Source organism: Heterodontus francisci, unplaced genomic scaffold (genome assembly GCF_036365525.1).
Source record: "Heterodontus francisci isolate sHetFra1 unplaced genomic scaffold, sHetFra1.hap1 HAP1_SCAFFOLD_561, whole genome shotgun sequence".
Classification (NCBI taxonomy): Eukaryota; Metazoa; Chordata; class Chondrichthyes; order Heterodontiformes; family Heterodontidae; genus Heterodontus; species Heterodontus francisci.
This window is the reverse complement of record NW_027140389.1, coordinates 762,371-831,473: the sequence shown is the minus strand read 5'-3', so window position 1 is coordinate 831,473 and position 69,103 is coordinate 762,371.

Below are 69,103 nucleotides of genomic sequence, written 5' to 3'. Positions count from 1 at the left end.
ATGTCTTAGTTAATTGGTGTCAGTGTGTGTCTGTGTTACTTGGTGTCAGTGAGTGTCTGTGTTACCTGGTGTCAGTGTATGTCTTTGTTACTCGGTGTCAGTGCGTGTCTGTGTTCCTGGGTGTCAGTGTTTGTCTTTGTTACTTGGGGTCAGTGTGTGTCTGTGTTACTTGGTGTCAGTTTCTGACTTTGTTACTTGGTGTCAGTGTATGTCTTTGTTACTTGGTGTCAGTGTGTCTCTTTGTTACTGGGTTTCAGTGTATGTCTGTTATACTTGGTGTCAGTGTATGTCTTTGTTACTTAGTGTCAGTGTGTGTCTTTGTTACTGGGTGTCAGTGTATGTCTGTGTTACTTGGTGTCAGTGTATGTCTTTGTTACTGGGTGTCATTGTGTGTCTTTGTTACTTGGTGTCAGCGTTTGTCTTTGTTACTTGGTATCAGTGAATGTCTTAGTTAATTGGTGTCAGTGTGTGTCTGTGTTACTTGGTGTCAGTGAGTGTCTGTGTTACTGGGTGTCAGTGTATGTCTTTGTTACTTGGTGTCAGTGCGCGTCAATGTTACTGGGTGTCAGTGTTTGTCTTTGTTACTTGGTGGCAGTGCATGTCTTTGTTATTTGGTGTAGGTGTATGTCTTTGTGACTTGGTGTCAGTGTATGTCTTTGTTAACTGTTGTCAGAGCATGTCTTTGTTACTTGGTGTCAGTGTATGTCTTTGTTACTGGGTGTCAGTGTATGTCTTTGTTACTTCGTGTCAGTGTATGTCTGTGATACTGGGTGTCAGTGTATGTTTTTGTTACTTGGTGTCAGTGTTTGTCTTTATTACTTCGCGTCAGTGCATGTCTGTGATACTGGGTGACAGTTTATGTCTTTTTACTTGGTGTCAGTGTTTGTCTTTGTTACTTGGTGTCAGTGTTTTTCTTTGTTACCTCGTGTCAGTGTATGGCTGCGATACTGGGTGTCAGTGTATGTATTTGTTACTTGGTGTCAGTGTTTGGCTTTGCAACTTGATGTCAGTGTTTGTCTTTGTTACTTCGTGTCAGTGTATGTCTGTGTTACTGGGTGTCAGTGTATGTCTTTGTTACTTGGTGTCAGTGTTTGTCTTTGTTACTTGGTGTCAGTGTTTGTCTTTGTTAATTGGTGTCAGTGTATGTCTTTGTTACTTGGTGTCAGTGTGTGTCTGTGTTACCTGGTGTCAGTGTATGTCTTTGTTAGTCGGTGTCAGTGCGTGTCTGTGTTCCTGGGTGTCAGTGTTTGTCTTTGTTACTTGGGGTCAGTGTGTGTCTGTGTTACTTGGTGTCAGTTTATGACTTTGTTACTTGGTGTCAGTGTATGTCTTTGTTACTTGGTGTCTGTGTGTGTCTTTGTTACTGGGTTTCAGTGTATGTCTGTTATACTTGGTGTCAGTGTATGTCTTTGTTACTTAGTGTCAGTGTGTGTCTTTGTTACTGGGTGTCAGTCCATGTCTGTGTTACTTGGTGTCAGTGTATGTCCTTGTTACTGGGTGTCATTGTGTGTCTTTGTTACTTGGTGTCAGTGTATGTCTTTGTTACTTGGTATCAGTGTGTGTCTTTGTCACTGGGCGTCAGTGTATGTCTGTGTTACTTGGTGTCATTGTGTGTCTGTGATACCGAGTGTCAGTGTATGTCTTTGTTACTTGGTGTCAGTGTTTGTCCTTGTTACTTGGTTTCAGTGTATGTCTTTGTTACTTGGTGTCAGTGAGTGTCTGTGTTACTGGGTGTCAGTGTATGTCTTTGTTACTTGGTGTCAGTGTGTGTCTGTGTTGCTTGGTGTCAGTGTATGTCTTTGTTACTTGGTGTCAGTGTTTGTCTTTGTTACTTGGTGTCAGTGTTTGTCTTTGTTACTTCGTGTCTGTGTATGTCTGTGTTCCTGGGTGTCAGTGTATGTCTTTGTTACTGGGTGTCAGTGTTTGTCTTTGTTACTGGGTATCAGTGCATGTCTTTGTTAATTGGTGTCAGTGTATGTCTTTGTTAATTGGTGTCAGCGTATATCTGTGTTACTTGGTGTCAGTGCGGGTCTGTGTTCCTGGGTGTCAGTGCGGGTCTGTGTTCCTGGGTGTCAGTGTTTGTCTTTGTTACTGGGTGTCAGTGTTTGTCTTTGTTACTGGGTATCAGTGCATGTCTTTGTTAATTGGTGTCAGTGTATGTCTTTGTTAATTGGTGTCAGCGTATATCTGTGTTACTTGGTGTCAGTGCGGGTCTGTGTTCCTGGGTGTCAGTGTTTGTCTTTGTTACTTGGTGTCAGTGCGTGTCTGTGTTACTTGGTGTCAGTGTATGTCTTTGTTACTGGGTGTCAGTGTATGCCTTTGTTCCTTGGTGTCAGTGTGTGTCTTTGTTACTGGGTGCCAGTGTATGTCTGTTTTACTTGCTGTCAGTGTATGTCTTTGTTACTTGGTGTCAGTGTGTGTCTTTGTTGCTGGGTGTCAGTGTATGTCTGTGTTACTTGGTGTCTGTGTATGTCTTTGTTACTGGGTGTCAGTGTATGTCTTTGTTACTTCGTGTCAGTGTATGTCTTTGTTACTTGGTGCAAGTGTATGTCTTTGTTACTTGGTGCCAGTGTCTGTCTGTGTTACTGGGTGGCAGTGCATGTCTTTGTTATTTGGTGTAGGTGTATGTCTTTGTGACTTGGTTTCAGTGTATGTCTGTGTTACTTGGTGTCAGTGTATGTCTTTGTAACTTGGTGTCAGTGTATGTCTTTGTTAACTGGTGTCAGTGTATGTCTTTGTTCCTTGGTGTCAGTGAGTGTCTGTGTTACTGGGTGTCAGTGTATGTCTTTGTTACTTGGTGTCAGTGCGTGTCTATGTTACTTGGTGTCAGTGTTTGTCTTTGTTACTTGGTTTCAGTGTATGTCTGTGTTACTTGGTGTCAGTGTATGTCTTTGTAACTTGGTGTCAATGTATGTCTTTGTTAACTGGTGTCAGTGTATGTCTTTGTTCCTTGGTGTCAGTGAGTGTCTGTGTTACTGGGTGTCAGTGTATGTCTTTGTTACTTGGTGTCAGTGCGTGTCTATGTTACTGGGTGTCAGTGTTTGTCTTTGTTACTTGGTGTCAGTGTTTGTCTTTGTTACTGGGTGTCAGTGCATGTCTGTGTTACTGGGTGTCAGCGTTTGTCTTTGTTACTTGGTATCAGTGAATGTCTTTGTTAATTGGTGTCAGTGTGTGTCTGTGTTACTTGGTGTCAGTATTTGTCTTTGTTACTTGGTGTCAGTGTGTGTCTGTGTTACTTGGTGTTAGTGTATGTCTTTGTTACTTGGTGTAAGTATATGTCTTTGTTACTTGGTGTCAGTGCGTGTCTGTGTTACTGTGTGTCAGTGTTTGTCTTTGTTACTTGGTGTCAGCGTTTGTCTTTGTTACTTCATGTCAGTGTATGTCTGTGATACTGGGTGTCAGTGTATGTTTTTGTTACTTGGTGTCAGTGTTTGTCTTTATTACTTCGTGTCAGTGCATGTCTGTGATACTGAGTGTCAGTGTATGTCTTTTTACTTGGTGTCAGTGTTTGTCTTTGTTACTTGGTGTCAGTGTTTTTCTTTGTTACCTCGTGTCAGTGTATGTCTGTGATACTGGGTGTCAGTGTATGTCTTTGTTACTTGGTGCCAGTGTTTGTCTTTGTAACTTGGTGTCAGTGTTTGTCTTTGTTACTTCGTGTCAGTGTATGTCTGTGTTACTGGGTGTCAGTGTATGTCTTTGTTACTTGGTGTCAGTGTTTGTCTTTGTTACTGGGTGTCAGTGTATGTCTTTGTTACTTGGTGTCAGTGTTTGTCTTTGTTACTTCGTGTCAGTGTATGTCTGTGTTACTGGGTGTCAGTGTATGTCTTTGTTACTTGGTGTCAGTGTTTGTCTTTGTTAATTGGTGTCAGTGTTTGTCTTTGTTACTGGGTGTCAGTGCATGTCTTTGTTACTTGGTGTCAGTGTTTGTCTTTGTTACTTGGTGTCAGTGCATGTCTTTGTTAATTGGTGTCAGTGTATGTCTTTGTTAATTGGTGTCAGTTTATGTCTTTGTTACTTGGTGTCAGTGTGTGTCTGTGTTACCTGGTGTCAGTGTATGTCTTTGTTACTCGGTGTCAGTGCGTGTCTGTGTTCCTGGGTGTCAGTGTTTGTCTTTGTTACTTGGGGTCAGTGTGTGTCTGTGTTACTTGGTGTCAGTTTATGACTTTGTTACTTGGTGTCAGTGTATGTCTTTGTTACTTGGTGTCAGTGTGTGTCTTTGTTACTGGGTTTCAGTGTATGTCTGTTATATTTGGTGTCAGTGTATGTCTTTGTTACTCAGTGTCAGTGTGAGTCTTTGTTACTGGGTGTCAGTGTATGTCTGTGTTACTTGGTGTCAGTGTATGTCTTTGTTACTGGGTGTCATTGTGTGTCTTTGTTACTTGGTGTCAGCGTTTGTCTTTGTTACTTGGTATCAGTGAATGTCTTTGTTAATTGGTGTCAGTGTGTGTCTGTGTTACTTGGTGTCAGTGAGTGTCTGTGTTACTGGGTGTCAGTGTATGTCTTTGTTACTTGGTGTCAGTGCGCGTCTTTGTTACTGGGTGTCAGTGTTTGTCTTTGTTACTTGGTGTCAGTGTTTGTCTTTGTTACTGGGTGTCAGTGTATGTCTTTGTTACTTGGTGTCAGTGTATGTCTTTGTTAACTGGTGTCAGAGCATGTCTTTGTTACTTGGTGTCAGTGAGTGTCTGTGTTACTGGGTGTCAGTGTATGTCTTTGTTACTTGGTGTCAGTGTTTGTCTTTATTACTTCGTGTCAGTGCATGTCTGTGATACTGGGTGTCAGTGTATGTTTTTGTTACTTGGTGTCAGTGTTTGTCTTTATTACTTCGTGTCAGTGCATGTCTGTGATACTGGGTGTCAGTGTATGTCTTTTTACTTGGTGTCAGTGTTTGTCTTTGTTACTTGGTGTCAGTGTTTTTCTTTGTTACCTCGTGTCAGTGTATGGCTGCGATACTGGGTGTCAGTGTATGTATTTGTTACTTGGTGTCATTGTTTGTCTTTGCAACTTGATGTCAGTGTTTGTCTTTGTTACTTCGTGTCAGTGTATGTCTGTGTTACTGGGAGTCAGTGTATGTCTTTGTTACGTGGTGTCTGTGTTTGTCTTTGTTACTTGGTGTCAGTGTTTGTCTTTGTTACTGGGTGTCAGTGTATGTCTTTGTTACTTGGTGTCAGTGTTTGTCTTTGTTACTTGGTGTCAGTGAATGTCTTTGTTAATTGGTGTCAGTGTATGTCTTTGTTACTTGGTGTCAGTATGTGTCTGTGTTACCTGGTTTCAGTGTATGTCTTTGTTACTCGGTGTCAGTGCGTGTCTGTGTTCCTGGGTGTCAGTGTTTGTCTTTGTTACTTGGGGTCAGTGTGTGTCTGTGTTACTTGGTGTCAGTTTATGACTTTGTTACTTGGTGTCAGTGTATGTCTTTGTTAATTGGTGTCAGTGTGTGTCTTTGTTACTGGGTTTCAGTGTATGTCTGTTATACTTGGTGTCAGTGTATGTCTTTGTTACTTAGTGTCAGTGTGTGTCTTTGTTACTGGGTGTCAGTGTATGTCTGTGTTACTTGGTGTCAGTGTATGTCTTTGTTACTGGGTGTCATTGTGTGTCTTTGTTACTTGGTGTCAGTGTATGTCTTTGTTACTTGGTATCAGTGTGTGTCTTTGTCACTGGGCGTCAGTGTATGTCTGTGTTACTTGGTGTCATTGTGTGTCTGTGATACCGGGTGTCAGTGTATGTCTTTGTTACTTGGTGTCAGTGTTTGTCCTTGTTACTTGGTTTCAGTGTATGTCTTTGTTACTTGGTGTCAGTGAGTGTCTGTGTTACTGGGTGTCAGTGTATGTCTTTGTTACTTGGTGTCAGTGTGTGTCTGTGTTGCTTGGTGTCAGTGTATGTCTTTGTTACTTGGTGTCAGTGTTTGTCTTTGTTACTTGGTGTCAGTGTTTGTCTTTGTTACTTCGTGTCTGTGTATGTCTGTGCTCCTGGGTGTCAGTGTATGTCTTTGTTACTGGGTGTCAGTGTTTGTACTTTGTCACTTGGTGTCATTGTTTGTCTTTGTTACTGGGTGTCAGTGGATGTCTTTGTTACTTGGTGTCATTGTTTGTCTTTGTTACTGGGTATCAGTGCATGTCTTTGTTAATTGGTGTCAGTGTATGTCTTTGTTAATTAGTGTCAGCGTATATCTGTGTTACTTGGTGTCAGTGTGTGTCTGTGTTACTTGGTGTCAGTGTATGCCTTTGTTACTCGGTATCAGTGCGGGTCTGTGTTCCTGGGTGTCAGTGTTTGTCTTTGTTACTTGGTGTCAGTGCGTGTCTGTGTTACTTGGTGTCAGTGTATGTCTTTGTTACTGGGTGTCAGTGTATGCCTTTGTTACTTGGTGTCAGTGTGTGTCTTTGTTACTGGGTGTCAGTGTATGTCTGTTTTACTTGCTGTCAGTGTATGTCTTTGTTACTTGGTGTCAGTGATTCTCTTTGTTGCTGGGTGTCAGTGTATGTCTGTGTTACTTGGTGTCTGTGTATGTCTTTGTTACTGGGTGTCAGTGTATGTCTTAGTTACTTCGTGTCAATGTATGTCTTTGTTACTTGGTGTCAGTGTGTGACTTTGTCACTGGGTGTCAGTGTATGTCTGTGTTACTTGGTGTCAGTGTGTGTCTGTGTTACTTGGTGTCAGTGTGTGTCTGTGTTACTTGGTTTCAGTGTATGTCTTTGTTACTTCGTGTCAGTGTATGTCTTTGTTACTTGGTGCAAGTGTATGTCTTTGTTACTTGGTGCCAGTGTCTGTCTGTGTTACTGGGTGGCAGTGCATGTCTTTGTTATTTGGTGTAGGTGTATGTCTTTGTGACTTGGTTTCAGTGTATGTCTGTGTTACTTGGTGTCAGTGTATGTCTTTGTAACTTGGTGTCAGTGTATGTCTTTGTTAACTGGTGTCAGTGTATGTCTTTGTTCCTTGGTGTCAGTGAGTGTCTGTGTTACTGGGTGTCAGTGTATGTCTATGTTACTGGGTGTCAGTGTTTGTCTTTGTTATTGGTGTCAGTGTTTGTCTTTGTTACTGGGTGTCAGTGCATGTCTGTGTTACTGGGTGTCAGCGTTTGTCTTTGTTACTTGGTATCAGTGAATGTCTTTGTTAATTGGTGTCAGTGTGTGTCTGTGTTACTTGGTGTCAGTGTTTGTCTTTGTTACTTGGTATCAGTGTGTGTCTTTGTTACTTGGTGTAATTATATGTCTTTGTTACTTGGTGTCAGTGTGTGTCTGTGTTACTTGGTGTCAGTATTTGTCTTTGTTACTTGGTGTCAGTGTGTGTCTGTGTTACTTGGTGTTAGTGTATGTCTTTGTTACTTGGTGTAAGTATATGTCTTTGTTACTTGGTGTCAGTGCGTGTCTGTGTTACTGTGTGTCAGTGTTTGTCTTTGTTACTTGGTGTCAGCGTTTGTCTTTGTTACTTCGTGTCAGTGTATGTCTGTGATACTGGGTGTCAGTGTATGTTTTTGTTACTTGGTGTCAGTGTTTGTCTTTATTACTTCGTGTCAGTGCATGTCTGTGATACTGAGTGTCAGTGTATGTCTTTTTACTTGGTGTCAGTGTTTGTCTTTGTTACTTGGTGTCAGTGTTTTTCTTTGTTACCTCGTGTCAGTGTATGTCTGATATACTGGGTGTCAGTGTATGTCTTTGTTACTTGGTGCCAGTGTTTGTCTTTGTAACTTGGTGTCAGTGTTTGTCTTTGTTACTTCGTGTCAGTGTATGTCTGTGTTACTGGGTGTCAGTGTATGTCTTTGTTACTTGGTGTCAGTGTTTGTCTTTGTTACTGGGTGTCAGTGTATGTCTTTGTTACTTGGTGTCAGTGTTTGTCTTTGTTACTTGGTGTCAGTGCATGTCTTTGTTAATTGGTGTCAGTGTATGTCTTTGTTAATTGGTGTCAGTGTATGTCTTTGTTACTTGGTGTCAGTGTGTGTCTGTGTTACCTGGTGTCAGTGTATGTTTTTGTTACTCGGTGTCAGTGCGTGCCTGTGTTCCTGGGTGTCAGTGCTTGTCTTTGTTACTTGGTGTCAGTGTGTGTCTGTGTTACTTGGTGTCAGTTTATGACTTTGTTACTTGGTGTCAGTGTATGTCTTTGTTACTTGGTGTCAGTGTGTGTCTTTGTTACTGGGTTTCAGTGTATGTCTGTGTTACTTGGTGTCAGTGTATGTCTTTGATACTGGGTGTCATTGTGTGTCTTTGTTACTTGGTGTCAGTGTATGTCTTTGTTACTTGGTATCAGTGTGTGTCTTTGTTACTGGGTGTCAGTGTATGTCTGTGTTACTTGGTGTCAGTGTATGTCTTTGTTACTTGGTGTCAATGTATGTCTTTGTTACTTGGTGTCAGTGTGTGACTTTGTCACTGGGTGTCAGTGTATTTCTGTGTTACTTGGTGTCAGTGTGTGTCTGTGTTACTTGGTGTCAGTGTGTGTCTGTGTTACTTGGTTTCAGTGTATGTCTTTGTCACTTCGTGTCAGTGTATGTCTTTGTTACTTGGTGCAAGTGTATGTCTTTGTTACTTGGTGCCAGTGTCTGTCTGTGTGACTGGGTGGCAGTGCATGTCTTTGTTATTTGGTGTAGGTGTATGTCTTTGTGACTTGGTTTCAGTGTATGTCTGTGTTACTTGGTGTCAGTGTATGTCTTTGTAACTTGGTGTCAGTGTTTGTCTTTGTTAACTGGTGTCAGTGTATGTCTTTGTTACTTGGTGTCAGTGAGTTTCTGTGTTACTGGGTGTCAGTGTATGTCTTTGTAACTTGGTGTCAGTGTTTGTCTTTGTTACTGGGTGTCAGTGTTAGTCTTTGTTACTGGGTGTCAGTGCATGTCTGTGTTACTGGGTGTCAGCGTGTGTCTTTGTAACTTGGTATCAGTGAATGTCTTTGTTAATTTGTGTCAGTGTGTGTCTGTGTTACTTGGTGTCAGTGTGTGTCTGTGTTACTTGGTGTTAGTGAATGTCTTTGTTACTTGGTGTCAGTGCTTTTCTGTGTTACTGTGTGTCAGTGTTTGTCTTTGTTACTTGGTGTCAGTGTTTGTCTTTGTTACTTCGTGTCAGTGTATCTCTGTGATACTGGGTGTCAGTGTATGTTTTTGTTACTTGGTGTCAGTGTTTGTCTTTATTACTTCGTGTTAGTGCATGTCTGTGATACTGGGTGTCAGTGTATGTCTTTTTACTTGGTGTCAGTGTTTGTCTTTGTTACTTGGTGTCAGTGTTTTTCTTTGTTACCTCGTGTCAGTGTATGTCTGTGATACTGGGTGACAGTGTATGTCTTTGTTACTTTGTGTCAGTGTGTGACTTTGTCACTGGGTGTCAGTGTATTTCTGTGTTACTTGGTGTCAGTGTGTGTCTGTGTTACTTGGTGTCAGTGTGTGTCTGTGTTACTTGGTTTCAGTGTATGTCTTTGTCACTTCGTGTCAGTGTATGTCTTTGTTACTTGGTGCAAGTGTATGTCTTTGTTACTTGGTGCCAGTGTCTGTCTGTGTGACTGGGTGGCAGTGCATGTCTTTGTTATTTGGTGTAGGTGTATGTCTTTGTGACTTGGTTTCAGTGTATGTCTGTGTTACTTGGTGTCAGTGTATGTCTTTGTAACTTGGTGTCAGTGTTTGTCTTTGTTAACTGGTGTCAGTGTATGTCTTTGTTACTTGGTGTCAGTGAGTTTCTGTGTTACTGGGTGTCAGTGTATGTCTTTGTAACTTGGTGTCAGTGTTTGTCTTTGTTACTGGGTGTCAGTGTTAGTCTTTGTTACTGGGTGTCAGTGCATGTCTGTGTTACTGGGTGTCAGCGTGTGTCTTTGTAACTTGGTATCAGTGAATGTCTTTGTTAATTTGTGTCAGTGTGTGTCTGTGTTACTTGGTGTCAGTGTGTGTCTGTGTTACTTGGTGTTAGTGAATGTCTTTGTTACTTGGTGTCAGTGCTTTTCTGTGTTACTGTGTGTCAGTGTTTGTCTTTGTTACTTGGTGTCAGTGTTTGTCTTTGTTACTTCGTGTCAGTGTATCTCTGTGATACTGGGTGTCAGTGTATGTTTTTGTTACTTGGTGTCAGTGTTTGTCTTTATTACTTCGTGTTAGTGCATGTCTGTGATACTGGGTGTCAGTGTATGTCTTTTTACTTGGTGTCAGTGTTTGTCTTTGTTACTTGGTGTCAGTGTTTTTCTTTGTTACCTCGTGTCAGTGTATGTCTGTGATACTGGGTGACAGTGTATGTCTTTGTTACTTTGTGTCAGTGTTTGTCTTTGTTACTTGGTGTCAGTGTTTGTCTTTGTTACTGGGTGTCAGTGTATGTCTTTGTTACTTGGTGTCAGTGTTTGTCTTTGTTACTTGGTGTCAGTGCATGTCTTTGTTAATTGCTGTCAGTGTATGTCTTTGTTAATTGGTTTCAGTGTATGTCTTTGTTACTTGGTGTCAGTGTGTGTCTGTGTTACCTGGTGTCAGTGTATGTCTTTGTTACTCGGTGTCAGTGCGTGTCTGCGTTCCTGGGTGTCAGTGTTTGTCTTTGTTACTTGGTGTCAGTGTGTGTCTTTGTTACTGGGTGTCAGTGTATGTCTGTGTTATTTGGTGTCAGTGTATGTCTTTGTTACTGGGTGTCAGTGTATGTCTTTGTTACTTGGTGTCAATGTATGTCTTTGTTACTTGGTGTCAGTGTGTGACTTTGTCACTGGGTGTCAGTGTATGTCTGTGTTACTTGGTGTCAGTGTGTGTCTATGTTACTTGGTGTCAGTGTGTGTCTGTGTTACTTGGTTTCAGTGTATGTCTTTGTTACTTCGTGTCAGTGTATGTTTTTGTTACTTGGTGCAAGTGTATGTCTTTGTTACTTGGTGCCAGTGTCTGTCTGTGTGACTGGGTGGCAGTGCATGTCTTTGTTATTTGGTGTAGGTGTATGTCTTTGTGACTTGGTTTCAGTGTATGTCTGTGTTACTTGGTGTCAGTGTATTTCTTTGTAACTTGGTGTCAGTGTTTGTCTTTGTTAACTGGTGTCAGTGCATGTCTTTGTTACTTGGTGTCAGTGAGTGTCTGTGTTACTGGGTGTCAGTGTATGTCTTTGTAACTTGGTGTCAGTGTTTGTCTTTGTTACTGGGTGTCAGTGTTTGTCTTTGTTACTTGGTGTCAGTGTTTTTCTTTGTTACCTCGTGTCAGTGTATGTCTGATATACTGGGTGTCAGTGTATGTCTTTGTTACTTGGTGCCAGTGTTTGTCTTTGTAACTTGGTGTCAGTGTTTGTCTTTGTTACTTCGTGTCAGTGTATGTCTGTGTTACTGGGTGTCAGTGTATGTCTTTGTTACTTGGTGTCAGTGTTTGTCTTTGTTACTGGGTGTCAGTGTATGTCTTTGTTACTTGGTGTCAGTGTTTGTCTTTGTTACTTGGTGTCAGTGCATGTCTTTGTTAATTGGTGTCAGTGTATGTCTTTGTTAATTGGTGTCAGTGTATGTCTTTGTTACTTGGTGTCAGTGTGTGTCTGTGTTACCTGGTGTCAGTGTATGTCTTTGTTACTCGGTGTCAGTGCGTGCCTGTGTTACTTGGTGTCAGTTTATGACTTTGGTACTTGGTGTCAGTGTATGTCTTTGTTACTTGGTGTCAGTGTGTGTCTTTGTTACTGGGTTTCAGTGTATGTCTGTGTTACTTGGTGTCAGTGTATGTCTTTGATACTGGGTGTCATTGTGTGTCTTTGTTACTTGGTGTCAGTGTATGTCTTTGTTACTTGGTATCAGTGTGTGTCTTTGTTACTGGGTGTCAGTGTATGTCTGTGTTACTTGGTGTCAGTGTATGTCTTTGTTACTTGGTGTCAATGTATGTCTTTGTTACTTGGTGTCAGTGTGTGACTTTGTCACTGGGTGTCAGTGTATGTCTGTGTTACTTGGTGTCAGTGTGTGTCTGTGTTACTTGGTGTCAGTGTGTGTCTGTGTTACTTGGTTTCAGTGTATGTCTTTGTCACTTCGTGTCAGTGTATGTCTTTGTTACTTGGTGCAAGTGTATGTCTTTGTTACTTGGTGCCAGTGTCTGTCTGTGTGACTGGGTGGCAGTGCATGTCTTTGTTATTTGGTGTAGGTGTATGTCTTTGTGACTTGGTTTCAGTGTATGTCTGTGTTACTTGGTGTCAGTGTATGTCTTTGTAACTTGGTGTCAGTGTTTGTCTTTGTTAACTGGTGTCAGTGTATGTCTTTGTTACTTGGTGTCAGTGAGTTTCTGTGTTACTGGGTGTCAGTGTATGTCTTTGTAACTTGGTGTCAGTGTTTGTCTTTGTTACTGGGTGTCAGTGTTAGTCTTTGTTACTGGGTGTCAGTGCATGTCTGTGTTACTGGGTGTCAGCGTTTGTCTTTGTAACTTGGTATCAGTGAATGTCTTTGTTAATTTGTGTCAGTGTGTGTCTGTGTTACTTGGTGTCAGTGTGTGTCTGTGTTACTTGGTGTTAGTGAATGTCTTTGTTACTTGGTGTCAGTGCTTTTCTGTGTTACTGTGTGTCAGTGTTTGTCTTTGTTACTTGGTGTCAGTGTTTGTCTTTGTTACTTCGTGTCAGTGTATCTCTGTGATACTGGGTGTCAGTGTATGTTTTTGTTACTTGGAGTCAGTGTTTGTCTTTATTACTTCGTGTTAGTGCATGTCTGTGATACTGGGTGTCAGTGTATGGCTTTTTACTTGGTGTCAGTGTTTGTCTTTGTTACTTGGTGTCAGTGTTTTTCTTTGTTACCTCGTGTCAGTGTATGTCTGTGATACTGGGTGACAGTGTATGTCTTTGTTACTTGGTGTCAGTGTTTGTCTTTGTAACTTGGTGTCATTGTTTGTCTTTGTTACTTCGTGTCAGTGTATGTCTGTGTTACTGTGTGTCAGTGTATGTCTTTGTTACTTTGTGTCAGTGTTTGTCTTTGTTACTTGGTGTCAGTGTTTGTCTTTGTTACTGGGTGTCAGTGTATGTCTTTGTTACTTGGTGTCAGTGTTTGTCTTTGTTACTTGGTGTCAGTGCATGTCTTTGTTAATTGCTGTCAGTGTATGTCTTTGTTAATTGGTTTCAGTGTATGTCTTTGTTACTGGGTGTCAGTGTATGTCTTTGTTACTTGGTGTCAATGTATGTCTTTGTTACTTGGTGTCAGTGTGTGACTTTGTCACTGGGTGTCAGTGTATGTCTGTGTTACTTGGTGTCAGTGTGTGTCTGTGTTACTTGGTGTCAGTGTGTGTCTGTGTTACTTGGTTTCAGTGTATGTCTTTGTTACTTCGTGTCAGTGTATGTTTTTGTTAATTGGTGCAAGTGTATGTCTTTGTTACTTGGTGCCAGTGTCTGTCTGTGTGACTGGGTGGCAGTGCATGTCTTTGTTATTTGGTGTAGGTGTATGTCTTTGTGACTTGGTTTCAGTGTATGTCTGTGTTACTTGGTGTCAGTGTATGTCTTTGTAACTTGGTGTCAGTGTTTGTCTTTGTTAACTGGTGTCAGTGTATGTCTTTGTTACTTGGTGTCAGTGAGTGTCTGTGTTACTGGGTGTCAGTGTATGTCTTTGTAACTTGGTGTCAGTGTTTGTCTTTGTTACTGGGTGTCAGTGTTTGTCTTTGTTACTTGGTGTCAGTGTTAGTCTTTGTTACTGGGTTTCAGTGCATTTCTGTGTTACTGGGTGTCAGCGTTTGTCTTTGTTACTTGTTATCAGTGAATGTCTTTGTTAATTGGTGTCAGTGTATGTCTTTGTTACTTGGTGTCAGTGTGTGTCTGTGTTACCTGGTGTCAGTGTATGTCTTTGTTACTCGGTGTCAGTTTATGACTTTGTTACTTGGTGTCAGTGTATGTCTTTGTTACTTAGTGTCAGTGTGTGTCTTTGTTACTGGGTGTCAGTGTATGTCTGTGTTACTTGGTGTCAGTGTATGTCTTTGTTACTTGTTGTCAGTGTGTGACTTTGTCACTGGGTGTCAGTGTATGTCTGTGTTACTTGGTGTCAGTGTGTGTCTGTGTTACTTGGTGTCAGTGTGTGTCTGTGTTACTTGGTTTCAGTGTATGTCTTTGTTACTTCGTGTCAGTGTATGTTTTTGTTACTTGATGCAAGTGTATGTCTTTGTTACTTGGTGCCAGTGTCTGTCTGTGTGACTGGGTGGCAGTGCATGTCTTTGTTATTTGGTGTAGGTGTATGTCTTTGTGACTTGGTTTCAGTGTATGTCTGTGTTACTTGGTGTCAGTGTATGTCTTTGTAACTTGCTGTCAGTGTTTGTCTTTGTTAACTGGTGTCAGTGTATGTCTTTGTTACTTGGTGTCAGTGAGTGTCTGTGTTACTGGGTGTCAGTGTATGTCTTTGTAACTTGGTGTCAGTGTTTGTCTTTGTTACTGGGTGTCAGTGTTTGACTTTGTTAACTGGTGTCAGTGTATGTCTTTGTTACTTGGTGTCAGTGAGTGTCTGTGTTACTGGGTGTCAGTGTATGTCTTTGTTACTTGGTGTCAGTGTTTGTCTTTGTTACTGGGTGTCAGTGTATGTCTTTGTTACTTGGTGTCAGTGTTTGTCTTTGTTACTTGGTGTCAGTGCATGTCTTTGTTAATTGGTGTCAGTGTATGTCTTTGTTAATTGGTGTCAGTGAATGTCTTTGTTACTTGGTGTCAGTGTGTGTCTGTGTTACCTGGTGTCAGTGTATGTCTTTGTTACTCGGTGTCAGTGCGTGTCTGTGTTCCTGGGTGTCAGTGCTTGTCTTTGTTACTTGCTGTCAGTGTGTGTCTGTGTTACTTGGTGTCAGTTTATGACTTTGTTACTTGGTGACAGTGTATGTCTTTGTTACTTGGTGTCAGTGTGTGTCTTTGTTACTGGGTTTCAGTGTATGTTTGTGTTACTTGGTGTCAGTGTATGTCTTTGATACTGGGTGTCATTGTGTGTCTTTGTTACTTGGTGTCAGTGTATGTCTTTGTTACTTGGTATCAGTGTGTGTCTTTGTTACTGGGTGTCAGTGTATGTCTGTGTTACTTGGTGTCAGTGTATGTCTTTGTTACTTGGTGTCAGTGTGTGTCTTTGTTACTTGGTGTCAGAGCTTTTCTGTGTTACTGTGTGTCAGTGTATGTTTTTGTTACTTGGTGTCAGTGTTTGTCTTTATTACTTCGTGTTAGTGCATGTCTGTGATACTGGGTGACAGTGTATGTCTTTTTACTTGGTGTCAGTGTTTGTCTTTGTTACTTGGTGTCAGTGTTTTTCTTTGTTACCTCGTGTCAGTGTATGTCTGTGATACTGGGTGACAGTGTATGTCTTTGTTACTTGGTGTCAGTGTTTGTCTTTGTAACTTGGTGTCAGTGTTTGTCTTTGTTACTTCGTGTCAGTGTATGTCTGTGTTACTGGGTGTCAATGTATGTCTTTGTTACTTTGTGTCAGTGTTTGTCTTTGTTACTTGGTGTCAGTGTTTGTCTTTGTTACTGGGTGTCAGTGTATGTCTTTGTTACTTGGTGTCAATGTTTGTCTTTGTTACTTGGTGTCAGTGCATGTCTTTGTTAATTGGTGTCAGTGTATGTCTTTGTTAATTGGTGTCAGTGTATGTCTTTGTTACTTGGTGTCAGTGTGTGTCTGTGTTAAATGGTGTCAGTGTATGTCTTTGTTACTCGGTGTCAGTGCGTGTCTGTGTTCCTGGGTGTCAGTGTTTGTCTTTGTTACTTGGTGTCAGTGTGTGTCTTTGTTACTGGGTGTCAGTGTATGTCTGTGTTATTTGGTGTCAGTGTATGTCTTTGTTACTGGGTGTCAGTGTATGTCTTTGTTAATTGGTGTCAATGTATGTCTTTGTTACTTGGTGTCAGTGTGTGACTTTGTCACTGGGTGTCAGTGTATGTCTGTGTTACTTGGTGTCAGTGTGTGTCTGTGTTACTTGGTGTCAGTGTGTGTCTGTGTTACTTGGTTTCAGTGTATGTCTTTGTTACTTCGTGTCAGTGTATGTTTTTGTTACTTGGTGCAAGTGTATGTCTTTGTTACTTGGTGCCAGTGTCTGTCTGTGTAATTGGGTGGCAGTGCATGTCTTTGTTATTTGGTGTAGGTGTATGTCTTTGTGACTTGGTTTCAGTGTATGTCTGTGTTACTTGGTGTCAGTGTATGTCTTTGTAACTTGGTGTCAGTGTTTGTCTTTGTTAACTGGTGTCAGTGTATGTCTTTGTTACTTGGTGTCAGTGAGTGTCTGTGTTACTGGGTGTCATGTATGTCTTTGTAACTTGGTGTCAGTGTTTGTCTTTGTTACTTAGTGTCAGTGTATGTCTTTGTTACTGGGTGTCATTGTGTGTCTTTGTTACTTGCTGTCAGTGTATGTCTTTGTTACTTGGTGTCAGTGTGTGTCTTTGTTGCTGGGTGTCAGTGTATGTCTGTGTTACTTGGTGTCTGTGTATGTCTTTGTTACTGAGTGTCAGTGTATGTCTTAGTTACTTGGTGTCAGTGTATGTCTTTGTTACTGGGTGTCATTGTGTGTCTTTGTTACTTGGTGTCAGTGTGTGTCTTTGTTACCTGGTGTCAGTGTATGTCTTTGTTACTCGGTGTCAGTTTATGACTTTGTTACTTGGTGTCAGTGTATGTCTTTGTTACTTGGTGTCAGTGTGTGTCTTTGTTACTGGGTTTCAGTGTATGTCTGTTATACTTGGTGTCAGTGTATGTCTTTGTTACTCGGTATCAGTGCGGGTCTGTGTTCCTGGGTGAAAGTGTATGTCTTTGTTACTTGGTGTCAGTGCTTGTCTGTGTTACTTGGTGTCAGTGTATGTCTTTGTTACTTGGTGTCAGTGTATGCCTTTGTTACTTGGTGTCAGTGTGTGTCTTTGTTACTGGGTGTCAGTGTATGACTGTTTTACTTGCTGTCAGTGTATGTCTTTGTTACTTGGTGTCAGTGTGTGTCTTTGTTGCTGGGTGTCAGTGTATGTCTGTGTTACTTGGTGTCTGTGTATGTCTTTGTTACTGAGTGTCAGTGTATGTCTTAGTTACTTCGTGTCAATGTATGTCTTTGTTACTTGGTGTCAGTGTGTGACTTTGTCACTGGGTGTCAGTGTATGTCTGTGTTACTTTGTGTCAGTGTGTGTCTGTGTTACTTGGTGTCAGTGTGTGTCTGTGTTACCTGGTTTCAGTGTATGTCTTTGTTACTTGGTGCCAGTGTCTGTCTGTGTTACTGGGTGGCAGTGCATGTCTTTGTTATTTGGTGTAGGTGTATGTCTTTGTGACTTGGTTTCAGTGTATGTCTGTGTTACTTGGTGTCAGTGTATGTCTTTGTAACTTGGTGTCAGTGTATGTCTTTGTTAACTGGTGTCAGTGTATGTCTTTGTTCCTTGGTGTCAGTGAGTGTCTGTGTTACTGGGTGTCAGTGTATGTCTTTGTTACTTGGTGTCAGTGCGCGTCTATGTTACTGGGTGTCAGTGTTTGTCTTTGTTACTTGGTGTCAGTGTTTGTCTTTGTTACTGGGTGTCAGTGCATGTCTGTGTTACTGGGTGTCAGCGTTTGTCTTTGTTACTTGGTATCAGTGAATGTCTTTGTTAATTGGTGTCAGTGTGTGTCTGTGTTACTTGGTGTCAGTATTTGTCTTTGTTACTTGGTGTCAGTGTGTGTCTGTGTTACTTGGTGTCAGTATTTGTCTTTGTTACTTGGTGTCAGTGTATGTCTTTGTTAATTGGTGTCAGTGTGTGTCTGTGTTACTTGGTGTCAGTATTTGTCTTTGTTACTTGGTGTCAGTGTATGTCTTTGCTACTTGGTGTAAGTATATGTCTTTGTTATTTGGTGTCAGTGCGTGTCTGTGTTACTGTGTGTCAGTGTTTGTCTTTGTTACTTGGTGTCAGCGTTTGTCTTTGTTACTTCGTGTCAGTGTATGTCTGTGATACTGGGTATCAGTGTATGTTTTTGTTACTTGGTGTCAGTGTTTGTCTTTATTACTTGGTGTCAGTGCATGTCTGTGTTACTGGGTGTCAGTGTATGTCTTTGTTACTTGGTGTCAGTGCATGTCTGTGTTACTGGGTGTCAGCGTTTGTCTTTGTTACTTGGTATCAGTGAATGTCTTTGTTAATTGGTGTCAGTGTGTGTCTGTGTTACTTGGTGTCAGTATTTGTCTTTGTTACTTGGTGTCAGTGTATGTCTTTGCTACTTGGTGTAAGTATATGTCTTTGTTATTTGGTGTCAGTGCGTGTCTGTGTTACTGTGTGTCAGTGTTTGTCTTTGTTACTTGGTGTCAGCGTTTGTCTTTGTTACTTCGTGTCAGTGTATGTCTGTGATACTGGGTGTCAGTGTATGTTTTTGTTACTTGGTGTCAGTGTTTGTCTTTATTACTTCGTGTCAGTGCATGTCTGTGATACTGAGTGTCAGTGTATGTCTTTTTACTTGGTGTCAGTGTTTGTCTTTGTTACTTGGTGTCAGTGTTTTTCTTTGTTACCTCGTGTCAGTGTATGTCTGTGATACTGGGTGTCAGTGTATGTCTTTGTTACTTGGTGCCAGTGTTTGTCTTTGTAACTTGGTGTCAGTGTTTGTCTTTGTTACTTCGTGTCAGTGTATGTCTGTGTTACTGGGTGTCAGTGTATGTCTTTGTTACTTGGTGTCAGTGTTTGTCTTTGTTACTGGGTGTCAGTGCATGTCTTTGTTACTTGGTGTCAGTGTTTGTCTTTGTTACTTGGTGTCAGTGCATGTCTTTGTTAATTGGTGTCAGTGTATGTCTTTGTTAATTCGTGTCAGTGTATGTCTTTGTTACTTGGTGTCAGTGTGTGTCTGTGTTACCTGGTGTCAGTGTATGTCTTTGTTACTCGATGTCAGTGCGTGTCTGTGTTCCTGGGTGTCAGTGCTTGTCTTTGTTACTTGGTGTCAGTGTGTGTCTGTGTTACTTGGTGTCAGTTTATGACTTTCTTACTTGGTGTCAGTGTATGTCTTTGTTACTTGGTGTCAGTGTGTGTCTTTGTTACTGGGTTTCAGTGTATGTCTGTGTTACTTGGTGTCAGTGTATGTCTTTGTTACTGGGTGTCATTGTGTGTCTTTGTTACTTGGTGTCAATGTATGTCTTTGTTACTTGGTATCAGTGTGTGTCTTTGTTACTGGGTGTCAGTGTATGTCTGTGTTACTTGGTGTCAGTGTATGTCTTTGTTACTTGGTGTTAATGTATGTCTTTGTTACTTGGTGTCAGTGTGTGACTTTGTCACTGGGTGTCAGTGTATGTCTGTGTTACTTGGTGTCAGTGTGTGTCTGTGTTACCTGGTGTCAGTGTGTGTCTGTGTTACTTGGTTTCAGTGTATGTCTTTGTCACTTCGTGTCAGTGTATGTCTTTGTTACTTGGTGCAAGTGTATGTCTTTGTTACTTGGTGCCAGTGTCTGTCTGTGTGACTGGGTGGCAGTGCATGTCTTTGTTATTTGGTGTAGGTGTATGTCTTTGTGACTTGGTTTCAGTGTATGTCTGTGTTACTTGGTGTCAGAGTATGTCTTTGTAAATTGGTGTCAGTGTTTGTCTTTGTTAACTGGTGTCAGTGTATGTCTTTGTTACTTGGTGTCAGTGAGTGTCTGTGTTACTGGGTGTCAGTGTATGTCTTTGTAACTTGGTGTCAGTGTTTGTCTTTGTTACTGGGTGTCAGTGTTAGTCTTTGTTACTGGGTGTCAGTGCATGTCTGTGTTACTGGGTGTCAGCGTTTGTCTTTGTAACTTGGTATCAGTGAATGTCTTTGTTAATTTGTGTCAGTGTGTGTCTGTGTTCCTTGGTGTCAGTGTGTGTCTGTGTTACTTGGTGTTAGTGAATGTCTTTGTTACTTGGTGTCAGTGCTTTTCTGTGTTACTGTGTGTCAGTGTTTGTCTTTGTTACTTGGTGTCAGTGTTTGTCTTTGTTACTTTGTGTCAGTGTATCTCTGTGATACTGGGTGTCAGTGTATGTTTTTGTTACTTGGTGTCAGTGTTTGTCTTTATTACTTCGTGTTAGTGCATGTCTGTGATTCTGGGTGTCAGTGTATGTCTTTTTACTTGGTGTCAGTGTTTGTCTTTGTTACTTGGTGTCAGTGTTTTTCTTTGTTACCTCGTGTCAGTGTATGTCTGTGATACTGGGTGACAGTGTATGTCTTTGTTACTTGGTGTCAGTGTTTGTCTTTGTAACTTGGTGTCAGTGTTTGTCTTTGTTACTTCGTGTCAGTGTATGTCTGTGTTACTGGGTGTCAGTGTATGTCTTTGTTACTTTGTGTCAGTGTTTGTCTTTGTTACTTGGTGTCAGTGTTTGTCTTTGTTACTGGGTGTCAGTGTATGTCTTTGTTACTTGGTGTCAGTGTTTGTCTTTGTTACTTGGTGTCAGTGCATGTCTTTGTTAATTGGTGTCAGTGTAAGTCTTTGTTAATTGGTGTCAGTGTATGTCTTTGTTACTTGGTGTCAGTGTGTGTCTGTGTTACCTGGTGTCAGTGTATGTCTTTGTTACTCGGTGTCAGTGCGTGTCTGTGTTCCTGGGTGTCAGTGTTTGTCTTTGTTACTTGGTGTCAGTGTGTGTCTTTGTTACTGGGTGTCAGTGTATGTCTGTGTTACTTGGTGTCAGTGTATGTCTTTGTTACTTGGTGTCAGTGTATGTCTTTGTTACTTGGTGTCAATGTATGTCTTTGTTCCTTGGTGTCAGTGTGTGACTTTGTCACTGGGTGTCAGTGTATGTCTGTGTTACTTGGTGTCAGTGTGTGTCTGTGTTACTTGGTGTCAGTGTGTGTCTGTGTTACTTGGTTTCAGTGTATGTCTTTGTTACTTCGTGTCAGTGTATGTTTTTGTTACTTGGTGCAAGTGTATGTCTTTGTTACTTGGTGCCAGTGTCTGTCTGTGTAATTGGGTGGCAGTGCATGTCTTTGTTATTTGGTGTAGGTGTATGTCTTTGTGACTTGGTTTCAGTGTATGTCTGTGTTACTTGGTGTCAGTGTATGTCTTTGTAACTTGGTGTCAGTGTTTGTCTTTGTTAACTGGTGTCAGTGTATGTCTTTGTTACTTGGTGTCAGTGAGTGTCTGTGTTACTGGGTGTCAGTGTATGTCTTTGTAACTTGGTGTCAGTGTTTGTCTTTGTTACAGGGTGTCAGTGTTTGTCTTTGTTACTTGGTGTCAGTGTTAGTCTCTGTTACTTCGTGTCAGTGTATGTCTGTGTTACTGGGTGTCAGTGTATGTCTTTGTTACTTGGTGTCAGTGCATGTCTTTGTTAATTGGTGTCAGTGTATGTCTTTGTTAATTGGTGTCAGTGTATGTCTGTGTTACTTGGTGTCAGTGTATGTCTTTGTTACTTGGTGTCAGTGTGCGTCTGTGTTACTTGGTGTCAGTGTATGTCTTTGTTACTCGGTGTCAGTGCGTGTCTGTGTTCCCGGGTGTCAGTGTTTGTCTTTGTTACTTGGTGTCAGTGTATGTCTTTGTTACTGGGTTTCAGTGTATGTCTTTGTTACTTGGTGTCAGTGTATGTCTTTGTTACTTGGTGTCAGTGTGTGTCTTTGTTACTGGGTGTCAGTGTATGTCTGTTTTACTTGCTGTCAGTGTATGTCTTTGTTACTTGGTGTCAGTGTGTGTCTTTGTTACTGGGTGTCAGTGTATGTCTGTGTTACTTGGTGTCAGTTTATGTCTTTGTTAATTGGTGTCAGTGTATGTCTTTGTTACTTGGTGTCAGTGTGTGTCTGTGTTACCTGGTGTCAGTGTATGTCTTTGTTACTCGGTGTCAGTGCGTGTCTGTGTTCCTGGGTGTCAGTGTTTGTCTTTGTTACTTGGTGTCAGTGTGTGTCTGTGTTACTTGGTGTCAGTTTATGACCTTGTTACTTGGTGTCAGTGTATGTCTTTGTTACTTGGTGTCAGTGTGTGTCTTTGTTACTGGGTTTCAGTGTATGTCTGTTTTACTTGGTGTCAGTGTATGACCTTGTTACTTGGTGTCAGTGTATGTCTTTGTTACCTAGTGTCAGTGTGTGTCTTTGTTACTGGGTATCAGAGTATGTCTTTGTTACTGGGTGTCATTGTGTATCTTTGTTACTTGGTGTCAGTGTATGTCTTTGATACTTGGTATCAGTGTGTGTCTTTGTCACTGGGCGTCAGTGTATGTCTGTGTTACTTGGTGTCATTGTGTGTCTGTGATACTGGGCGTCAGTGTATGTCTGTGTTACTTGGTGTCATTGTGTGTCTGTGATACTGGGTGTCAGTGTATGTCTTTGTTACTTGGTGTCAGTGAGCGTCTGTGTTACTGGGTGTCAGTGTATGTCTTTGTTACTTGGTGTCAGTGCGCGTCTATGTTACTGGGTGTCAGTGTTTGTCTTTGTTACTTGGTGTCAGTGTTTGTCTTTGTTACTTTGTGTCAGTGTTTGTCTTTGTTACTTCGTGTCATTGTATGTCTGTGATACTGGGTGTCAGTGTATGTCTTTGTTACTTGGTGTCAGTGTATTTCTTTGTAACTTGGTGTCAGTGTTTGTCTTTGTTACTTCGTGTCAGTGTGTGTCTGTGTTACTGGGTGTCAGAGTATGTCTTTGTTACTGGGTGTCAGTGTATGTCTTTGTTACTTGGTGCCAGTGTTTGTCTTTGTTACTTGGTGTCAGTGCATGTCTTTGTTAATTGGTGTCAGTGTATGTCTTTGTTAATTGGTGTCAGTGTATGTCTGTGTTACTTGGTGTCAGTGTATGTCTTTGTTACTTGGTGTCAGTGTGCGTCTGTGTTACTTGGTGTCAGTGTATGTCTTTGTTACTCGGTGTCAGTGCGTGTCTGTGTTCCCGGGTGTCAGTGTTTGTCTTTGTTACTTGGTGTCAGTGTATGTCTTTGTTACTGGGTTTCAGTGTATGTCTTTGTTACTTGGTGTCAGTGTATGTCTTTGTTACTTGGTGTCAGTGTGTGTCTTTGTTACTGGGTGTCAGTGTATGTCTGTTTTACTTGCTGTCAGTGTATGTCTTTGTTACTTGGTGTCAGTGTGTGTCTTTGTTACTGGGTGTCAGTGTATGTCTGTGTTACTTGGTGTCAGTGTATGTCTTTGTTACAGGGTGTCAGTGTATGTCTTTGTTACTTGGTGTCAATGTATGTCTTTGTTACTTGGTGTCAGTGTGTGTCTTTGTCACTGGGTGTCAGTGTATGTCTGTGTTACTTGGTGTCAGTGTGTGTCTGTGTTACTTGGTTTCAGTGTGTATCTTTGTTACTGGGTGTCAGGGTATGTCTTTGTTACCTGGTGTCAGTGTATGTCTGTGTTACTTGGCGTCAGTGTATGTCTTTGTTACTTGGTGTCAGTGTGTGTCTGTGTTACTTGGTTTCAGTGTATGTCTTTGTTACTTCGTGTCAGTGTATGTCTTTGTTACTTGGTGCATGCGTATGTCTTTGTTACTTGGTGCCAGTGCCTGTCTGTGTTACTGGGTGGCAGTGCATGTCTTTGTTATTTGGTGTAGGTGTATGTCTTTGTGACTTGGTTTCAGTGTATGTCTGTGTTACTTGGTGTCAGTGTATGTCTTTGTTACTTGGTGTCAGTGTCTGTCTTTGTTAACTGGTGTCAGTGTATGTCTCTGTTACTTGGTGTCAGTGAGTGTCTGTGTTACTGGGTGTCAGTGTATGTCTTTCTTACTTGGTGTCAGTGCGCGTCTATGTTACTGGGTGTCAGTGTTTGTCTTTGTTACTTGGTGTCAGTGTTTGTCTTTGTTACTGGGTGTCAGTGTATGTCTTTGTTACTTGGTGTCAGTGTATGTCTTTGTTAACTAATGTCAGTGTATGTCTTTGTTAGTTGGTGTCAGTGAGTGTCTGTGTTACTGGGTGTCAGTGTATGTCTTTGTTACTTGGTGTCAGTGCGTGTCTATGTTACTGGGTGTCAGTGTTTGTCTTTGTAACTTGGTGTCACTGTTTGTCTTTGTTACTGGGTGTCAGTGCATGTCTGTGTTACAAGGTGTCAGCGTTTGTCTTTGTTACTTGGTATCAGTGAATGTCTTTGTTAATTGGTGTCAGTGTGTGTCTGTGTTACTTGGTGTCAGTGAGTGTCTGTGTTACTGGGTGTCAGTGTATGTCTTTGTTACTTGGTGTCAGTGCGCGTCCATGTTACTGGGTGTCAGTGTTTGTCTTTGTTACTTGGTGTCAGTGTTTGTCTTTGTTACTGGGTGTCAGTGTATGTCTTTGTTACTTGGTGTCAGTGTATGTCTTTGTTAACTGGTGTCAGTGTATGTCTTTGTTACTTGGTGTCAGTGAGTGTCTGTGTTACTGGGTGTCAGTGTATGTCTTTGTTACTTGGTGTCGGTGCGCGTCTATGTTACTGGGTGTCAGTATTTGTCTTTGTTAATTGGTGTCAGTGTTTGTCTTTATTACTGGGTGTCAGTGCATGTCTGTGTTCCTGGGTGTCAGCGTTTGTCTTTGTTACTTGGTATCAGTGAATGTCTTTGTTAATTGGTGTCAGTTTGTGTCTATGTTATTTGGTGTCAGTGTTTGTCTTTGTTACTTGGTGTCAGTGTGTGTCTGTGTTACTTGGTGTCAGTGTATGTCTTTGTTACTTCGTGTAAGTAGATCTCTTTGTTACTTGGTGTCAGTGCGTGTCTGTGTTACTGGGTGTCAGTGTTTGTCTTTGTTACTTGGTGTCAGTGTTTGTCTTTGTTACTTCGTGTCAGTGTATGTCTGTGATACTGGGTGTCAGTGTATGTCTTTGTTACTTGGTGTCATTGTGTGTCTGTGATACTGGGTGTCAGTGTATGTCTTTGTTACTTGGTGTCAGTGAGTGTCTGTGTTACTGGGTGTCAGTGTTTGTCTTTGTTACTTGGTGTCAGTGCGCGTCTATGTTACTGGGTGTCAGTGTTTGTCTTTGTTACTTGGTGTCAGTGTTAGTCTTTGTTACTTTGTGTCAGTGTTTGTCTTTGTTACTTCGTGTCATTGTATGTCTGTGATACTGGGTGTCAGTGTATGTCTTTGTTAATTGGTGTCAGTGTATGTCTTTGTTACTTGGTGTCAGTGTGTGTCTGTGTTACCTGGTGTCAGTGTATGTCTTTGTTACTCGGTGTCAGTGCGTGTCTGTGTTCCTGGGTGTCAGTGTTTGTCTTTGTTACTTGGTGTCAGTGTGTGTCTGTGTTACTTGGTGTCAGTTTATGACCTTGTTACTTGGTGTCAGTGTATGTCTTTGTTACTTGGTGTCAGTGTGTGTCTTTGTTACTGGGTTTCAGTGTATGTCTGTTTTACTTGGTGTCAGTGTATGACCTTGTTACTTGGTGTCAGTGTATGTCTTTGTTACCTAGTGTCAGTGTGTGTCTTTGTTACTGGGTATCAGAGTATGTCTTTGTTACTGGGTGTCATTGTGTATCTTTGTTACTTGGTGTCAGTGTATGTCTTTGTTACTTGGTATCAGTGTGTGTCTTTGTCACTGGGCGTCAGTGTATGTCTGTGTTACTTGGTGTCATTGTGTGTCTGTGATACTGGGCGTCAGTGTATGTCTGTGTTACTTGGTGTCATTGTGTGTCTGTGATACTGGGTGTCAGTGTATGTCTTTGTTACTTGGTGTCAGTGAGCGTCTGTGTTACTGGGTGTCAGTGTATGTCTTTGTTACTTGGTGTCAGTGCGCGTCTATGTTACTGGGTGTCAGTGTTTGTCTTTGTTACTTGGTGTCAGTGTTTGTCTTTGTTACTTTGTGTCAGTGTTTGTCTTTGTTACTTCGTGTCATTGTATGTCTGTGATACTGGGTGTCAGTGTATGTCTTTGTTACTTGGTGTCAGTGTATTTCTTTGTAACTTGGTGTCAGTGTTTGTCTTTGTTACTTCGTGTCAGTGTATGTCTGTGTTACTGGGTGTCAGAGTATGTCTTTGTTACTGGGTGTCAGTGTATGTCTTTGTTACTTGGTGCCAGTGTTTGTCTTTGTTACTTGGTGTCAGTGCATGTCTTTGTTAATTGGTGTCAGTGTATGTCTTTGTTAATTGGTGTCAGTGTATGTCTGTGTTACTTGGTGTCAGTGTATGTCTTTGTTACTTGGTGTCAGTGTGCGTCTGTGTTACTTGGTGTCAGTGTATGTCTTTGTTACTCGGTGTCAGTGCGTGTCTGTGTTCCCGGGTGTCAGTGTTTGTCTTTGTTACTTGGTGTCAGTGTATGTCTTTGTTACTGGGTTTCAGTGTATGTCTTTGTTACTTGGTGTCAGTGTATGTCTTTGTTACTTGGTGTCAGTGTGTGTCTTTGTTACTGGGTGTCAGTGTATGTCTGTTTTACTTGCTGTCAGTGTATGTCTTTGTTACTTGGTGTCAGTGTGTGTCTTTGTTACTGGGTGTCAGTGTATGTCTGTGTTACTTGGTGTCAGTGTATGTCTTTGTTACAGGGTGTCAGTGTATGTCTTTGTTACTTGGTGTCAATGTATGTCTTTGTTACTTGGTGTCAGTGTGTGTCTTTGTCACTGGGTGTCAGTGTATGTCTGTGTTACTTGGTGTCAGTGTGTGTCTGTGTTACTTGGTTTCAGTGTGTATCTTTGTTACTGGGTGTCAGGGTATGTCTTTGTTACCTGGTGTCAGTGTATGTCTGTGTTACTTGGCGTCAGTGTATGTCTTTGTTACTTGGTGTCAGTGTGTGTCTGTGTTACTTGGTTTCAGTGTATGTCTTTGTTACTTCGTGTCAGTGTATGTCTTTGTTACTTGGTGCATGCGTATGTCTTTGTTACTTGGTGCCAGTGCCTGTCTGTGTTACTGGGTGGCAGTGCATGTCTTTGTTATTTGGTGTAGGTGTATGTCTTTGTGACTTGGTTTCAGTGTATGTCTGTGTTACTTGGTGTCAGTGTATGTCTTTGTTACTTGGTGTCAGTGTCTGTCTTTGTTAACTGGTGTCAGTGTATGTCTCTGTTACTTGGTGTCAGTGAGTGTCTGTGTTACTGGGTGTCAGTGTATGTCTTTCTTACTTGGTGTCAGTGCACGTCTATGTTACTGGGTGTCAGTGTTTGTCTTTGTTACTTGGTGTCAGTGTTTGTCTTTGTTACTGGGTGTCAGTGTATGTCTTTGTTACTTGGTGTCAGTGTATGTCTTTGTTAACTAATGTCAGTGTATGTCTTTGTTAGTTGGTGTCAGTGAGTGTCTGTGTTACTGGGTGTCAGTGTATGTCTTTGTTACTTGGTGTCAGTGCGTGTCTATGTTACTGGGTGTCAGTGTTTGTCTTTGTAACTTGGTGTCACTGTTTGTCTTTGTTACTGGGTGTCAGTGCATGTCTGTGTTACAAGGTGTCAGCGTTTGTCTTTGTTACTTGGTATCAGTGAATGTCTTTGTTAATTGGTGTCAGTGTGTGTCTGTGTTACTTGGTGTCAGTGAGTGTCTGTGTTACTGGGTGTCAGTGTAAGTCTTTGTTACTTGGTGTCAGTGCGCGTCTATGTTACTGGGTGTCAGTGTTTGTCTTTGTTACTTGGTGTCAGTGTTTGTCTTTGTTACTGGGTGTCAGTGTATGTCTTTGTTACTTGGTGTCAGTGAGTGTCTGTGTTACTGGGTGTCAGTGTATGTCTTTGTTACTTGGTGTCGGTGCGCGTCTATGTTACTGGGTGTCAGTATTTGTCTTTGTTAATTGGTGTCAGTGTTTGTCTTTATTACTGGGTGTCAGTGCATGTCTGTGTTACTGGGTGTCAGCGTTTGTCTTTGTTACTTGGTATCAGTGAATGTCTTTGTTAATTGGTGTCAGTGTGTGTCTATGTTATTTGGTGTCAGTGTTTGTCTTTGTTACTTGGTGTCAGTGTGTGTCTGTGTTACTTGGTGTCAGTGTATGTCTTTGTTACTTCGTGTAAGTAGATCTCTTTGTTACTTGGTGTCAGTGCGTGTCTGTGTTACTGGGTGTCAGTGTTTGTCTTTGTTACTTGGTGTCAGTGTTTGTCTTTGTTACTTCGTGTCAGTGTATGTCTGTGATACTGGGTGTCAGTGTATGTCTTTGTTACTTGGTGTCATTGTGTGTCTGTGATACTGGGTGTCAGTGTATGTCTTTGTTACTTGGTGTCAGTGAGTGTCTGTGTTACTGGGTGTCAGTGTATGTCTTTGTTACTTGGTGTCAGTGCGCGTCTATGTTACTGGGTGTCAGTGTTTGTCTTTGTTACTTGGTGTCAGTGTTAGTCTTTGTTACTTTGTGTCAGTGTTTGTCTTTGTTACTTCGTGTCATTGTATGTCTGTGATACTGGGTGTCAGTGTATGTCTTTGTTACTTGGTGTCAGTGTATTTCTTTGTAACTGTGTGTCAGTGTTTGTCTTTGTTACTTCGTGTCAGTGTATGTCTGTGTTACTGGGTGTCAGTGTATGTCTTTGTTACTGGGTGTCAGTGTATGTCTTTGTTACTTGGTGTCAGTGTTTGTCTTTGTTACTTGGTGTCAGTGCATGTCTTTGTTAATTGGTGTCAGTGTATGTCTTTGTTAATTGGTGTCAGTGTATGTCTGTGTTACTTGGTGTCAGTGTATGTCTTTGTTACTTGGTGTCAGTGTGCGTCTGTGTTACTTGGTGTCAGTGTATGTCTTTCATACACGGTGTCAGTGCGTGTCTGTGTTCCCGGGTGTCAGTGTTTGTCTTTGTTACTTGGTGTCAGTGTATGTCTTTGTTACTGGGTTTCAGTGCATGTCTTTGTTACTTGGTGTCAGTGTATGTCTTTGTTACTTGGTGTCAGTGTGTGTCTTTGTTACTGGGTGTCAGTGTATGTCTGTTTTACTTGCTGTCAGTGTATGTCTTTGTTACTTGGTGTCAGTGTGTGTCTTTGTTACTGGGTGTCAGTGTATGTCTGTGTTACTTGGTGTCAGTGTATGTCTTTGTTACAGGGTGTCAGTGTATGTCTTTGTTACTTGGTGTCAATGTATGTCTTTGTTACTTGGTGTCAGTGTGTGTCTTTGTCACTGGGTGTCAGTGTATGTCTGTGTTACTTGGTGTCAGTGTGTGTCTGTGTTACTAGGTTTCAGTGTGTATCTTTGTTACTGGGTGTCAGGGTATGTCTTTGTTACCTGGTGTCAGTGTATGTCTGTGTTACTTGGCGTCAGTGTATGTCTTTGTTACTTGGTGTCAGTGTGTGTCTGTGTTACTTGGTTTCAGTGTATGTCTTTGTTACTTCGTGTCAGTGTATGTCTTTGTTACTTGGTGCAAGCGTATGTCTTTGTTACTTGGTGTCAGTGCCTGTCTGTGTTACTGGGTGGCAGTGTATGTCTTTGTTACTTGGTGTCAGTGTCTGTCTTTGTTAACTGGTGTCAGTGTATGTCTCTGTTACTTGGTGTCAGTGAGTGTCTGTGTTACTGGGTGTCAGTGTATGTCTTTCTTACTTGGTGTCAGTGCGCGTCTATGTTACTGGGTGTCAGTGTTTGTCTTTGTTACTTGGTGTCAGTGTTTGTCTTTGTTACTGGGTGTCAGTGTATGTCTTTGTTACTTGGTGTCAGTGTATGTCTTTGTTAACTGGTGTCAGTGTATGTCTTTGTTAGTTGGTGTCAGTGAGTGTCTGTGTTACTGGGTGTCAGTGTTTGTCTTTGTATCTTGGTGTCAGTGTTTGTCTTTGTTACTGGGTGTCACTGCATGTCTGTGTTACTGGGTGTCAGCGTTTGTCTTTGTTACTTGGTTTCAGTGACTGTCTTTGTTAATTGGTGTCAGTGTGAGTCTGGTTACTTGGTGTCAGTGTGTGTCTGTGTTACTGGGTGTCAGTGTATGTCTTTGTTACTTGTTGTCAGTGCGCGTCTATGTTACTGGGTGTCAGTGTTTGTCTTTGTTACTTGGTGTCAGTGTTTGTCTTTGTTACTGGGTGTCAGTGTATGTCTTTGTTACTTGGTGTCAGTGTATGTCTTTGTTACCTAGTGTCAGTGTGCGTCTTTGTTACTGGGTATCAGAGTATGTCTTTGTTACTGGGTGTCATTGTGTGTCTTTGTTACTTGGTGTCAGTGTATGTCTTTGTTACTTGGTGTAAGTATATCTCTTTGTTACTTGGTGTCAGTGCGTGTCTGTGTTACTGGGTGTCAGTGTTTGTCTTTGTTACTTGGTGTCAGTGTTTGTCTTTGTTACTTCGTGTCAGTGTATGTCTGTGATACTGGGTGTCAGTGTATGTCTTTGTTACTTGGTGTCAGTGTGTGTCTTTATTACTTCGTGTCAGTGCATGTCTGTGATACTGGGTGTCAGTGTATGTCTTTTTACTTGGTGTCAGTGTATGTCTTTGTTACTTGGTGTCAGTGTATGTCTTTGTAACTTGGTGTCAGTGTTTGTCTTTGTTACTTCGTGTCAGTGTATGTCTGTGTTACTGGGTGTCAGTGTATGTCTTTGTTACTTGGTTTCAGTGTTTGTCTTTGTTACCTGGTGTCAGTGTTTGTCTTTGTTACTGGGTGTCAGTGTATGTCTTTGTTACTTGGTGTCAGTGTTTGTCTTTGTTACTTGGTGTCAGTGCATGTCTGTGTTAATTGGTGTCAGTGTATGTCTTTGTTAATTGGTGTCAGTGTATGTATGTGTTACTTGGTGTGTGTGTATGTCGTTGTTACTTGGTGTCAGTGTGTGCCTGTGTTACTTGGTGTCAGTGTATGTCTTTGTTACTCGGTGTCAGTGCGTGTCTGTGTTTCTGGGTGTCAGTTTTTGTCTTTGTTACTGGGTGTCAGTGTATATCTCTGTTACTTGGTGTCAGTGTGTGTCTTTGTTACTGGGTGTCAGTGTATGTCTGTGTTACTTGGTGTCAGTGTATGTCTTTGTTACAGGGTGTCAGTGTATGTCTTTGTTACTTGGTGTCAATGTATGTCTTTGTTACTTGGTGTCAGTGTGTGTCTTTGTCACTGGGTGTCAGTGTATGTCTGTGTTACTTGGTGTCAATGTATGTCTGTGTTATTGGTGTCAGTGTATGTCTTTGTTACTTGGTGTCAGTGTATGTCTGAGTTACTGGGTGGCAGTGCATGTCTTTGTTATTTTCGTGTAGGTGTATGTTTTTGTGACTTGGTTTCAGTGTATGTCTGTGTTACTTGGTGTCAGTGTATGTCTTTGTTACTTGGTGTCAGTGTATGTCTTTGTTAACTGGTGTCAGTGTATGTCTTTGTTACTTGGTGTCAGTGAGTGTCTGTGTTACTGGGTGTCAGTGTATGTCTTTGTTACTTGGTGTCAGTGCGCGTCTATGTTACTGGGTGTCAGTGTTTGTCTTTGTTACTTGGTGTCAGTGTTTGTCTTTGTTACTGGGTGTCAGTGTATGTCTTTGTTACTTGGTGTCAGTGTATGTCTTTGTTAACATGTGTCAGTGTATGTCTTTGTTACTTGGTGTCAGTGAGTGTCTGTGTTACTGGGTGTCAGTGTATATCTTTGTTACTTGGTGTCAGTGCGCGTCTATGTTACTGGGTGTCAGTGTTTGTCTTTGTTACTTGGTGTCAGTGTTTGTCTTTGTTACTGGGTGCCAGTGCATGTCTGTGTTACTTGGTGTCAGTGTTTGTCTGTGTTACTTCGTGTCAGTGTAAGTCTGTGATACTTGGTGTCAATGTATGTCTTTGTTACTTGGTGACAGTGTCTGTCTTTACTACTTCATGTCAGTGCATGTCTGTGATACTGGGTGTCAGTGTATGTCTTTTTACATGGTGTCAGTGTTTGTCTTTGTTACTGGGTGTCAGTGTATGTCTTTGTAACTTGGTGTCAGTGTTTGTCTTTGTTAATTCGTGTCAGTGTATGTCTGTGTTACTGGATGTCAGTGTATGTCTTTGTTACTTGGTGTCAGTGTTTGTCTTTGTTACTTGGTGTCAGTGTTTGTCTTTGTTACTGGGTGTCAGTGTATGTCTTTGTTACTTGGTGTCAGTGTTTGTCTTTGTTCCTTGGTGTCAGTGCATGTCTTTGTTAATTGGTGTCAGTGTAAGTCTTTGTTAATTGGTGTCAGTGTATGTCTGTGTTACTTGGTGTCAGTGTATGTCTTTGTTACTTGGTGTCAGTGTGTGTCTGTGTTACTTGGTGTCAGTGTATGTCTTTGTTACTCGGTGTCAGTGCGTGTCTGTGTTCCTGGGTGTCAGTGTTTGTCTTTGTTACTTGGTGTCAGTGTATGTCTTTGTTACTTGGTGTCAGTGTCTGTCTTTGTTACTTGGTGTCAGTGTGTGTCTTTGTTACTGGGTGTCAGTGTATGTCTGTTTTACTTACTGTCAGTGTATGTCTTTGTTACTTGGTGTCAGTTTGTGTCTTTGTTACTGGGTGTCAGTGTCTGTCTTTATTAATTCGTGTCAGTGCATGTCTGTGATACTGGGTGTCAGTGTATGTCTTTTTACTTGGTGTCAGTGTTTGTCTTTGTTACTTGGTGTCAGTGTATGTCTTTGTTACTTGGTGTCAGTGTATGTCTTTGTTAACTGGTGTTAGTGTATGTCTTTGTTACTTGTTGTCAGTGAGTGCTGTGTTACTGGGTGTCAGTGTATGTCTTTGTTACTTGGTGTCAGTGCGCGTCTATGTTACTGGGTGTCAGTGTTTGTCTTTGTTATTTGGTGTCAGTGTTTGTCTTTGTTACTGGGTGTCAGTGTATGTCTTTGTTACTTGGTGTCAGAGTATGTCTTTGTTAACTGGTGTCAGTGTATGTCTTTGTTACTTGGTGTCAGTGCGCGTCTATGTTACTTGGTGTCAGTGTTTGTCTTTGTTACTTGGTGTCAGTGTTTGTCTTTGTTACTGGGTGCCAGTGCATGTCTGTGTTACTGGGTGTCAGCGTTTGTCTTTGTTACTTGGTATCAGTGAATGTCTTTGTTAATTGTTGTCAGTGTGTGTCTGTGTTACTTGGTGTCAGTGAGGGTCTGTGTTACTGGGTGTCAGTGTATGTCTTTGTTACTTGGTGTCAGTGCGCGTCTATGTTACTGGGTGTCAGTGTTTGTCTTTGTTACTTGGTGTCAGTGTTTGTCTTTGTTACTGGGTGTCAGTGTATGTCTTTGTTACTTGGTGTCAGTGTATGTCTTTGTTAACTGGTGTCAGTGTATGTCTTTGTTACTTGGTGTCAGTGAGTGTCTGTGTTACTGGGTGTCAGTGTATGTCTTTGTTACTTGGTGTCAGTGCGCGTCTATGTTACTGGGTGTCAGTGTTTGTCTTTGTTACTTGGTGTCAGTGTTTGTCTTTGTTGCTGGGTGTCAGTGCATGTCTGTGTTACTGGGTGTCAGCGTTTGTCTTTGTTACTTGGTATCAGTGAATGTCTTTGTTAATTGGTGTCAGTGTGTGTCTGTGTTACTTGGTGTCAGTGTTTGTCTTTGTTACTTGGTGTCAGTGTGTGTCTGTGTTACTTGGTGTCAGTGTATGTCTTTGTTACTTGGTGTAAGTATATGTCTTTGTTACTTGGTGTCAGTGCGTGTCTGTGTTACTGGGTGTCAGTGTTTGTCTTTGTTACTTGGTGTCAGTGTTTGTCTTTGTTACTTCGTGTCAGTGTATGTCTGTGATACTTTGTGTCAGTGTATGTCTTTGTTACTTGGTGTCAGTGTATGTCTTTGTTACTTGGTGTCAGTGTATGTCTTTGTTAACTGGTGTTAGTGTATGTCTTTGTTACTTGTTGTCAGTGAGTGCTGTGTTACTGGGTGTCAGTGTATGTCTTTGTTACTTGGTGTCAGTGCGCGTCTATGTTACTGGGTGTCAGTGTTTGTCTTTGTTATTTGGTGTCAGTGTTTGTCTTTGTTACTGGGTGTCAGTGTATGTCTTTGTTACTTGGTGTCAGAGTATGTCTTTGTTAACTGGTGTCAGTGTATGTCTTTGTTACTTGGTGTCAGTGCGCGTCTATGTTTCTGGGTGTCAGTGTTTGTCTTTGTTACTTGGTGTCAGTGTTTGTCTTTGTTACTGGGTGCCAGTGCATGTCTGTGTTACTGGGTGTCAGCGTTTGTCTTTGTTACTTGGTATCAGTGAATGTCTTTGTTAATTGTTGTCAGTGTGTGTCTGTGTTACTTGGTGTCAGTGAGGGTCTGTGTTACTGGGTGTCAGTGTATGTCTTTGTTACTTGGTGTCAGTGCGCGTCTATGTTACTGGGTGTCAGTGTTTGTCTTTGTTACTTGGTGTCAGTGTTTGTCTTTGTTACTGGGTGTCAGTGTATGTCTTTGTTACTTGGTGTCAGTGTATGTCTTTGTTAACTGGTGTCAGTGTATGTCTTTGTTACTTGGTGTCAGTGAGTGTCTGTGTTACTGGGTGTCAGTGTATGTCTTTGTTACTTGGTGTCAGTGCGCGTCTATGTTACTGGGTGTCAGTGTTTGTCTTTGTTACTTGGTGTCAGTGTTTGTCTTTGTTGCTGGGTGTCAGTGCATGTCTGTGTTACTGGGTGTCAGCGTTTGTCTTTGTTACTTGGTATCAGTGAATGTCTTTGTTAATTGGTGTCAGTGTGTGTCTGTGTTACTTGGTGTCAGTGTTTGTCTTTGTTACTTGGTGTCAGTGTGTGTCTGTGTTACTTGGTGTCAGTGTATGTCTTTGTTACTTGGTGTAAGTATATGTCTTTGTTACTTGGTGTCAGTGCGTGTCTGTGTTACTGGGTGTCAGTGTTTGTCTTTGTTACTTGGTGTCAGTGTTTGTCTTTGTTACTTCGTGTCAGTGTATGTCTGTGATACTTTGTGTCAGTGTATGTCTTTGTTACTTGGTGTCAGTGTCTGTCTTTATTACTTCGTGTCAGTGCATGTCTGTGATACTGGGTGTCAGTGTATGTCTTTTTACTTGGTGTCAGTGTTTGTCTTTGTTACTTGGTGTCAGTGTATGTCTTTGAAACTTGGTGTCAGTGTTTGTCTTTGTTACTTCGTGTCAGTGTATGTGTGTTACTGGGTGTCAGTGTATGTCTTTGTTACTTGGTGTCAGTGTTTGTCTTTGTTACTTGGTGTCAGTGTTTGTCTTTGTTACTGGGTGTCAGTGTATGTCTTTGTTTCTTGGTGTCAGTGTTTGTCTTTGTTACTTGGTGTCAGTGCATGTCTTTGTTAATTGGTGTCAGTGTTAGTCTTTGTTAATTGGTGTCAGTGTATGTCTGTGTTACTTGGTGTCAGTGTATGTCTTTGTTACTTGGTGTCAGTGTGTGTCTGTGTTACTTGGTGTCTGTGTATGTCTTTGTTACTGGGTGTCAGTGCATGTCTGTGTTACTGGGTGTCAGCGTTTGTCTTTGTTACTTGGTATCAGTGAATGTCTTTGTTAATTGGTGTCAGTGTGTGTCTGTGTTACTTGATGTCAGTGTATGTCTTTGTTACTTGGTGTAAGTATATGTCTTTGGTACTTGGTGTCAGTGCGTGTCTGTGTTACTGTGTGTCAGTGTTTGTCTTTGTTACTTGGTGTCAGTGTTTGTCTTTGTTACTTCGTGTCAGTGTATGTCTGTGATACTTGGTGTCAGTGTATGTCTTTGTTACTTGGTGTCAGTGTCTGTCTTTATTACTTCGTGTCAGTGCATGTCTGTGATACTGGGTGTCAGTGTATGTCTTTTTACTTGGTGTCAGTGTTTGTCTTTGTTACTTGGTGTCAGTGTATGTCTTTGTAACTTGGTGTCAGTGTTTGTCTTTGTTACTTCGTGTCAGTGTATGTCTGTGTTACTGGGTGTCAGTGTATGTCTTTGTTACTTGGTGTCAGTGTTTGTCTTTGTTACTGGGTGTCAGTGTATGTCTTTGTTTCTTGGTGTCAGTGTTTGTCTTTGTTACTTGGTGTCAGTGCATGTCTTTGTTAATTGGTGTCAGTGTAAGTCTTTGTTAATTGGTGTCAGTGTATGTCTGTGTTACTTGGTGTCAGTGTATGTCTTTGTTACTTGGTGTCAGTGTGTGTCTGCGTTACTTGGTGTCTGTGTATGTCTTTGTTACTCGGTGTCAGTGCGTGTCTGTGTTCCTGGGTGTCAGTGTTTGTCCTTGTTACTTGGTGTCAGTGTATGTCTGTGTTACTTGGTGTCAGTGTGTGTCTTTGTTACTTGGTGTGAGTGTGTGTCTTTGTTACTGGGTGTCAGTGTATGTCTTTGTTACTTGGTGTCAGTGTATGTCTTTGTTACTTGGTGTCAGTGTGTGTCTTTGTTACTGGGTGTCAGTGTATGTCTGTGTTACTTGCTGTCAGTGTATGTCTTTGTTACTTGGTGTCAGTGTGTGTCTTTGTTACTGGGTGTCAGTGTCTGTCTTTATTACTTCGTGTCAGTGCATGTCTGTGATACTGGGTGTCAATGTATGTCTTTTTACTTGGTGCCACTGTTTGTCTTTGTTACTTGGTGTCAGTGTATGTCTTTGTAACTTGGTGTCAGTGTTTGTCTTTGTTACTTCGTGTCAGTGTATGTCTGTGTTACTGGGTGTCTGTGTATGTCTTTGTTACTTGGTGTCAGTGTTTGTCATTGTTACTTTGTGTCAGTGTTTGTCTTTGTTACTGGGTGTCAGTGTATGTCTTTGTTACTTGGTGTCAGTGTTTGACTTTGTTACTTGGTGTCAGTGTATGTCTTTGTTAATTGGTGTCAGTGTATGTCTGTGTTACTTGGTGTCAGTGTTTGTCTTTGTTACTCGGTGTCAGTGCGTGTCTGTGTTCCTGAGTGTCAGTGTTTGTCTTTGTTACTTGGTGTCAGTGTATGTCTTTGTTACTTGGTGTCAGTGTGTGTCTTTGTTACTTGGTGTCAGTGTATGTCTGTTTTACTTGCGTTCAGTGTATGTCTTTGTTACTTGGTGTCAGTGTGTGTCTTTGTTACTGGGTGTCAGTGTATGTCTGTGTTACTTGGTGTCAGTGTATGTCTTTGTTACAGGGTGTCAGTGTATGTCTTTGTTACTTGGTGTCAATGTATGTCTTTGTTACTTGGTGTCAGTGTGTGTCTTTGTCACTGGGTGTCAGTGTATGTCTGTGTTACTTGGTGTCAGTGTGTGTCTGTGTTACTTGGTTTCAGTGTGTGTCTTTGTTACTGGGTGTCAGGGTATGACTTTTTTACCTGGTGTCAGTGTATGTCTGTGTTACTTGGTGTCAGTGTATGTCTTTGTTACTTGGTGTCAGTGCATGTCTTTGTTAATTGGTGTCAGTGTATGTCTTTGTTAATTGGTGTCAGTGTATGTCTTTGTTACTTGGTGTCAATGTATGTCTTTGTTACTTGGTGTCAGTGTGTGTCTTTGTCACTGGGTGTCAGTGTATGTCTGTGTTACTTGGTGTCAGTGTGTGTCTGTGTTACTTGGTTTCAGTGTGTGTCTTTGTTACTGGGTGTCAGGGTATGTCTTTGTTACCTGGTGTCAGTGTATGTCTGTGTTACTTGGTGTCAGTGTATGTCTTTGTTACTTGGTGTCAGTGTGTGTCTGTGTTACTTGGTTTCAATGTATGTCTTTGTTACTTCGTGTCAGTGTATGTCTTTGTTACTTGGTGCAAGTGTATGTCTTTGTTACTTGGTGCCAGTGTCTGTCTGTGTTACTGGGTGGCATTGCATGTCTTTGTTATTTGGTGTAGGTGTATGTCTTTGTGAATTGGTTTAAGTGTATGTCTGTGTTAATTGGTGTCAGTGTATGTCTTTGTTACTTGGTGTCAGTGTATGTCTTTGTTAACTGGTGTCAGTTTATGTCTTTGTTACTTGGTGTCAGTGAGTGTCTGTGTTCCTGGGTGTCAGTGTATGTCTTTGTTACTTGGTGTCAGTGCGCGTCTATGTTACTGGGTGTCAGTGTTTGTCTTTGTTACTTGGTGTCATTGTTTGTCTTTGTTACTGGGTGTCAGTGTATGTCTCTGTTACTTGGTGTCAGTGTATGTCTTTGTTAACTGGTGTCGGTGTATGTCTTTGTTACTTGGTGTCAGTGAGTGTCTGTGTTACTGGGTGTCAGTGTATGTCTTTGTTACTTGGTGTCAGTGCGCGTCTATATTACTGGATGTCAGTGTTTGTCTTTGTTACTTGGTGTCAGTGTGTGTCTGTGTTACTTGGTGTCAGTGTGTGTCTTTGTTACTTGGTGTAAGTATATGTCTTTGTTACTTGGTGTCAGTGCGTGTCTGTGTTACTGTGTGTCAGTGTTTGTCTTTGTTACTTGGTGTCAGTGTTTGTCTTTGTTACTTCGTGTCAGTGTATGTCTGTGATACTTGGTGTCAGTGTATGTCTTTGTTACTTGGTGTCAGTGTCTGTCTTTATTACTTCGTGTCAGTGCATGTCTGTGATACTGGGTGTCAGTGTATGTCTTTTTACTTGGTGTCACTGTTTGTCTTTGTTACTTGGTGTCAGTGTATGTCTTTGTAACTTGGTGTCAGTGTTTGTCTTTGTTACTTCGTGTCAGTGTATGTCTGTGTTACTGGGTGTCAGTGTATGTCTTTGTTACTTGTTGTCAGTGTTTGTCTTTGTTACTGGGTGTCAGTGTATGTCTTTGTTTCTTGGTGTCAGTGTTTGTCTTTGTTACTTGGTGTCAGTGCATGTCTTTGTTAATTGGTGTCAGTGTAAGTCTTTGTTAATTGGTGTCAGTGTATGTCTGTGTTACTTGGTGTCAGTATATGTCTTTGTTACTTGGTGTCAGTGTGTGTCTGTGTTACTTGGTGTCTGTGTATGTATTTGTTACTCGGTGTCAGTTCGTGTCTGTGTTCCTGGGTGTCAGTGTTTGTCCTTGTTACTTGGTGTCAGTGTATGTCTGTGTTACTTGGTGTCAGTGTGTGTCTTTGTTACTTGGTGTCAGTGTATGTCTTTGTTACTTGGTGTCAGTGTGTGTCTTTGTTACTGGGTGTCAGTGTATGTCTTTGTTACTGGGTGTCAGTGTATGTCTTTGTTACTTGGTGTCAGTGTGTGTCTTTGTTACTGGGTGTCAGTGTATGTCTGTGTTACTTGCTGTCAGTGTATGTCTTTGTTACTTGGTGTCAGTGTGTGTCTTTGTTACTGGGTGTCAGTGTCTGTCTTTATTACTTCGTGTCAGTGCATGTCTGTGATACTGGGTGTCAATGTATGTCTTTTTACTTGGTGTCACTGTTTGTCTTTGTTACTTGGTGTCAGTGTATGTCTTTGTAACTTGGTGTCAGTGTTTGTCTTTGTTACTTCGTGTCAGAGTATGTCTGTGATACTGCGTGTCAGTGTATGTCTTTGTTACTTGGTGTCAGTGTTTGTCTTTGTTACTGGGTGTCAGTGTATGTCTTTGTTACTTGGTGTCAGTGTTTGACTTTGTTACTTGGTGTCAGTGTATGTCTTTGTTAATTGGTGTCAGTGTATGTCTGTGTTACTTGGTGTCAGTGTTTGTCTTTGTTACTCGGTGTCAGTGCGTGTCTGTGTTCCTGGGTGTCAGTGTTTGTCTTTGTTACTTGGTGTCAGTGTATGTCTTTGTTACTGGGTGTCAGTGTATGTCTTTGTTACTTGGTGTCAGTGTATGTCTTTGTTACTTGGTGTCAGTGTGTGTCTTTGTTACTGGGTGTCAGTGTATGTCTGTTTTACTTGCTGTCAGTGTATGTCTTTGTTACTTGGTGTCAGTGTGTGTCTTTGTTACTGGCTGTCAGTGTACGTCTGTGTTACTTGGTGTCAGTGTATGTCTTTGTTACAGGGTGTCAGTGTATGTCTTTTTTACTTGGTGTCAATGTATGTCTTTGTTACTTGGTGTCAGTGTGTGTCTTTGTCACTGGGTGTCAGTGTATGTCTGTGTTACTTGGTGTCAGTGTGTGTCTGTGTTACTTGGTTTCTGTGTGTGTCTTTGTTACTGGGTGTCAGGGTATGTCTTTGTTACTTGGTGTCAGTGCATGTCTTTGTTAATTGGTGTCAGTGTAAGTCTTTGTTAATTGGTGTCAGTGTATGTCTGTGTTACTTGGTGTCAGTGTATGTCTTTGTTACTTGGTGTCAGTGTGTGTCTGTGTTACTTGGTGTCTGTGTATGTCTTTGTTACTGGGTGTCAGTGCATGTCTGTGTTACTTGGTGTCAGTGTGTGTCTGTGTTACTTGGTTTCTGTGTGTGTCTTTTTTACTTGGTGTCAATGTATGTCTTTGTTACTTGGTGTCAGTGCATGTCTTTGTTAATTGGTGTCAGTGTAAGTCTTTGTTAATTGCTGTCAGTGTATGTCTGTGTTACTTGGTGTCAGTGTATGTCTTTGTTACTTGGTGTCAGTGTGTGTCTGTGTTACTTGGTGTCTGTGTATGTCTTTGTTACTGGGTGTCAGTGCATGTCTGTGTTACTGGGTGTCAGCGTTTGTCTTTGTTACTTGGTATCAGTGAATGTCTTTGTTAATTGGTGTCAGTGTGTGTCTGTGTTACTTGATGTCAGTGTATGTCTTTGTTACTTGGTGTAAGTATATGTCTTTGGTACTTGGTGTCAGTGCGTGTCTGTGTTACTGTGTGTCAGTGTTTGTCTTTGTTACTTGGTGTCAGTGTTTGTCTTTGTTACTTCGTGTCAGTGTATGTCTGTGATACTTGGTGTCAGTGTATGTCTTTGTTACTTGGTGGCAGTGTTTGTCTGTGATACTTGGTGTCAGTGTATGTCTTTGTTACTTGGTGTCAGTGTCTGTCTTTATTACTTCGTGTCAGTGCATGTCTGTGATAATGGGTGTCAGTGTATGTCTTTTTACTTGGTGTCACTGTTTGTCTTTGTTACTTGGTGTCAGTGTATGTCTTTGTAACTGGGTGTCAGTGTTTGTCTTTGTTACTTCGTGTCAGTGTATGTCTGTGTTACTGGGTGTCAGTGTATGTCTTTGTTTCTTTGTGTCAGTGTTTGTCTTTGTTACTTGGTGTCAGTGCATGTCTTTGTTAATTGGTGTCAGTGTAAGTCTTTGTTAATTGGTGTCAGTGTATGTCTGTGTTACTTGGTGTCAGTATATGTCTTTGTTACTTGGTGTCAGTGTGTGTCTGTGTTACTTGGTGTCTGTGTATGTATTTGTTACTCGGTGTCAGTTCGTGTCTGTGTTCCTGGGTGTCAGTGTTTGTCCTTGTTACTTGGTGTCAGTGTATGTCTGTGTTACTTGGTGTCAGTGTGTGTCTTTGTTACTTGGTGTCAGTGTATGTCTTTGTTACTTGGTGTCAGTGTGTGTCTTTGTTACTGGGTGTCAGTGTATGTCTTTGTTACTGGGTGTCAGTGTATGTCTTTGTAACTTGGTGTCAGTGTGTGTCTTTGTTACTGGGTGTCAGTGTATGTCTGTGTTACTTGCTGTCAGTGTATGTCTTTGTTACTTGGTGTCAGTGTGTGTCTTTGTTACTGGGTGTCAGTGTCTGTCTTTATTACTTCGTGTCAGTGCATGTCTGTGATACTGGGTGTCAATGTATGTCTTTTTACTTGGTGTCACTGTTTGTCTTTGTTACTTGGTGTCAGTGTATGTCTTTGTAACTTGGTGTCAGTGTTTGTCTTTGTTACTTCGTGTCAGAGTATGTCTGTGATACTGCGTGTCAGTGTATGTCTTTGTTACTTGGTGTCAGTGTTTGTCTTTGTTACTGGGTGTCAGTGTATGTCTTTGTTACTTGGTGTCAGTGTTTGACTTTGTTACTTGGTGTCAGTGTATGTCTTTGTTAATTGGTGTCAGTGTATGTCTGTGTTACTTGGTGTCAGTGTTTGTCTTTGTTACTCGGTGTCAGTGCGTGTCTGTGTTCCTGGGTGTCAGTGTTTGTCTTTGTTACTTGGTGTCAGTGTATGTCTTTGTTACTGGGTGTCAGTGTATGTCTTTGTTACTTGGTGTCAGTGTATGTCTTTGTTACTTGGTGTCAGTGTGTGTCTTTGTTACTGGGTGTCAGTGTATGTCTGTTTTACTTGCTGTCAGTGTATGTCTTTGTTACTTGGTGTCAGTGTGTGTCTTTGTTACTGGCTGTCAGTGTATGTCTGTGTTACTTGGTGTCAGTGTATGTCTTTGTTACAGGGTGTCAGTGTATGTCTTTTTTACTTGGTGTCAATGTATGTCTTTGTTACTTGGTGTCAGTGTGTGTCTTTGTCACTGGGTGTCAGTGTATGTCTGTGTTACTTGGTGTCAGTGTGTGTCTGTGTTACTTGGTTTCTGTGTGTGTCTTTGTTACTGGGTGTCAGGGTATGTCTTTGTTACTTGGTGTCAGTGCATGTCTTTGTTAATTGGTGTCAGTGTAAGTCTTTGTTAATTGGTGTCAGTGTATGTCTGTGTTACTTGGTGTCAGTGTATGTCTTTGTTACTTGGTGTCAGTGTGTGTCTGTGTTACTTGGTGTCTGTGTATGTCTTTGTTACTGGGTGTCAGTGCATGTCTGTGTTACTTGGTGTCAGTGTGTGTCTGTGTTACTTGGTTTCTGTGTGTGTCTTTTTTACTTGGTGTCAATGTATGTCTTTGTTACTTGGTGTCAGTGCATGTCTTTGTTAATTGGTGTCAGTGTAAGTCTTTGTTAATTGGTGTCAGTGTATGTCTGTGTTACTTGGTGTCAGTGTATGTCTTTGTTACGTGGTGTCAGTGTGTGTCTGTGTTACTTGGTGTCTGTGTATGTCTTTGTTACTGGGTGTCAGTGCATGTCTGTGTTACTGGGTGTCAGCGTTTGTCTTTGTTACTTGGTATCAGTGAATGTCTTTGTTAATTGGTGTCAGTGTGTGTCTGTGTTACTTGATGTCAGTGTATGTCTTTGTTACTTGGTGTAAGTATATGTCTTTGGTACTTGGTGTCAGTGCGTGTCTGTGTTACTGTGTGTCAGTGTTTGTCTTTGTTACTTGGTGTCAGTGTTTGTCTTTGTTACTTCGTGTCAGTGTATGTCTGTGATACTTGGTGTCAGTGTATGTCTTTGTTACTTGGTGTCAGTGTCTGTCTTTATTACTTCGTGTCAGTGCATGTCTGTGATACTGGGTGTCAGTGTATGTCTTTTTACTTGGTGTCAGTGTTTGTCTTTGTTACTTGGTGTCAGTGTATGTCTTTGTAACTTGGTGTCAGTGTTTGTCTTTGTTACTTCGTGTCAGTGTATGTCTGTGTTACTGGGTGTCAGTGTATGTCTTTGTTACTGGGTGTCAGTGTATGTCTTTGTTACTTGGTGTCAGTGTGTGTCTTTGTTACTGGGTGTCAATGTATGTCTGTGTTACTTGCTGTCAGTGTATGTCTTTGTTACTTGGTGTCAGTGTGTGTCTTTGTTACTGGGTGTCAGTGTCTGTCTTTATTACTTCGTGTCAGTGCATGTCTGTGATACTGGGTGTCAATGTATGTCTTTTTACTTGGTGTCACTGTTTGTCTTTGTTACTTGGTGTCAGTGTATGTCTTTGTAACTTGGTGTCAGTGTTTGTCTTTGTTACTTCGTGTCAGTGTATGTCTGTGTTACTGGGTGTCTGTGTATGTCTTTGTTACTTGGTGTCAGTGTTTGTCATTGTTACTTTGTGTCAGTGTTTGTCTTTGTTACTGGGTGTCAGTGTATGTCTTTGTTACTTGGTGTCAGTGTTTGACTTTGTTACTTGGAGTCAGTGTATGTCTTTGTTAATTGGTGTCAGTGTATGTCTGTGTTACTTGGTGTCAGTGTTTGTCTTTGTTACTCGGTGTCAGTGCGTGTCTGTGTTCCTGAGTGTCAGTGTTTGTCTTTGTTACTTGGTGTCAGTGTATGTCTTTGTTACTTGGTGTCAGTGTGTGTCTTTGTTACTGGGTGTCAGTGTATGTCTGTTTTACTTGCGTTCAGTGTATGTCTTTGTTACTTGGTGTCAGTGTGTGTCTTTGTTACTGGGTGTCAGTGTATGTCTGTGTTACTTGGTGTCAGTGTATGTCTTTGTTACAGGGTGTCAGTGTATGTCTTTGTTACTTGGTGTCAATGTATGTCTTTGTTACTTGGTGTCAGTGTGTGTCTTTGTCACTGGGTGTCAGTGTATGTCTGTGTTACTTGGTGTCAGTGTGTGTCTGTGTTACTTGGTTTCAGTGTGTGTCTTTGTTACTGGGTGTCAGGGTATGACTTTTTTACCTGGTGTCAGTGTATGTCTGTGTTACTTGGTGTCAGTGTATGTCTTTGTTACTTGGTGTCAGTGCATGTCTTTGTTAATTGGTGTCAGTGTATGTCTTTGTTAATTGGTGTCAGTGTATGTCTGTGTTACTTGGTGTGTGTGTATGTCTTTGTTACTTGGTGTCAGTGTGTGTCTGTGTTACTTGGTGTCAGTGCATGTCTTTGTTACTCGGTGTCAGTGCGTGTCTGTGTTCCTGGGTGTCAGTGTTTGTCTTTGTTACTTGGTGTCAGTGTATGTCTTTGTTACTGGGTGTCAGTGTATGTCTTTGTTACTTGGTGTCAGTGTATGTCTTTGTTACTTGGTGTCAGTGTGTGTCTTTGTAACTGGGTGTCAGTGTATGTCTGTTTTACTTGCTGTCAGTGTATGTCTTTGTTACTTGGTGTCAGTGTGTGCCTTTGTTACTGGGTGTCAGTGTATGCCTGTGTTACTTGGTGTCAGTGCATGTCTTTGTTACAGGGTGTCAGTGTATGTATTTGTTACTTGGTGTCAATGTATGTCTTTGTTACTTGGTGTCAGTGTGTGTTTTTGTCACTGGGTGTCAGTGTATGTCTGTGTTACTTGGTGTCAGTGTGTGTCTGTGTTACTTGGTTTCAGTGTGTGTCTTTGTTACTGGGTGTCAGGGTATGTCTTTGTTACCTGGTGTCAGTGTATGTCTGTGTTACTTGGTGTCAGTGTATGTCTTTGTTACTTGGTGTCAGTGTGTGTCTGTGTTACTTGGTTTCAATGTATGTCTTTGTTACTTCGTGTCAGTGTATGTCTTTGTTACTTGGTGCAAGTGTATGTCTTTGTTACTTGGTGCCAGTGTCTGTCTGTGTTACTGGGTGGCAGTACATGTCTTTGTTATTTGGTGTAGGTGTATGTCTTTGTGAATTGGTTTAAGTGTATGTCTGTGTTAATTGGTGTCAGTGTATGTCTTTGTTACTTGGTGTCAGTGTATGTCTTTGTTAACTGGTGTCAGTGTATGTCTTTGTTACTTGGTGTCAGTGAGTGTCTGTGTTACTGGGTGTCAGTGTATGTCTTTGTTACTTGGTGTCAGTGCGCGTCTATGTTACTGGGTGTCAGTGTTTGTCTTTGTTACTTGGTGTCATTGTTTGTCTTTGTTACTGGGTGTCAGTGTATGTCTCTGTTACTTGGTGTCAGTGTATGTCTTTGTTAACTGGTGTCGGTGTATGTCTTTGTTACTTGGTGTCAGTGAGTGTCTGTGTTACTGGGTGTCAGTGTATGTCTTTGTTACTTGGTGTCAGTGCGCGTCTATATTACTGGATGTCAGTGTTTGTCTTTGTTACTTGGTGTCAGTGTGTGTCTGTGTTACTTGGTGTCAGTGTGTGTCTTTGTTACTTGGTGTAAGTATATGTCTTTGTTACTTGGTGTCAGTGCGTGTCTGTGTTACTGTGTGTCAGTGTTTGTCTTTGTTACTTGGTGTCAGTGTTTGTCTTTGTTACTTCGTGTCAGTGTATGTCTGTGATACTTGGTGTCAGTGTATGTCTTTGTTACTTGGTGTCAGTGTCTGTCTTTATTACTTCGTGTCAGTGCATGTCTGTGATACTGGGTGTCAGTGTATGTCTTTTTACTTGGTGTCACTGTTTGTCTTTGTTACTTGGTGTCAGTGTATGTCTTTGTAACTTGGTGTCAGTGTTTGTCTTTGTTACTTCGTGTCAGTGTATGTCTGTGTTACTGGGTGTCAGTGTATGTCTTTGTTACTTGTTGTCAGTGTTTGTCTTTGTTACTGGGTGTCAGTGTATGTCTTTGTTTCTTGGTGTCAGTGTTTGTCTTTGTTACTTGGTGTCAGTGCATGTCTTTGTTAATTGGTGTCAGTGTAAGTCTTTGTTAATTGGTGTCAGTGTATGTCTGTGTTACTTGGTGTCAGTATATGTCTTTGTTACTTGGTGTCAGTGTGTGTCTGTGTTACTTGGTGTCTGTGTATGTATTTGTTACTCGGTGTCAGTGCGTGTCTGTGTTCCTGGGTGTCAGTGTTTGTCCTTGTTACTTGGTGTCAGTGTATGTCTGTGTTACTTGGTGTCAGTGTGTGTCTTTGTTACTTGGTGTCAGTGTATGTCTTTGTTACTTGGTGTCAGTGTGTGTCTTTGTTACTGGGTGTCAGTGTATGTCTTTGTTACTGGTTGTCAGTGTATGTCTTTGTTACTTGGTGTCAGTGTGTGTCTTTGTTACTGGGTGTCAGTGTATGTCTGTGTTACTTGCTGTCAGTGTATGTCTTTGTTACTTGGTGTCAGTGTGTGTCTTTGTTACTGGGTGTCAGTGTCTGTCTTTATTACTTCGTGTCAGTGCATGTCTGTGATACTGGGTGTCAATGTATGTCTTTTTACTTGGTGTCACTGTTTGTCTTTGTTACTTGGTGTCAGTGTATGTCTTTGTAACTTGGTGTCAGTGTTTGTCTTTGTTACTTCGTGTCAGAGTATGTCTGTGATACTGCGTGTCAGTGTATGTCTTTGTTACTTGGTGTCAGTGTTTGTCTTTGTTACTGGGTGTCAGTGTATGTCTTTGTTACTTGGTGTCAGTGTTTGACTTTGTTACTTGGTGTCAGTGTATGTCTTTGTTAATTGGTGTCAGTGTATGTCTGTGTTACTTGGTGTCAGTGTTTGTCTTTGTTACTCGGTGTCAGTGCGTGTCTGTGTTCCTGGGTGTCAGTGTTTGTCTTTGTTACTTGGTGTCAGTGTATGTCTTTGTTACTGGGTGTCAGTGTATGTCTTTGTTACTTGGTGTCAGTGTATGTCTTTGTTACTTGGTGTCAGTGTGTGTCTTTGTTACTGGGTGTCAGTGTATGTCTGTTTTACTTGCTGTCAGTGTATGTCTTTGTTACTTGGTGTCAGTGTGTGTCTTTGTTACTGGCTGTCAGTGTATGTCTGTGTTACTTGGTGTCAGTGTATGTCTTTGTTACAGGGTGTCAGTGTATGTCTTTTTTACTTGGTGTCAATGTATGTCTTTGTTACTTGGTGTCAGTGTGTGTCTTTGTCACTGGGTGTCAGTGTATGTCTGTGTTACTTGGTGTCAGTGTGTGTCTGTGTTACTTGGTTTCTGTGTGTGTCTTTGTTACTGGGTGTCAGGGTATGTCTTTTTTACCTGGTGTCAGTGTATGTCTTTGTTACTTGGTGTCAGTGTATGTCTTTGTTACTTGGTGTCAGTGCATGTCTTTGTTAATTGGTGTCAGTGTATGTCTTTGTTAATTGGTGTCAGTGTATGTCTGTGTTACTTGGTGTGTGTGTATGTCTTTGTTACTTGGTGTCAGTGTGTGTCTGTGTTACTTGGTGTCAGTGTATGTCTTTGTTACTCGGTGTCAGTGCGTGTCTGTGTTCCTGGGTGTCAGTGTTTGTCTTTGTTACTTGGTGTCAGTGTATGTCTTTGTTACTTGGTGTCAGTGTATGTCTTTGTTACTTGGTGTCAGTGTGTGTCTTTGTAACTGGGTGTCAGTGTATGTCTGTTTTACTTGCTGTCAGTGTATGTCTTTGTTACTTGGTGTCAGTGTGTGTCTTTGTTACTGGGTGTCAGTGTATGTCTGTGTTACTTGGTGTCAGTGTATGTCTTTGTTACAGGGTGTCAGTGTATGTATTTGTTACTTGGTGTCAATGTATGTCTTTGTTACCTGGTGTCAGTGTATGTCTGTGTTACTTGGTGTCAGTGTATGTCTTTGTTACTTGGTGTCAGTGTGTGTCTGTGTTACTTGGTTTCAATGTATGTCTTTGTTACTTCGTGTCAGTGTATGTCTTTGTTACTTGGTGCAAGTGTATGTCTTTGTTACATGGTGCCAGTGTCTGTCTGTGTTACTGGGTGGCAGTGCATGTCTTTGTTATTTGGTGTAGGTGTATGTCTTTGTGAATTGGTTTAAGTGTATGTCTGTGTTAATTGGTGTCAGTGTATGTCTTTGTTACTTGGTGTCAGTGTATGTCTTTGTTAACTGGTGTCAGTGTATGTCTTTGTTACTTGGTGTCAGTGAGTGTCTGTGTTACTGGGTGTCAGTGTATGTCTTTGTTACTTGGTGTCAGTGCGCGTCTATGTTACTGGGTGTCAGTGTTTGTCTTTGTTACTTGGTGTCAGTGTTTGTCTTTGTTACTGGGTGTCAGTGTATGTCTCTGTTACTTGGTGTCAGTGTATGTCTTTGTTAACTGGTGTCAGTGTATGTCTTTGTTACTTGGTGTCAGTGAGTGTCTGTGTTACTGGGTGTCAGTGTATGTCTTTGTTACTTGGTGTCAGTGCGCGTCTATATTACTGGGTGTCAGTGTTTGTCTTTGTTACTTGGTGTCAGTGTTTGTCTGTGTTACTAGGTGTCAGTGTATGTCTTTGTTACTTGGTGTAAGTATATGTCTTTGTTACTTGGTGTCAGTGCGTGTCTGTGTTACGGTGTGTCAGTGTTTGTCTTTGTTACTTGGTGTCAGTGTTTGTCTTTGTTACTTCGTGTCAGTGTATGTCTGTGATACTTGGTGTCAGTGTATGTCTTTGTTACTTGGTGTCAGTGTCTGTCTTTATTACTTCGTGTCAATGCATGTCTGTGATACTGGGTGTCAGTGTATGTCTTTTTACTTGGTGTCAGTGTTTGTCTTTGTTACTTGGTGTCAGTGTATGTCTTTGCAACTTGGTGTCAGTGTTTGTCTTTGTTACTTCGTGTCAGTGTATGTCTGTGTTACTGGGTGTCAGTGTATGTCTTTGTTACTTGGTGTCAGTGTTTGTCTTTGTTACTGGGTGTCAGTGTATGTCTTTGTTACTTGGTGTCAGTGCGCGTCTATATTACTGGGTGTCAGTGTTTGTCTTTGTTACTTGGTGTCAGTGTTTGTCTGTGTTACTTGGTGTCAGTGTATGTCTTTGTTACTTGGTGTAAGTATATGTCTTTGTTTCTTGCTGTCAGTGCGTGTCTGTGTTACTGTGTGTCAGTGTTTGTCTTTGTTCCTTGGTATCAGTGTTTGTCTTTGTTACTTCGTGTCAGTGTATGTCTGTGATACTTGGTGTCAGTGTATGTCTTTGTTACTTGGTGTCAGTGTCTGTCTTTATTACTTCGTGTCAGTGCATGTCTGTGATACTGGGTGTCAGTGTATGTCTTTTTACTTGGTGTCAGTGTTTGTCTTTGTTACTTGGTGTCAGTGTATGTCTTTGTAACTTGGTGTCAGTGTTTGTCTTTGTTACTTCGTGTCAGTGTATGTCTGTGTTACTGGGTGTCAGTGTATGTCTTTGTTACTTGGTGTCAGTGCGCGTCTATGTTACTGGGTGTCAGTGTTTGTCTTTGTTACTTGGTCTCAGTGTTTGTCTTTGTTACTGGGTGTCAGTGTATGTCTCTGTTACTTGGTGTCAGTGTATGTCTTTGTTAACTGGTGTCAGTGTATGTCTTTGTTACTTGGTGTCAGTGAGTGTCTGTGTTACTGGGTGTCAGTGTATGTCTTTGTTACTTGGTGTCATTGCGCGTCTATATTACTGGGTGTCAGTGTTTGTCTTTGTTACTTGGTGTCAGTGTTTGTCTGTGTTACTTGGTGTCAGTGTATGTCTTTGTTACTTGGTGTAAGTATATGTCTTTGTTACTTGGTGTCAGTGCGTGTCTGTGTTACGGTGTGTCAGTGTTTGTCTTTGTTACTTGGTGTCAGTGTTTGTCTTTGTTACTTCGTGTCAGTGTATGTCTGTGATACTTGGTGTCAGTGTATGTCTTTGTTACTTGGTGTCAGTGTCTGTCTTTATTACTTCGTGTCAGTGCATGTCTGTGATACTGGGTGTCAGTGTATGTCTTTTTACTTGGTGTCAGTGTTTGTCTTTGTTACTGGGTGTCAGTGTATGTCTCTGTTACCTGGTGTCAGTGTATGTCTTTGTTAACTGGTGTCAGTGTATGTCTTTGTTACTTGGTGTCAGTGAGTGTCTGTGTTACTGGGTGTCAGTGTATGTCTTTGTTACTTGGTGTCAGTGCGCGTCTATATTACTGGGTGTCAGTGTTTGTCTTTGTTACTTGGTGTCAGTGTTTGTCTGTGTTACTTGGTGTCAGTGTATGTCTTTGTTACTTGGTGTAAGTATATGTCTTTGTTACTTGGTGTCAGTGCGTGTCTGTGTTACGGTGTGTCAGTGTTTGTCTTTGTTACTTGGTGTCAGTGTTTGTCTTTGTTACTTCGTGTCAGTGTATGTCTGTGATACTTGGTGTCAGTGTATGTCTTTGTTACTTGGTGTCAGTGTCTGTCTTTATTACTTCGTGTCAGTGCATGTCTGTGATACTGGGTGTCAGTGTATGTCTTTTTACTTGGTGTCAGTGTTTGTCTTTGTTACTTGGTGTCAGTGTATGTCTTTGTTACTTGGTGTCAGTGTCTGTCTTTATTACTTCGTGTCAGTGCATGTCTGTGTTACTGGGTGTCAGTGTATGTCTTTGTTACTTGGTGTCAGTGTTTGTCTTTGTTACTGGGTGTCAGTGTATGTCTTTGTTACTTGGTGTCAGTGCGCGTCTATATTACTGGGTGTCAGTGTTTGTCTTTGTTACTTGGTGTCAGTGTTTGTCTGTGTTACTTGGTGTCAGTGTATGTCTTTGTTACTTGGTGTAAGTATATGTCTTTGTTTCTTGCTGTCAGTGCGTGTCTGTGTTACTGTGTGTCAGTGTTTGTCTTTGTTCCTTGGTATCAGTGTTTGTCTTTGTTACTTCGTGTCAGTGTATGTCTGTGATACTTGGTGTCAGTGTATGTCTTTGTTACTTGGTGTCAGTGTCTGTCTTTATTACTTCGTGTCAGTGCATGTCTGTGATACTGGGTGTCAGTGTATGTCTTTTTACTTGGTGTCAGTGTTTGTCTTTGTTACTTGGTGTCAGTGTATGTCTTTGTAACTTGGTGTCAGTGTTTGTCTTTGTTACTTCGTGTCAGTGTATGTCTGTGTTACTGGGTGTCAGTGTATGTCTTTGTTACTTGGTGTCAGTGTTTGTCTTTGTTACTGGGTGTCAGTGTATGTCTTTGTTTCTTGGTGTCAGTGTTTGTCTTTGTTACTTGGTGTCAGTGCATGTCTTTGTTAATTGGTGTCAGTGTAAGTCTTTGTTAATTGGTGTCAGTGTATGTCTGTGTTACTTGGTGTCATTGTATGTCTTTGTTACTTGGTGTCAGTGTGTGTCTGTGTTACTTGGTGTCTGTGTATGTATTTGTTACTCGGTGTCAGTGCGTGTCTGTGTTCCTGGGTGTCAGTGTTTGTCCTTGTTACTTGGTGTCAGTGTATGTCTGTGTTACTTGGTGTCAGTGTGTGTCTTTGTTACTTGGTGTCAGTGTATGTCTTTGTTACTTGGTGTCAGTGTGTGTCTTTGTTACTGGGTGTCAGTGTATGTCTTTGTTACTTGGTGTCAGTGTATGTCTTTGTTACTTGGTGTCAGTGTGTGTCTTTGTTACTGGGTGTCAGTGTCTGTCTTTATTAATTCGTGTCAGTGCATGTCTGTGATACTGGGTGTCAATGTATGTCTTTTTACTTGGTGTCACTTTTTGTCTTTGTTACTTGGTGTCAGTGTATGTCTTTGTAACTTGGTGTCAGTGTTTGTCTTTGTTACTTCGTGTCAGTGTATGTCTGTGATACTGCGTGTCAGTGTATGTCTTTGTTACTTGGTGTCAGTGTTTGTCTTTGTTACTTGGTGTCAGTGTTTGTCTTTGTTACTGGGTGTCAGTGTATGTCTTTGTTACTTGGTGTCAGTGTTTGACTTTGTTACTTGGTGTCAGTGTATGTCTTTGTTAATTGATGTCAGTGTATGTCTGTGTTACTTGGTGTCAGTGTTTGTCTTTGTTACTCGGTGTCAGTGCGTGTCTGTGTTGCTGGGTGTCAGTGTTTGTCTTTGTTACTTGGTGTCAGTGTATGTCTTTGTTACTTGGTGTCAGTGTGTGTCTTTGTTACTGGGTGTCAGTGTATGTCTGTTTTACTTGCTGTCAGTGTATGTCTTTGTTACTTGGTGTCAGTGTGTGTCTTTGTTACTGGCTGTCAGTGTATGTCTGTGTTACTTGGTGTCAGTGTATGTCTTTGTTACTTGGTGTCAATGTATGTCTTTGTTACTTGGTGTCAGTGTGTGTCTTTGTCACTGGGTGTCAGTGTATGTCTGTGTTACTTGGTGTCAGTGTGTGTCTGTGTTACTTGGTTTCAGTGTTTGTCTTTGTTACTGGGTGTCAGGGTATGTCTTTTTTACCTGGTGTCAGTGTATGTCTGTGTTACTTGGTGTCAGTGTATGTCTTTGTTACTTGGTGTCAGTGCATGTCTTTGTTAATTGGTGTCAGTGTATGTCTTTGTTAATTGGTGTCAGTGTATGTCTGTGTTACTTGGTGTGTGTGTATGTCTTTGTTACTTGGTGTCAGTGTGTGTCTGTGTTACTTGGTGTCAGTGTTTGTCTTTGTTACTGGGTGTCAGTGTATGTCTTTGTTACTTGGTGTCAGTGTTTGACTTTGTTACTTGGAGTCAGTGTATGTCTTTGTTAATTGGTGTCAGTGTATGTCTGTGTTACTTGGTGTCAGTGTTTGTCTTTGTTACTCGGTGTCAGTGCGTGTCTGTGTTCCTGAGTGTCAGTGTTTGTCTTTGTTACTTGGTGTCAGTGTATGTCTTTGTTACTTGGTGTCAGTGTGTGTCTTTGTTTCTGGGTGTCAGTGTATGTCTGTTTTACTTGCGTTCAGTGTATGTCTTTGTTACTTGGTGTCAGTGTGTGTCTTTGTTACTGGGTGTCAGTGTATGTCTGTGTTACTTGGTGTCAGTGTATGTCTTTGTTACAGGGTGTCAGTGTATGTCTTTGTTACTTGGTGTCAATGTATGTCTTTGTTACTTGGTGTCAGTGTGTGTCTTTGTCACTGGGTGTCAGTGTATGTCTGTGTTACTTGGTGTCAGTGTGTGTCTGTGTTACTTGGTTTCAGTGTGTGTCTTTGTTACTGGGTGTCAGGGTATGACTTTTTTACCTGGTGTCAGTGTATGTCTGTGTTACTTGGTGTCAGTGTATGTCTTTGTTACTTGGTGTCAGTGCATGTCTTTGTTAATTGGTGTCAGTGTATGTCTTTGTTAATTGGTGTCAGTGTATGTCTGTGTTACTTGGTGTGTGTGTATGTCTTTGTTACTTGGTGTCAGTGTGTGTCTGCGTTACTTGGTGTCAGTGCATGTCTTTGTTACTCGGTGTCAGTGCGTGTCTGTGTTCCTGGGTGTCAGTGTTTGTCTCTGTTACTTGGTGTCAGTGTATGTCTTTGTTACTGGGTGTCAGTGTATGTCTTTGTTACTTGGTGTCAGTGTATGTCTTTGTTACTTGGTGTCAGTGTGTGTCTTTGTAACTGGGTGTCAGTGTATGTCTGTTTTACTTGCTGTCAGTGTATGTCTTTGTTACTTGGTGTCAGTGTGGGCCTTTGTTACTGGGTGTCAGTGTATGTCTGTGTTACTTGGTGTCAGTGTATGTCTTTGTTACAGGGTGTCAGTGTATGTATTTGTTACTTGGTGTCAATGTATGTCTTTGTTACTTGGTGTCAGTGTGTGTTTTTGTCACTGGGTGTCAGTGTATGTCTGTGTTACTTGGTGTCAGTGTGTGTCTGTGTTACTTGGTTTCAGTGTGTGTCTTTGTTACTGGGTGTCAGGGTATGTCTTTGTTACCTGGTGTCAGTGTATGTCTGTGTTACTTGGTGTCAGTGTATGTCTTTGTTACTTGGTGTCAGTGTGTGTCTGTGTTACTTGGTTTCAATGTATGTCTTTGTTACTTCGTGTCAGTGTATGTCTTTGTTACTTGGTGCAAGTGTATGTCTTTGTTACTTGGTGCCAGTGTCTGTCTGTGTTACTGGGTGGCAGTGCATGTCTTTGTTATTTGGTGTAGGTGTATGTCTTTGTGAATTGGTTTAAGTGTATGTCTGTGTTAATTGGTGTCAGTGTATGTCTTTGTTACTTTGTGTCAGTGTATGTCTTTGTTAACTGGTGTCAGTGTATGTCTTTGTTACTTGGTGTCAGTGAGTGTCTGTGTTACTGGGTGTCAGTGTATGTCTTTGTTACTTGGTGTCAGTGCGCGTCTATGTTACTGGGTGTCAGTGTTTGTCTTTGTTACTTGGTGTCATTGTTTGTCTTTGTTACTGGGTGTCAGTGTATGTCTCTGTTACTTGGTGTCAGTGTATGTCTTTGTTAACTGGTGTCGGTGTATGTCTTTGTTACTTGGTGTCAGTGAGTGTCTGTGTTACTGGGTGTCAGTGTATGTCTTTGTTACTTGGTGTCAGTGCGCGTCTATATTACTGGATGTCAGTGTTTGTCTTTGTTACTTGGTGTCAGTGTGTGTCTGTGTTACTTGGTGTCAGTGTGTGTCTTTGTTACTTGGTGTAAGTATATGTCTTTGTTACTTGGTGTCAGTGCGTGTCTGTGTTACTGTGTGTCAGTGTTTGTCTTTGTTACTTGGTGTCAGTGTTTGTCTTTGTTACTTCGTGTCAGTGTATGTCTGTGATACTTGGTGTCAGTGTATGTCTTTGTTACTTGGTGTCAGTGTCTGTCTTTATTACTTCGTGTCAGTGCATGTCTGTGATACTGGGTGTCAGTGTATGTCTTTTTACTTGGTGTCACTGTTTGTCTTTGTTACTTGGTGTCAGTGTATGTCTTTGTAACTTGGTGTCAGTGTTTGTCTTTGTTACTTCGTGTCAGTGTATGTCTGTGTTACTGGGTGTCAGTGTATGTCTTTGTTACTTGTTGTCAGTGTTTGTCTTTGTTACTGGGTGTCAGTGTATGTCTTTGTTTCTTGGTGTCAGTGTTTGTCTTTGTTACTTGGTGTCAGTGCATGTCTTTGTTAATTGGTGTCAGTGTAAGTCTTTGTTAATTGGTGTCAGTGTATGTCTGTGTTACTTGGTGTCAGTATATGTCTTTGTTACTTGGTGTCAGTGTGTGTCTGTGTTACTTGGTGTCTGTGTATGTATTTGTTACTCGGTGTCAGTGCGTGTCTGTGTTCCTGGGTGTCAGTGTTTGTCCTTGTTACTTGGTGTCAGTGTATGTCTGTGTTACTTGGTGTCAGTGTGTGTCTTTGTTACTTGGTGTCAGTGTATGTCTTTGTTACTTGGTGTCAGTGTGTGTCTTTGTTACTGGGTGTCAGTGTATGTCTTTGTTACTGGTTGTCAGTGTATGTCTTTGTTACTTGGTGTCAGTGTGTGTCTTTGTTACTGGGTGTCAGTGTATGTCTGTGTTACTTGCTGTCAGTGTATGTCTTTGTTACTTGGTGTCAGTGTGTGTCTTTGTTACTGGGTGTCAGTGTCTGTCTTTATTACTTCGTGTCAGTGCATGTCTGTGATACTGGGTGTCAATGTATGTCTTTTTACTTGGTGTCACTGTTTGTCTTTGTTACTTGGTGTCAGTGTATGTCTTTGTAACTTGGTGTCAGTGTTTGTCTTTGTTACTTCGTGTCAGAGTATGTCTGTGATACTGCATGTCAGTGTATGTCTTTGTTACTTGGTGTCAGTGTTTGTCTTTGTTACTGGGTGTCAGTGTATGTCTTTGTTACTTGGTGTCAGTGTTTGACTTTGTTACTTGGTGTCAGTGTATGTCTTTGTTAATTGGTGTCAGTGTATGTCTTTGTTACTCGGTGTCAGTGCGTGTCTGTGTTCCTGGGTGTCAGTGTTTGTCTTTGTTACTTGGTGTCAGTGTATGTCTTTGTTACTGGGTGTCAGTGTATGTCTTTGTTACTGGGTGTCAGTGTATGTCTTTGTTACTTGGTGTCAGTGTGTGTCTTTGTTACTGGGTGTCAGTGTATGTCTGTTTTACTTGCTGTCAGTGTATGTCTTTGTTACTTGGTGTCAGTGTGTGTCTTTGTTACTGGCTGTCAGTGTATGTCTGTGTTACTTGGTGTCAGTGTATGTCTTTGTTACAGGGTGTCAGTGTATGTCTTTTTTACTTGGTGTCAATGTATGTCTTTGTTACTTGGTGTCAGTGTGTGTCTTTGTCACTGGGTGTCAGTGTATGTCTGTGTTACTTGGTGTCAGTGTGTGTCTGTGTTACTTGGTTTCTGTGTGTGTCTTTGTTACTGGGTGTCAGGGTATGTCTTTTTTACCTGGTGTCAGTGTATGTCTTTGTTACTTGGTGTCAGTGTATGTCTTTGTTACTTGGTGTCAGTGCATGTCTTTGTTAATTGGTGTCAGTGTATGTCTTTGTTAATTGGTGTCAGTGTATGTCTGTGTTACTTGGTGTGTGTGTATGTCTTTGTTACTTGGTGTCAGTGTGTGTCTGTGTTACTTGGTGTCAGTGTATGTCTTTGTTACTCGGTGTCAGTGCGTGTCTGTGTTCCTGGGTGTCAGTGTTTGTCTTTGTTACTTGGTGTCAGTGTATGTCTTTGTTACTTGGTGTCAGTGTGTGTCTTTGTAACTGGGTGTCAGTGTATGTCTTTGTTACTTGGTGTCAGTGTGTGTCTTTGTTACTGGGTGTCAGTGTATGTCTGTGTTACTTGGTGTCAGTGTATGTCTTTGTTACAGGGTGTCAGTGTATGTATTTGTTACTTGGTGTCAATGTATGTCTTTGTTACCTGGTGTCAGTGTATGTCTGTGTTACTTGGTGTCAGTGTATGTCTTTGTTACTTGGTGTCAGTGTGTGTCTGTGTTACTTGGTTTCAATGTATGTCTTTGTTACTTCGTGTCAGTGTATGTCTTTGTTACTTGGTGCAAGTGTATGTCTTTGTTACATGGTGCCAGTGTCTGTCTGTGTTACTGGGTGGCAGTGCATGTCTTTGTTATTTGGTGTAGGTGTATGTCTTTGTGAATTGGTTTAAGTGTATGTCTGTGTTAATTGGTGTCAGTGTATGTCTTTGTTACTTGGTGTCAGTGTATGTCTTTGTTAACTGGTGTCAGTGTATGTCTTTGTTACTTGGTGTCAGTGAGTGTCTGTGTTACTGGGTGTCAGTGTATGTCTTTGTTACTTGGTGTCAGTGCGCGTCTATGTTACTGGGTGTCAGTGTTTGTCTTTGTTACTTGGTGTCAGTGTTTGTCTTTGTTACTGGGTGTCAGTGTATGTCTCTGTTACTTGGTGTCAGTGTATGTCTTTGTTAACTGGTGTCAGTGTATGTCTTTGTTACTTGGTGTCAGTGAGTGTCTGTGTTACTGGGTGTCAGTGTATGTCTTTGTTACTTGGTGTCAGTGCGCGTCTATATTTTTGGGTGTCAGTGTTTGTCTTTGTTACTTGCTGTCAGTGTTTGTCTGTGTTACTTGGTGTCAGTGTATGTCTTTGTTACTTGGTGTAAGTATATGTCTTTGTTACTTGGTATCAGTGCGTGTCTGTGTTACTTGGTGTCAGTGTGTGTCTTTGTTACTTGGTGTAAGTATATGTCTTTGTTACTTGGTGTCAGTGCGTGTCTGTGTTACTGTGTGTCAGTGTTTGTCTTTGTTACTTGGTGTCAGTGTTTGTCTTTGTTACTTCGTGTCAGTGTATGTCTGTGATACTTGGTGTCAGTGTATGTCTTTGTTACTTGGTGTCAGTGTATGTCTTTGTTACTTGGTGTAAGTATATGTCTTTGTTACTTGGTATCAGTGCGTGTCTGTGTTACTTGGTGTCAGTGTGTGTCTTTGTTACTTGGTGTAAGTATATGTCTTTGTTACTTGGTGTCAGTGCGTGTCTGTGTTACTGTGTGTCAGTGTTTGTCTTTGTTACTTGGTGTCAGTGTTTGTCTTTGTTACTTCGTGTCAGTGTATGTCTGTGATACTGGATGTCAGTGTTTGTCTTTGTTACTTGGTGTCAGTGTGTGTCTGTGTTACTTGGTGTCAGTGTGTGTCTTTGTTACTTGGTGTAAGTATATGTCTTTGTTACTTGGCGTCAGTGCGTGTCTGTGTTACTGTGTGTCAGTGTTTGTCTTTGTTACTTGGTGTCAGTGTTTGTCTTTGTTACTTCGTGTCAGTGTATGTCTGTGATACTTGGTGTCAGTGTATGTCTTTGTTACTTGGTGTCAGTGTCTGTCTTTATTACTTCGTGTCAGTGCATGTCTGTGATACTGGGTGTCAGTGTATGTCTTTTTACTTGGTGTCACTGTTTGTCTTTGTTACTTGGTGTCAGTGTATGTCTTTGTAACTTGGTGTCAGTGTTTGTCTTTGTTACTTCGTGTCAGTGTATGTCTGTGTTACTGGGTGTCAGTGTATGTCTTTGTTACTTGTTGTCAGTGTTTGTCTTTGTTACTGGGTGTCAGTGTATGTCTTTGTTTCTTGGTGTCAGTGTTTGTCTTTGTTACTTGGTGTCAGTGCATGTCTTTGTTAATTGGTGTCAGTGTAAGTCTTTGTTAATTGGTGTCAGTGTATGTCTGTGTTACTTGGTGTCAGTATATGTCTTTGTTACTTGGTGTCAGTGTGTGTCTGTGTTACTTGGTGTCTGTGTATGTATTTGTTACTCGGTGTCAGTGCGTGTCTGTGTTCCTGGGTGTCAGTGTTTGTCCTTGTTACTTGGTGTCAGTGTATGTCTGTGTTACTTGGTGTCAGTGTGTGTCTTTGTTACTTGGTGTCAGTGTATGTCTTTGTTACTTGGTGTCAGTGTGTGTCTTTGTTACTGGGTGTCAGTGTATGTCTTTGTTACTGGTTGTCAGTGTATGTCTTTGTTACTTGGTGTCAGTGTGTGTCTTTGTTACTGGGTGTCAGTGTATGTCTGTGTTACTTGCTGTCAGTGTATGTCTTTGTTACTTGGTGTCAGTGTGTGTCTTTGTTACTGGGTGTCAGTGTCTGTCTTTATTACTTCGTGTCAGTGCATGTCTGTGATACTGGGTGTCAATGTATGTCTTTTTACTTGGTGTCACTGTTTGTCTTTGTTACTTGGTGTCAGTGTATGTCTTTGTAACTTGGTGTCAGTGTTTGTCTTTGTTACTTCGTGTCAGAGTATGTCTGTGATACTGCATGTCAGTGTATGTCTTTGTTACTTGGTGTCAGTGTTTGTCTTTGTTACTGGGTGTCAGTGTATGTCTTTGTTACTTGGTGTCAGTGTTTGACTTTGTTACTTGGTGTCAGTGTATGTCTTTGTTAATTGGTGTCAGTGTATGTCTTTGTTACTCGGTGTCAGTGCGTGTCTGTGTTCCTGGGTGTCAGTGTTTGTCTTTGTTACTTGGTGTCAGTGTATGTCTTTGTTACTGGGTGTCAGTGTATGTCTTTGTTACTGGGTGTCAGTGTATGTCTTTGTTACTTGGTGTCAGTGTGTGTCTTTGTTACTGGGTGTCAGTGTATGTCTGTTTTACTTGCTGTCAGTGTATGTCTTTGTTACTTGGTGTCAGTGTGTGTCTTTGTTACTGGCTGTCAGTGTATGTCTGTGTTACTTGGTGTCAGTGTATGTCTTTGTTACAGGGTGTCAGTGTATGTCTTTTTTACTTGGTGTCAATGTATGTCTTTGTTACTTGGTGTCAGTGTGTGTCTTTGTCACTGGGTGTCAGTGTATGTCTGTGTTACTTGGTGTCAGTGTGTGTCTGTGTTACTTGGTTTCTGTGTGTGTCTTTGTTACTGGGTGTCAGGGTATGTCTTTTTTACCTGGTGTCAGTGTATGTCTTTGTTACTTGGTGTCAGTGTATGTCTTTGTTACTTGGTGTCAGTGCATGTCTTTGTTAATTGGTGTCAGTGTATGTCTTTGTTAATTGGTGTCAGTGTATGTCTGTGTTACTTGGTGTGTGTGTATGTCTTTGTTACTTGGTGTCAGTGTGTGTCTGTGTTACTTGGTGTCAGTGTATGTCTTTGTTACTCGGTGTCAGTGCGTGTCTGTGTTCCTGGGTGTCAGTGTTTGTCTTTGTTACTTGGTGTCAGTGTATGTCTTTGTTACTTGGTGTCAGTGTGTGTCTTTGTAACTGGGTGTCAGTGTATGTCTTTGTTACTTGGTGTCAGTGTGTGTCTTTGTTACTGGGTGTCAGTGTATGTCTGTGTTACTTGGTGTCAGTGTATGTCTTTGTTACAGGGTGTCAGTGTATGTATTTGTTACTTGGTGTCAATGTATGTCTTTGTTACCTGGTGTCAGTGTATGTCTGTGTTACTTGGTGTCAGTGTATGTCTTTGTTACTTGGTGTCAGTGTGTGTCTGTGTTACTTGGTTTCAATGTATGTCTTTGTTACTTCGTGTCAGTGTATGTCTTTGTTACTTGGTGCAAGTGTATGTCTTTGTTACATGGTGCCAGTGTCTGTCTGTGTTACTGGGTGGCAGTGCATGTCTTTGTTATTTGGTGTAGGTGTATGTCTTTGTGAATTGGTTTAAGTGTATGTCTGTGTTAATTGGTGTCAGTGTATGTCTTTGTTACTTGGTGTCAGTGTATGTCTTTGTTAACTGGTGTCAGTGTATGTCTTTGTTACTTGGTGTCAGTGAGTGTCTGTGTTACTGGGTGTCAGTGTATGTCTTTGTTACTTGGTGTCAGTGCGCGTCTATGTTACTGGGTGTCAGTGTTTGTCTTTGTTACTTGGTGTCAGTGTTTGTCTTTGTTACTGGGTGTCAGTGCATGTCTCTGTTACTTGGTGTCAGTGTATGTCTTTGTTAACTGGTGTCAGTGTATGTCTTTGTTACTTGGTGTCAGTGAGTGTCTGTGTTACTGGGTGTCAGTGTATGTCTTTGTTACTTGGTGTCAGTGCGCGTCTATATTACTGGGTGTCAGTGTTTGTCTTTGTTACTTGCTGTCAGTGTTTGTCTGTGTTACTTGGTGTCAGTGTATGTCTTTGTTACTTGGTGTAAGTATATGTCTTTGTTACTTGGTATCAGTGCTTGTCTGTGTTACGGTGTGTCAGTGTTTGTCTTTGTTACTTGGTGTCAGTGTTTGTCTTTGTTACTTCGTGTCAGTGTATGTCTGTGATACTTGGTGTCAGTATATGTCTTTGTTACTTGGTGTCAGTGTCTGACTTTATTACTTCGTGTCAGTGCATGTCTGTGATACTGGGTGTCAGTGTATGTCTTTTTACTTGGTGTCAGTGTTTGTCTTTGTTACTTGGTGTCAGTGTATGTCTTTGCAACTTGGTGTCAGTGTTTGTCTTTGTTACTTCGTGTCAGTGTATGTCTGTGTTACTGGGTGTCAGTGTATGTCTTTGTTACTTGGTGTCAGTGTTTGTCTTTGTTACTGGGTGTCAGTGTATGTCTTTGTTTCTTGGTGTCAGTGTTTGTCTTTGTTACTTGGTGTCAGTGCATGTCTTTGTTAATTGGTGTCAGTGTAAGTCTTTGTTAATTGGTGTCAGTGTATGTCTGTGTTACTTGGTGTCATTGTATGTCTTTGTTACTTGGTGTCAGTGTGTGTCTGTGTTACTTGGTGTCTGTGTATGTATTTGTTACTCGGTGTCAGTGAGTGTCTGTGTTCCTGGGTGTCAGTGTTTGTCCTTGTTACTTGGTGTCAGTGTATGTCTGTGTTACTTGGTGTCAGTGTGTGTCTTTGTTACTTGGTGTCAGTGTATGTCTTTGTTACTTGGTGTCAGTGTGTGTCTTTGTTACTGGGTGTCAGTGTATGTCTTTGTTACTTGGTGTCAGTGTATGTCTTTGTTACTTGGTGTCAGTGTGTGTCTTTGTTACTGGGTGTCAGTGTATGTCTGTGTTACTTGCTGTCAGTGTATGTCTTTGTTACTTGGTGTCAGTGTGTGTCTTTGTTACTGGGTGTCAGTGTCTGTCTTTATTACTTCGTGTCAGTGCATGTCTGTGATACTGGGTGTCAATGTATGTCTTTTTACTTGGTGTCACTTTTTGTCTTTGTTACTTGGTGTCAGTGTATGTCTTTGTAACTTGGTGTCAGTGTTTGTCTTTGTTACTTCGTGTCAGTGTATGTCTGTGATACTGCGTGTCAGTGTATGTCTTTGTTACTTGGTGTCAGTGTTTGTCTTTGTTACTTGGTGTCAGTGTTTGTCTTTGTTACTGGGTGTCAGTGTATGTCTTTGTTACTTGGTGTCAGTGTTTGACTTTGTTACTTGGTGTCAGTGTATGTCTTTGTTAATTGATGTCAGTGTTTGACTTTGTTACTTGGAGTCAGTGTATGTCTTTGTTAATTGGTGTCAGTGTATGTCTGTGTTACTTGGTGTCAGTGTTTGTCTTTGTTACTCGGTGTCAGTGCGTGTCTGTGTTCCTGAGTGTCAGTGTTTGTCTTTGTTACTTGGTGTCAGTGTATGTCTTTGTTACTTGGTGTCAGTGTGTGTCTTTGTTACTGGGTGTCAGTGTATGTCTGTTTTACTTGCGTTCAGTGTATGTCTTTGTTACTTGGTGTCAGTGTGTGTCTTTGTTACTGGGTGTCAGTGTATGTCTGTGTTACTTGGTATCAGTGTATGTCTTTGTTACAGGGTGTCAGTGTATGTCTTTGTTACTTGGTGACAATGTATGTCTTTGTTACTTGGTGTCAGTGTGTGTCTTTGTCACTGGGTGTCAGTGTATGTCTGTGTTACTTGGTGTCAGTGTGTGTCTGTGTTACTTGGTTTCAGTGTGTGTCTTTGTTACTGGGTGTCAGGGTATGACTTTTTTACCTGGTGTCAGTGTATGTCTGTGTTACTTGGTGTCAGTGTATGTCTTTGTTACTTGGTGTCAGTGCATGTCTTTGTTAATTGGTGTCAGTGTATGTCTTTGTTAATTGGTGTCAGTGTATGTCTGTGTTACTTGGTGTGTGTGTATGTCTTTGTTACTTGGTGTCAGTGTGTGTCTGTGTTACTTGGTGTCAGTGCATGCTTTGTTACTCGGTGTCAGTGCGTGTCTGTGTTCCTGGGTGTCAGTGTTTGTCTTTGTTACTTGGTGTCAGTGTATGTCTTTGTTACTGGGTGTCAGTGTATGTCTTTGTTACTTGGTGTCAGTGTATGTCTTTGTTACTTGGTGTCAGTGTGTGTCTTTGTAACTGGGTGTCAGTGTATGTCTGTTTTACTTGCTGTCAGTGTATGTCTTTGTTACTTGGTGTCAGTGTGTGCCTTTGTTACTGGGTGTCAGTGTATGTCTGTGTTACTTGGTGTCAGTGTATGTCTTTGTCACTGGGTGTCAGTGTATGTCTGTGTTACTTGGTGTGTGTGTATGTCTTTGTTACTTGGTGTCAGTGTGTGTCTGTGTTACTTGGTGTCAGTGTTTGTCTTTGTTACTGGGTGTCAGTGTTTGTCTTTGTTACTGGGTGTCAGTGTTTGACTTTGTTACTTGGAGTCAGTGTATGTCTTTGTTAATTGGTGTCAGTGTATGTCTGTGTTACTTGGTGTCAGTGTTTGTCTTTGTTACTCGGTGTCAGTGCGTGTCTGTGTTCCTGAGTGTCAGTGTTTGTCTTTGTTACTTGGTGTCAGTGTATGTCTTTCTTACTTGGTGTCAGTGTGTGTCTTTGTTACTGGGTGTCAGTGTATGTCTGTTTTACTTGCGTTCAGTGTATGTCTTTGTTACTTGGTGTCAGTGTGTGTCTTTGTTACTGGGTGTCAGTGTATGTCTGTGTTACTTGGTGTCAGTGTATGTCTTTGTTACTGGGTGTCAGTGTATGTCTTTGTTACTTGGTGTCAGTGTATGTCTTTGTTACTTGGTGTCAGTGTGTGTCTTTGTTACTGGGTGTCAGTGTATGTCTGTTTTACTTGCTGTCAGTGTATGTCTTTGTTACTTGGTGTCAGTGTGTGTCTTTGTTACTGGCTGTCAGTGTATGTCTGTGTTACTTGGTGTCAGTGTATGTCTTTGTTACTTGGTGTCAATGTATGTCTTTGTTACTTGGTGTCAGTGTGTGTCTTTGTCACTGGGTGTCAGTGTATGTCTGTGTTACTTGGTGTGTGTGTATGTCTTTGTTACTTGGTGTCAGTGTGTGTCTGTGTTACTTGGTGTCAGTGTTTGTCTTTGTTACTCGGTGTCAGTGTATGTCTTTGTTACTTGGTGTCAGTGTTTGACTTTGTTACTTGGAGTCAGTGTATGTCTTTGTTAATTGGTGTCAGTGTATGTCTGTGTTACTTGGTGTCAGTGTTTGTCTTTGTTACTGGGTGTCAGTGTATGTCTTTGTTACTTGGTGTCAGTGTTTGACTTTGTTACTTGGAGTCAGTGTATGTCTTTGTTAATTGGTGTCAGTGTATGTCTGTGTTACTTGGTGTCAGTGTTTGTCTTTGTTACTCGGTGTCAGTGCGTGTCTGTGTTCCTGAGTGTCAGTGTTTGTCTTTGTTACTTGGTGTCAGTGTATGTCTTTGTTACTTGGTGTCAGTGTGTGTCTTTGTTACTGGGTGTCAGTGTATGTCTGTTTTACTTGCGTTCAGTGTATGTCTTTGTTACTTGGTGTCAGTGTGTGTCTTTGTTACTGGGTGTCAGTGTATGTCTGTGTTACTTGGTGTCAGTGTATGTCTTTGTTACAGGGTGTCAGTGTATGTCTTTGTTACTTGGTGTCAATGTATGTCTTTGTTACTTGGTGTCAGTGTGTGTCTTTGTCACTGGGTGTCAGTGTATGTCTGTGTTACTTGGTTTCATTGTATGTCTTTGTTACTTCGTGTCAGTGTATGTCTTTGTTACTTGGTGCAAGTGTATGTCTTTGTTACTTGGTGCCAGTGTCTGTCTGTGTTACTGGGTGGCAGTGCATGTCTTTGTTATTTGGTGTCAGTGTATGTCTTTGTTACTTGGTGTCAGTGCGCGTCTATGTTACTGGGTGTCAGTGTTTGTCTTTGTTACTTGGTGTCAGTGTTTGTCTTTGTTACTGGGTTTCAGTGTATGTCTTTGTACCTTGGTGTCAGTGTATGTCTTTGTTAACTGGTGTCAGTGTATGCTCATTTCCCGGCGGAGCAGCAGGAGAAGGTAGAGACTCTTCGTTGGGTGAGTGAAGGCATCAGGAGCTGTGTTTTAAAAGTAAGTACTTACTGTTTTACTTACTGTTTTCCTTGTCTTTGAGTTCTTTTGGCGCCGGAGGAACCGGAAGCTGGTCGGCAGCGAGGACTCCTGGGTAGGTATTTTCCTTAAAGGTGCGGAGCTGAGTAAACCCGAGCCATTACACATGTAGTGTCTCCCAGCCATCCTCCTCCTCTAACCTAATAATAAGACCCTTTTTACCCTCCTCCTCTAACCAAAAAGGACTGAGCAGGTAAGCTATTTACTGTTTTTGTTAATATCTATAGTTGTACTTAACTAAGGGGTAATTGAATAAAAGAAATGGCAGCCAGTGTAGTGTATTGCTCCTCCTGCAGAATGTTCGAGGTGAGGGGAACCTCCGGTGACCCTGCCGACTTCACCTGCTGGAAGTGCCTCCGTCTCCAGCTCCTATCAGACCGTGTTAGGGAATTGGAGCTGGAGCTGGATGAACTGAGGATCATTCGGGAAGCTGAGGGGTTGATAGATAGAAGCTACACGGAGGTCGTTACTCCACAAATCAAAGGCAGCTGGGTAACAGTTAGAGGTGGGAAGAGGTCAGTGCAGGGATCTCCTGTGGTCGTTCCCCTCAACAACAAGTATACAGTTTTAGATACTGTTGGGGGGGACGGCCTATCGGGGGCAGGCTGCAGTGACCGGGCCTCTGGCACGGAGTCCTGCACTGTGGCTCAGAAGGGAAGGAGGGAGAATGGGAGAGCACTAGTCATCGGGGACTCGATGGTGAGGGGTACGGACAGGCGGTTCTGTGGGCGCAGGCGAGACGCACGGATGGTTTGTTGCCTCCCTGGTGCCAGGGTCCGTGATGTTTGTGATCGCGCCTTCAGGATCCTTAAAGGGGAGGGGGAGCAGCCAGAGGTCGTGGTGCACATTGGCACCAACGACGTAGGAAGGAAGGGTGGCACAGATGTTAGAAGTGAGTTTAGGGAGTTAGGCTGGAAGCTGAAAGCTCGGACGGACAGAGTTGTTATCTCTGGTTTGTTGCCGGCGCCACGTGATAGTGAGGCTAGGAATAGGGAGAGAGCACAGCTGAACACGTGGCTGCAGGAATGGTGTAGGAGGGAGGGCTTCCAGTTCTTGGATAATTGGACTGCATTCTGGGGAAGATGGGACCTGTTCAAACAGGACGGGCTGCATCTGAACCAGAGGGGCACCAATATCCTGGGAGGGAGGTTTGCTAGTACTGTTCGGGAGGGTTTAAACTAGTTTGGGAGGGGGATGGGAACCGGACTTGTAATCCAGGGACCAGTGGGTCCACTCAGAAAGACAAAGAGTGTAGTGAGGTATTGGGGAAGGTAGCACTGTCACAGAGGACAGATGGGCACGGAGAAGGGTTAAAGTGCGTATACTTCAACGCAAGAAGCATCAGGAATAAGGTGAGTGAATTGAAGGCGTGGATGGGCACTTGGGACTACGATGTTGTGGCCATCACTGAAACGTGGATAGGTGAGGGGGAGGAATGGTTTTTGGAGGTACCTGGTTATAGATGTTTTCATAAGATTAGGAATGGTGGTAAAAGAGGTGGGGGGTGGCATTGTTAGTTAGAAATAGTGTAACAACTGCTGAAAGAATTTTCGAGGAGGATCTGCCGACTGAGGCACTGTGGGTTGAGGTCAGGAACAGGAAAGGAGCAGTCACCTTGATGGGAGTTTTCTATAGGCCCCCCAATAGCAGCAGGGAGGTGGAAGAGCAGATTGGGAAACAGATTTTGGAAAGGAGCAGAAGTCACAGGGTAGTAATTATGGGGGATTTCAACTTCCCAAATATTGATTGGCAACTCTTTAGATCGAATAGTTTGGATGGGGTAGTGTTTGTGCAGTATGTCCAGGAAGCTTTTCTGACTCAGTATGTAGACTGCCCGCCCAGAGGGGAGGCAATATTGGATTTGGTACTAGGTAATGAACCAGGGCAAGTGATAGAGCTGTTGGTGGGCGAGCACTTTGGAGATAGTGATCACAATTCTGTAGCATTCACTGTGGTAATGGAGAGGGATAGGTATGTGCAACAGGGCAAGGTTTACAATTGGGGGAAGGGTAGATATGATGCTGTCAGGCAGGAACTGAGGAGCATAAGTTGGGAGCATATGCTGGCAGGGAAGGGCACGGTCGAAATGTGGAACTTTTTCAAGGAGCAGATAGTAGGGGCCATTGATAAGCATGTCCCTGTCAGACAGGGAAGGGATGGTCATGTGAGGGAACCGTGGTTGACAAGAGAGGTTGAGAGTCTTGTTAGGAAGAAGAAGGATGCGTATATAAAGTTGAGGAAAAAGGGCACAGGCATAGCTCTGGAGGGATACAAGATGGCCAGGAAGGATCTGAAGAAAGGGATTAGGAGAGCTAAGAGAGGGCATGAAAAATGCTTGGCGGGTAGGATAAAAGAAAACCCCAAGGCCTTTTACGCGTATGTCAGAAATATGAGGATGACCAGGGGGACCGTAGGTCCGGTCAAGGACAATAGCGGGAGACTGTGTTGAGCCGGAAGAGATAAGTGAGGTTTTGAATGAGTACTTCTCTTCGGTATTTACGAATGAGAAGGGGTGTATTACTGAAGAGGACGGTGTGAAACAGACTGGTAAGCTCGAGGAAGTGCTCGTTAGGAGGGAAGATGTGTTGGGGTTTTTGAATAACTTGAAGATAGACAAGTCTCCCGGGCCTGACGGGGTATATCCAAGGATGTTATGGGAAGCAAGGGATGAAATTGCAGAGCCGTTGGCAATGATCTTTTCATCTTCTCTGCTGACGGGGGTGGTACCAGGTGATTGGAGGGTGGCAAATGTTGTGCCCCTGTTCAAGAAAGGGAATAGGAACAACCCTGGGAATTACAGGCCAGTTAGTCTTACTTCGGTGGTAGGCAAGTTGATGGAAAAGGTGCTGAGGGATAGGATTTCTGACCATCTGGAAAGACACTGCTTGATTCGGGACAGTCAGCACGGTTTTGTGAGGGGTAGGTCTTGCCTCACAAGCCTGATTGAATTCTTTGAGCAGGTGACCAAGCAAGTGGATGAGGGTAAACCAGTGGATGTGGTGTACATGGATTTTAGTAAGGCATTTGATAAGGTCCCCCATGGTAGACTTATGGAGAAAGTCAGGAGGCATGGGATAGTGGGGAATGTGGCCAGTTGGATTAAGAATTGGCTAACTGATAGAAGGCAGAGAGTGGTCTTAGATGGTAAATACTCAGCCTGGAGCCCAGTTACCAGTGGCGTGCCGCAGGGATCAGTTCTGGGTCCTCTCCTGTTTGTGATTTTTATTAACGACTTGGATGAGGAAGTCGAAGGGTGGGTCAGTAAATTTGCAGATGATACAAAGGTTGGTGGAGTTGTGGATACCGAGGAGGGCTATTGTCGTCTGCAAAGGGACTTGGATAGGTTGCAGTGCTGGGCTGAAAAGTGGCAGATGGAGTTTAACCCTGAAAAGTGTGAGGTCGTCCATTTTGGAAGGACAAACATGAATGCAAAATACTGGGTTAACGGTAGGGTTCTTGGGCATGTGGAGGAGCAGAGAGACCTTGGGGTCTATGTGCATAGATCATTGAAAGTTGCAACTCAAGTGGATAGGGCTGTGAAGAAGGCATATGGGGTGTTAGCGTTCATTAGCAGAGGGATTGAATTTAAGAGCCGTGAGGTGATGATGCAGCTGTACAGGACCTTGGTAAGGCCTCATTTGGAGTACTGTGTGCAGTTCTGGTCGCCTCATTTTAGGAAGGATGTGGAAGCCTTGGAGAGGGTGCAGAGGAGATTTACCAGGATGTTGCCTGGAATGGAGAATAAGTCTTACGAGGAAAGGCTGAACATTCTAGGCCTCTTCTCATTAGAAAGGAGAAGGATGAGGGGTGACATGATAGAGGTTTATAAGATGATCAGGGGAATAGATAGGGTAGACAGTCAGAAACTTTTTCCCCGGGTGGAGCAAAGCGTTACAAGGGGTCATAAATTTAAGGTGAAGGGTGGGAGATATAAGGGGGATGTCAGGGGAAGGTTCTTTACCCAGAGAGTGGTCGAGGCATGGAATGCCTTGCCCGGGGAAGTTGTTGAGTCAGAAACTTTAGGGACTTTCAAAAGGCTTTTGGATAGGTATATGGATAAAGGAGAATGATGGGGTATAGATTAAATTGTCCTTGACAGAGGACAAAGGATCGGCACAACATTGTGGGCCGAAGGGCCTGTTCTGTGCTGTATGTTCTATGTTCTATGTTCTATGTCTTTGTCACTTGGTGGCAGTGAGTGTCTGTGTTACTGGGTGTCAGTGTTTCCCTTTGTTACTGGGTGTCAGTGTTTCCCTTTGTTACTGGGTGTCAGTGCATGTCTGTGTTACTGGGTGTCAGCGAATGTCTTTGTTACTTGTTGTCAGTGTGTGTCTTTGTTACTTGGTGTAAGTATATGTCTTTGTTACTTGGTGTCAGTGCGTGTCTGTGTTACTGGGTGTCAGTGTTTCTCTTTGTTACTGGGTGTCAGTGTTTCTCTTTGTTACTTGGTGTCAGTGTTTGTCTTTGTTACTGGGTGTCAGTGTATGTCTTTGCTACTTGGTGTCAGTGCGCGTCGATGTTACTGGGTGTCAGTGTTTGTCATTGTTACTTGGTGTCAGTGTTTGTCATTGTTACTTGGTGTCAGTGTTTGTCATTGTTACTTGGTGTCAGTGTTTGTCTTTGTTACTGGGTGTCAGTGCATGTCTGTGTTACTGGGTGTCAGCGTTTGTCTTTGTTACTTGGTATCAGTGAATGTCTTTGTTAATTGGTGTCAGTGTGTGTCTGTGTTACTTGGTGTCAGTGAGTGTCTGTGTTACTGGGTGTCAGTGTATGTCTTTGTTACTTGGTGTCAGTGCGCGACTATGTTACTGGGTGTCAGTGTTTGTCTTTGTTACTTGGTGTCAGTGTTTGTCTTTGTTACTGGGTGTCAGTGTATGTCTTTGTTACTTGGTGTCAGTGAGTGTCTGTGTTACTGTGTGTCAGTGTATGTCTTT